This window comes from Hippopotamus amphibius, chromosome 1 (genome assembly GCF_030028045.1).
Source record: "Hippopotamus amphibius kiboko isolate mHipAmp2 chromosome 1, mHipAmp2.hap2, whole genome shotgun sequence".
NCBI lineage: Eukaryota > Metazoa > Chordata > Mammalia > Artiodactyla > Hippopotamidae > Hippopotamus > Hippopotamus amphibius.
Window position 1 is genome coordinate 164,862,647 of NC_080186.1, and position 71,109 is coordinate 164,933,755.

At 49.4% G+C, this 71,109-nt stretch overlaps 1 protein-coding gene across 1 annotated transcript; it reads right to left on the reverse strand.

Moving 5' to 3' along the window:
• Positions 1 to 8,656: 8,656 nt before the first annotated feature.
• On the reverse strand, positions 8,657 to 41,438 carry TGFBI (transforming growth factor beta induced). Its single transcript, XM_057734358.1, has 17 exons — positions 40,929 to 41,438; positions 35,901 to 35,999; positions 26,099 to 26,163; positions 24,735 to 24,895; positions 24,256 to 24,420; positions 23,866 to 24,012; positions 21,676 to 21,817; positions 18,922 to 19,134; positions 17,950 to 18,087; positions 17,207 to 17,352; positions 16,235 to 16,371; positions 15,283 to 15,413; positions 12,847 to 12,971; positions 11,446 to 11,548; positions 10,790 to 10,869; positions 9,785 to 9,809; positions 8,657 to 9,311 (listed from the first exon to the last, which is right to left on the reverse strand). Exons 1-17 carry the CDS (start codon positions 41,057 to 41,059, stop codon positions 9,271 to 9,273), a joined length of 2,049 nt encoding a protein of 682 aa, XP_057590341.1. The 5' UTR covers positions 41,060 to 41,438; the 3' UTR covers positions 8,657 to 9,270.
• Between the last annotated feature and the right edge of the window lie 29,671 nt (positions 41,439 to 71,109).

Here is a 71,109-nt window from a genome sequence, read left to right on the forward strand (position 1 = left end):
CCCTGGGGAAACAAAGCTTTGCCTTTGGAGCCCAAAGCAGAGAAGACTGAAAGAATCAGACGCCACTTCTCTGCCAGCCCTGAACTACTCTCCCAGCAGACGTGGCCATTTCTGTAGCAGTGGTCCTCAAACTCTCCCCTGCAACAAAATCACCTGGGAGGCTCGTTCAAATTGCTTGGCTCCATCCCCTGAGTTTCTAATCCAATAGGTCTGAGGTGGGGCCCCCAGATTTTCATTTCTGACCGGTTCACAGGTGTTGCTGCTGTTTCCAGGACTACACTTTTAGAAACTTTGGTCTATGGCAGTTCTACCAAATCTGCTGGGAGATTTGCCACTCAGGAGTGTAGCCCCTGTTCCAGTAGCATTTTTGTCACCTGGAAACTTGTTTGAAATGCAGAATCTGAGCTTCCATCTTAGAACAATTAAATCAGAGTCTTGATTTTAACAAGTTTGAGAAGCACTGACTGGGGGTGTGTGTTACATATGCTAATTCCTGGTCTTCTCCAGGCCCAGCTGAAACAGAATCTCCAGGGTAGGGCAAGGAAATCTGCATATGTAACAAGGTCCTTAGGAGGTTCTTAGGCAGGGCGGTGGTAGAGAACCATTGCTCTGCATATTAAAATCACCAGGGGAGGTCTTGAAACTACCGAGGCCCTATTCCTTAAAAGCAATTAAAATCAGAATCTGACAATGAGGTCTAGCCTTTGGGATTTTAAAAAGTCCCTCAGGATTCTAACAGGCATCAGGTTTGAGAAGCACCGCTTTTCGATCCCTGCTAGATATATGGGTACCCCTTGGCTACCCAAAGTTGTGGTTAGAAGAGTCAGAGTTGTGCCGGAATCCTAACAACCATTAACGATGCCTTCTTGAGTAAATTACACAATCTCTCCGAGCCTCAGTTTCCCATTTTGTAAACTAGAGCAAAGATAAGACATTAGAAGAGAATGTGTCCTAGCATTGAGGTTATTATGGTTGGCACAGAGGGTGGGATCGAAGGAGGTCCAGTGGCCTTTGTGATCCAATATCCCTCTTACCAGCTAGCTCTGCAGCCACCCTTGGCCGCTATAGGGTCAAAACTTGCAGACGGTTAAGAGAGTTAAAATGTGAAGGTGGGCACTTTTCCTTAGAAGCCCTCATGAACACGCACAGGCCCAGCTGCTGGGCATCATCATTTGACAGTGTAGTTCCGCTGTGTGTGTAGGTGCCCTTGGGGTGACAGCTAGCCTACCGGGGGAACGCTCAAGAACACGTGAGACGGGGGATGATCAACCCAAGGCAGCGCTATACCCCCAGCTCTCAGCAGGTCTCTCATGGGTCTGGGATAGTTTTAGAGGCAGGGGATCACCCTACTTCCAGAGGAAGGGACTTGACCTGCCCAGTGGGGTCTCACAGAGCCTGGTCCTGAAGCCCAGCCCCAGAGACCCCATCTTGGTCCAGGACACAGGCCTTTCATGGAGCGAGGGCAATTCAGAGGCCCTCACAGATGCTGAGGAAAGAAAATGAAACTAAACTCACAGGCTTATCCCCAACTATGACTTTTCTAATGTTGAAAATACAGTTAGAAAGTTGATACATGGGTTTTTCTTTTTAATTGTTCACCAGCTTAAATGCCTATGTTAGTTTCTATTGCTGTGTAACAAGTTACTGCAAATTTAGTGGCTTAAGACGACACCAACTATTTTGCAGTTCTGTAAGAATTCTGGGTGGACTTTCCTGGGTTCTCTTCTCAGGGTCCTTCAGGCTGAAATGACAGTGTCAGTGGGCTCTTACCTGGAAGCTCTGGAGAAGAATCGGGTTCCATGCTCATTTAGGTGGGGGCTGTAGAAGGTCTGAGGGCCGCATTTCCCTGCTGGCTGTCAGCGGGGCTGCACCCTGCTCCTAGGAGCCACCTGTGTGCCTTCTCACTCGGTCCCCTCCATCCTCAAAGCAGCACCTCTGCACGGAGTGCTCCTCACACTGCAAATCTCTGACTGTCTCTTCTGCCACCAGCTGGAGAAACTCTGCTTTTAAATAAGGGGCGTGTGATTACATTGGACCCACCTGGATAATCTCCCTTTCACCATCAAGGGAGTAATGAGGTCACGCAGACTCATAATTTGGCCTACCACAATGCCTGTTTGATTTTTAAACTTATTAGTAATTTATTTAGGCACAATAAAGGAGGATTACAATATGTGATGCATGCTCACATTTTCCTCAAAAACAAAATCTGAAAGAAACTGTACCAATAATTTGACAAGGACTGTCACTTTACTTTTTCTTTCTGCTTCTCTATATTTTCTAAACCTTTTGCAAAGAGAAAGTGTTAATTTTACAAAAGGGAAAAAGTTGTCATCAAAATCAAAGAAATCTGACTCTATTTGATGTTAAAAGATACTAAATTAACACCAATTTAAGTGGTGTGATACAGGCGCAAGCACAGATACATGGATCAAAGGAATAGAAAAATGTGGTCGGGACATAAGCTGCTATGAATAATCAAATGTATCTCCAAGAAGGCAAAACAAAATGATGGGGAAGGAAGGAACTGTTGGCTTCATAGGGATGAGATAAAATTTGAAAGTGAAATTCCCATCTTAGGGTAAATCAAATTCAAATTGGATTCAAAAGTTAACAAGCAAATGATAGAAATTAGGAAATAAAACTAAATGTACAACTATGATCTAAAGCTAAACATATAGTTAGAATAATGACAAAGGGCTTTTGTTTTTAATCATTCACTGGTGTAAATTCCATAATCTCCAAAAAAGTTTGATAAATACCTTCAAAGATCTCTTTTCTGTATAGGGCACTCCTCCTAGTTGAAGGACTCAAGTATGTAAACTATAAACCATAAGTAAAGGTGTTTCCACATTACTCAGGTACCCAGGGGTTCCCGCCAGTGTGGATTCTCCCATGTTGCCAATGGTTTGGGTTCTGAGTGAAGTTCTTCCCACACTCCTGCCACCTGTAGGGTTTCTCCCCAGTGCGTGTTTGCATGTTTGCACATTTGCCGACGTGGGCTGTGCTGTGAACTCTCTCCGAAGCCCTTTCCACATCACACCCAGTTACGACTTCTCTCTCCTCTTTTGCTGCCAGGCTGCCACTGCCCCATGGAGGGACAGCCACGATGCCCTGTTGCAGGCTCAGAAACTGGGTTGCGCTTTGATGACTTACCCATTCTGCATTTATTGACGACCTACTGTGTATTTAAGCTAAATGCTTTGGGTCAGAGGGCTTGCTTGCTATACCAAGACGTGCACAGCGGTGTGGAACTCAGTATTTAGAACGTGGATGACCACTCAAGGGGGGTGGCTTTCAAAACTGTGTTGTCGGTCCCTGTGCACTGCTCTGAGCAGAGGGTCCCCAGTTTTTGTCAGGAGTCCCTGGTTTATGGAAGATTAGGAATCCCTGCTCTAGGCTGGAAGTTACTAGGATCTGAGTTGGGCTGGGATTGGAGGCTGCCTCTTGGCACGTCAGAGACTGTTCTTTCTTCGTTCTCAGGCATGTTTGAAGGAGCTGCCGCTGCACAAATGAAGAACTGAGGTCGCAGAGTGCTTACACCCTGGGCCTGTGTTCACTCCCCCATCCCCCTCCGTGGTGGGACTGACCTCCCCCACTAGGGCACGTCCCTCATCCTCACATCTGGAAGCCCGACCGATGGCTGTCATCAGGGAAAGGGCCCTGTGTGCAGATGGCTTCCTTGAACTTGAATTACATATGAGCTGTTGCCAAGAAGCCATAGGGACTCACTGGCCCCCCTGACAGGAGAGAGAGTGGTTTTCCATCTGTTCACTCAAAAACTCATTTCCGCCCAAATGAGGATATTTAATCAGAAGTCTTTCTCCTCTCTCTCTGCTATTCCCAAATCTCAGACCTTCTTCCGTCTAACACAACTGGAGGAAGAGGATCCTAGAAATGCGGAACAACTCTCTAAGCACAAAACTTTCTCCCCAACGTTGTTATAGGGTCAGGTTACCTGCTCGAGATGAAATGACTGGTTGTGCGGTGTGCTTTTTTTTTTTTTTTGGCCACATCGCACAGCATGTGGGATCTTAGTTCCCCGACCAGGGATTGAACCCGTGCCCCTGCATTGGGGGCGTGGAGTCTTAACCACTGGATCACCAGGGATGTCCCTGTGGTGTGATTAAACAGCCATTTGTCTGTTCTCTGGACCCAGATGTTCTCCCTGACCTGGGGCCTGCTGACCCATGGGTGCGCTCTCTCAGTAGGGAGTCTTCTTAGCCAAAGTGGACTGAAGCTGCCTCAGGTTCGGTGATGCCCACAAGGCCACCGTCTGCTTTCCTGGAAGACACCTGAGGGGAGTGCTGGATGCAGGCTTTCTCCAACCCACATCCATGAGAGCCTCCCAGAAGGACACCCCGAGTGTCTAGGAAGCCTCCTCTTCCTTTTCAGAGAGTGACAGGGGCCAGAGCCCACCGTGTTGAACCATGGGACCATTTGTGTTCTGGAAACCAGGCTCTGGGGTGACACCTTTTGAATTCTCACTGTGTGCCAGGCCCTGTGCTAGGCGCTGGGACCCGGGGGTGGGACAGAGTCCCTCCCTCACAGCAGCTCACTCGCTAGCAGGGGCAGCCTAGAAGGAAGTAGGGCATTTCTCCAAATGAGTTATTAGGGATGCAGAGGGGATGGAGGGAGGGATTCCTGATCCAGACATAAAGGATGAGGTAGAACAAATAATTTCTAGTTTTTCATTTACTTACAGGCTCCTCAGTTCTTGAAAATGGCACCCATTCAAGCAATCAAACCAGAAAATGTATCCTTCTCACCCCTCTTTCCCTCTCACTCCAGACTCAAGTCCTCTTGCCGAGGTTAATGATGACATTGACGTGGCTAAATCCAGTGGGCACACCAGTGATTTCACATGGTTGACGCTCCCTCCTTCTTGAAAGGCTCTGCTCTGGAGGCTTCCAGGCCTCCTCACACAACTCAGGCCCTTCTGCTGGTTTCCAGCCCCTCCGCTGAGCCTCTAAATGCTGAAGCAACCCCAGGCTCTGTCTCAGGCACTGTCCTTTCTCTATATTCTCTCACTAGGTGATCTCACCCCATCAGTGTTTCTGAATAACACCTACAGTGTTTGATGACACCCAGACACCCCATCTCAGGCCTGACCTCTTCCCTGAGCTCTAAGCTTAAATACCTAAAAGGCTTCTTGACATCCCACTTGGGTGTTTAACAACCTCTCCAATGTAAAATATTCAAAGCAGAACCCTTACTTTTCTTCTACTGGCGGCTTCTCCCCCATTCACTTCTGGGAATAACCCAAATGAATTGAAACCAGGATTCCGATATTTGTACACCTACATTCACAGCAGCATTACTCACAATAGCCAGAAGGTAGAACAACCCGAGTGCCCACTGATGAATGCATGAATAAATAAAATGTGGTATATACACAATGGAATCTTATTCAGCCTTAAAAACGAAGGAAACTCTGACACCTGCTACTACGAGGGTGAACACTGAAGACATTATGCTGAGTAAAATAAGCTGGTCACAAAAGGAAAAGCGCTGTTATGATTCTATTCATACAACGTACCTAGAGTAGTCAAACTTCTAAAGACAAAAAGCCAAACAGTGGTTACCAGGAGCTGGGGGAGAGGGAGAATGAGGGATTAGTGTTAATGGCTATCGTTTCAGTTTTGAAAGATGAAAAGAATCCTGGAGATTGGTTGCACCGCAGTGTGAATGTATTTAATGCCATTGGACTGTCCATTTAAAAATGGTTAAAATGGTAAACTCCATGCTATGTATATTTTACCACAATAAAAAACAAAATCTGATCATGGCACACCTCTCCCCATCTCTCTCCCCCAACTAAAGCCCCCCGTGGCTCCTCATTGTCTGAAGGATAGTGTCGAAAGTCCTTACCGCAGCCCACAAGGCCAGGCAGGGTCTGACACCCAGATATCCATCTCAGCAGAGGAATTTTCTCTACTCTCTCCCCTCTGCACAAATCTCTCTGGCACGTGCCTTGGAGACTTTATGCACACTGTTCTTTCAGCCCAGATTCTTTTCCCCAGCCCCTCACTCTTCAGGTCTTAGGATCAACTCTATCGCCTCCCTCCCGGCTGGAGCTCTGTGATGGCAGGGACCATGCAAGCTGCCTGGGGTGCAGATGGCTCTGTGGAGCCCGCCCCCAACAGGCCAGAGCTGGAAGTTTCCTGTGGGGCAACCATCCCTCCGCTGCTGCCTTCCTACCCACCCAGAGTTGGGAGGTCCCAGAGTCCTCCCCCGACCCAGGAGTGGGTGTGGAGTGCAAGTTATCTGTGCCAGAGGCTCAGTCTTGGGCCTCTCAGGCCATTGGAGGGGTGTGTGTGTACAGGGGGATGTCCCAGGACCCCCCATCCCCCCCCCCCCCACTCCACGTACTCTCTGAACTGGCTTAACCTGGGATCTGGACAGAGGATCTCGTGGAGTGGAGGTGTTCTTTTCCTCGCCAGGCAGGGATGGCCAGGGAGGTGGCCCCATTTGACTTTTCAGGGCCAGGGCATTGGGCCCATCCCTCATTCCGTGGCCGCCTTTCCTGGCTTTAGGAAGATTTCTGAGCACAATATTCCGGGCAGCTCCTCTCAGACCATGGCATTGAATTACGGTTTCAAGCACAGAGGCATTTTCCTCTGCGTGAGAAATTCCTCTCCTCTCGCATCTTTGCCGACATCCGCTTGGCTGGGGTGTCCACAGCTGGTGTGACCCTGCTCCCAGCCCCCAGCAGCATGTGACAAGTTACGGTCTAGGTCTGCTGGGGCTTCTCAGGAGGCCACCCTGGCACCCGGGTCCTACTTGCCCAGGGCTGCTGGGGCTTCTCCTCAATGGACATTGGGGTGGGTGAGCATATGGGGTGGTTAAGAGTGTAGGGTCTGGTTTGTGTGCCAGCCTCTTCCTATTCTGTGACCTGGCAAACTACCTTACCTCTTTAAGCTTCTATTTCCATAGCAGTAAAACAGAGATGCTACGAGTACTTACCTATTTCACAGGACTGATGTAAAGAATAGAAAAGGTAATGCATTTAGGAGCATCGCCCAAGGCAGGGGCCCTCATCTGGCCCCACTGCTGAGCTGCCTCTGTGTGGGAAAGGCACACGCCAGCCTGGAAGGCCCTGGGGCCCCAGTGCTGAGGGTCTTTGTGGTCCTTTCTAGCCCAGAAGCCTGGGATCCCCAGAGTGACAGCAGGGAGCGAAGGGAACCAAAGAGAGCCCCTTTCCCTTCTCCCTCGCCTTCCTTTGCCTGGCTGGGGCTCAGCAGGCAGGGCTCAGAGAGGCCTGGGCAACCTCCTGGCTTGGGCTGCTCTCTGGCCTCCTGACACGAGACAAGGCAGTGCACACCTCCCTCCAGCAATCGCCCCTCCCTGGAAACATCCAGCAGCCGACCCCTTGTCCCTGGGCATCCATCTCAGATGGCAGCACCTAACGCTTAGCCTCAGCCTCCAGGAAAAGCAGAGGTGGGGATGTTTAGGACCCCAGAAGGGAACTCAATCTTCTTTGTCTGGGAGCGGGAGGCAGGGGCACTGCTATGCAGTGTTCTCTGTCACAAGGAGGACTCTCCAGCTTAATGGATGGAGCCCCCCTTATTGGGGAAGCTGGGGGACCAGATGGCTGGGGTCACAGGGACAGATGGAGGGGCTTTGGCATTTTTAAGGAATTGTGTGGTGAGTTTTGTTTTCAATGAGTGGATCTTTAAACGTTACACTAACCACCTCTTTGGGTTCGGGTGGCATCTTGTAAAGTGCAGGTGTGTGCACTTTTGGTGCTCGAAGAGCAGCACAGCGGCAGCACCCCCAGCATGAGCCGGGCATCACGGGCAGCCTGCGCCTGCGCGACACCCAGCGGCCGGGGAAAGGGGCAGGGTGTGGGGAAGTGGCCGGACCAGGTGCGTGCAGAAGGCTAAACCTCACCTCTCAGGATGTCTCCCGAGCTCCCCTGCAGCCTGACCTCCTCCCCTCCAGGTCCGCTCCTTCAACTCCTCTTACCTCCTCCCACTTCCGGGAGCTCCTGGGGATCCCTTCCTCCGGCCCCCACCTGCACAGATTCCTTCCTGTCTCAGAACCACAGTGCTGTCCCTCAGAGTCCACGTGGACGGGCAGGCGCAGTGCCATTAGCTGAGGAACGAGTCTCCTTCCCAGGAGAACAGGGCCCTGTCTGCTGACCAAGGCCCAACACTCATATCTGAGGAATGAATGGCTGAATGACTGTATCGGATGACGTGTAACGGCTGTCCTTCCCCAGACGGGAAGCCACACCAGGGAGGGGCTGTGTCTGCTCCTCCACTGCTCTATTCCCAGCAGCACCATCTTTGGGTTGTTGGGTCCCTTAAGTGAAATGAGTTCTAAGTCAGCCTTGGCAGAGTGAAGTGGGGGAGAGCAGAACTGTCCCAGTCTCCAGGAAAGACACTAAAAAAAGACTCTCAGCGGCACTGATCCAGAGAAGTTCCAGACAGCATGATAAGAATAAGGATACTTAATGCTGTGCCAAGTGTTTTATAAGAATCATGTCCTTTTGTCCTCACGATGGACCTATGAAGCTGATGCTATGGTCATCCCCACAGACCACCCCTCAGGGCTCCTCGCCTAGCTGCTCCTGGTGGAATTTTGGTGGAAGGAACCTCACAGCCCCAAGAGGCAGAAACCCAACCCTGTGAATACCCAGGCCAGCACACAGTTCCCATCCACAGAGGCATATGTTTCTTTGGTTTTATTATTACAAACACACCATGGCTCTGCCACACCTGGGAAATCCTGAGCTCTACGTGCTCTACCTACCCTCTTTTTTCTACCTGGACAGGATCACACAGAAGGGTCCAAGCCATATGTAGGTGCAAGAAATATTTGACAGAGCAGTTCAACTCATAGCTTATAAGGATGCCACTTCTCCAATTGTGAAAGAGCTTTATAAAACCCATGCCACAACCCAACCCCCATGATACTGGATTGCTTGATTCATGTTTTGTGAGCTTCAGAAACTTCGGCTCCCTTTTCCAGAGTATGTGGCATAGGCAGGAAATTCTACATTTGGGACAGGTCCTTGCTGGAAGTGAATGTCAGTGACAACCAGGTTTCTACATACAGTGGGCTAACAGTCATGTTTAGGGGGGAAAATTAAAAGTATATCTCTCTCCCTCCTCCCCCCACCCTCCCAAGGCTCAGATCTCATTATAGTGTGGTCCAGGTACATTGAAGTGTGATATTTGGTTTCAAAAACATTCAGTCTCTTTGGCAAACTGAGAGAAATTGGCGGGGAGATGCTGAAATGCATTCCTCCTGCGGTCCTTCACACTAATGCTTCATCCTCTCTAATAACCGCTGATAGACAGGGGCTGAAAGAGAGAGAGAGTTGAAAGGTGAAAACTGTGCAGACTTCCCACATCTGTCTAGGACACTGTCGGAATCACGAGCACGAGGGCCAAGCAGCCTTCTTCTGCCATCCTCTCCTGCACACAGCAAATGCCTTTTGGTTTGTGAAACTTCATATCTTACTCAACACTGTTCAAACTGGGATATTCTACATCTACCAGCTTGAGACCACATCCTCACCTTGGGCTCCTGCCAAGTTCCTGTGCAAAATTCCCAGGTTCCCAAAGTCAAAAACTCATATCAACCCTAAAAGGTGGATACTCTTATTATCTCCATCTTATGGAGAAGGAAACTAGGTGTTCTCTGTCTGACCCAAAGGCTATGTTTTATTGCAACAGGATGTTCTTATCTATAGACAGCAGATGGCAGGTTTGGGCCTACTTGGGGGTAAGACCCAAACAAGTCTACAAGGACTTCAAACCCAGACCAGACTTACCTAGTTTCACAGAGCTCTGGGTAGCCTGAAAGAAAACACAAGGTGTTAGGCTTTCTAGTGGATGTTATACCTACACCTGTTCATGTCAGTGGCTTTGCCCACTGCCACCCTTACTAAGAGAAAAATGATGAGGGTGAAGAAGAGGAAGGGGAATGTGGAAGTGCTGGGCCTCAGGGAGCCCCAAAGCCAGGCGTCCCCCCAAACTATCACCTGGAGCTTGGGAAGCTGGGATTGCACAGGGGGTGGCTACCAGGAATAGGAACTCTGGGCCAAGAACCTTCCGCAAGGGGCACTAAGGAGGACCCCTCTATCCAAAAGTAAAGTGAAGTATTCCAGCTCCAGACCTCTGGGTTAAGAACTACCTCCTGCAGCCTCTTCTGCTGAAATGCAAACTTCCTGTAACACGCCCTGTATTCCCAGGGGGCACTACCTGACCTGAAGCAGCAAGGGAGCCTGAGTGGGACCCCTGGGCCCTAGGCAAGCTGGGGAGCAGGAGGAGAAGCACGGAAAGTCAGAGAGGTTCTGAGAGGGAGGTGGGGCTGAGGCAAGGAAGGGCCCTGTATCCAGAATCCACACCACTGCCCAGCAGAGCCCCAGCGTTGGCCATGACGGGCCGTTTCATGGAAGACAGAAGAGTGACTTGGAGGCCCAGGCTCAGGGCAGGCCAGCCCATTGTAAGGAAAATTCAGGACAGGGTGCCCCTCTGGGTCAGATGGATTCCAGAGCTGTATCCGTTCTTACCAGCTGTGGCTTCCCCATGGACTGAGGCTCAGAGGCCTCAGTTTGAAGGCCTGGGCTGTCGCCCACAAAGGAAGCAGGGGCTGCCTGCGTTCTTTTCTCCAAACTCTACACAGGTCAGGGCTAAGGGCGTCCCAGTTGGAGTGGGGAGAAATTACAGGAGAGCCCTGGGAGGACAGCCAAGGAAGACAGGAGAGTTCCCTCCATGGGCCCAAGCACAGGACCCAAGGCTGTTCAGGCCAGGGGGCAATGTAGCAGGCGTCTTACCCTGGAGAACGCAGAGGCCTGTTTGAAGATTTCAAGTGCAGAGTCTGCAAGTTCATCCCCTCGTTCCTGAGGTCTGTTGGCTGCAGATAAAAGAAAAGGCAGCTTGGATGAGAGAGAAATGATTAGCATGTCATTCATAATCACCAGGACTGAGGGGCACTGTTGGGCTTTCTGGCTCACATTCTCAGATGAAGTTTTCCTTTATAACTTTCCATAACTCATGGTGGAATCTGGCCCGTGGGGAGGGAGCTCAAATAAGATGAATGCACAAGCGAGGAGAGAGGCTGGGCTCCAGTGCAGCCTTGCTGGAGGTAAAGAGAGCTCACCTGGGGCAGGATGCTGCAGGAGGGGGGCTTTGACCCACGTTCACAACATCCACGTGTAACAAACAACTGGGCCCTGTTCTAGTGGGGCTGGGAGAGCCAGGCAGTTCAGAGAAATCTGTCCTCAAGTCACTGGGTGTAGCACATTTGAACCAAGAGTTCCTAAGTCACTTTTCAACCAGCCCCAGAAGAGCTGTCCACAGATGCTCAATCTGCACATCCCATACCATTCTCATCTTTGCTTACAGCAGGGTTTCTAACAAGCACCAACGGCTGTGTGTTGAGAAGGGCCAGCGGCAGGCACAGTAAGGATGTGGTCCTTTAGGGCCTTACCTGGAGGATGCAGGACACTGGAGATGGCGTGGACCACACCATTGGTGGCCATGATGTCAACTTCAGTGACAGGTTCCTTATTGACATTCACCACATTGTTTTTCTGGGAGAAAAACAGACAACAACTGTTGAACACCAAGCATATTTATCTTATCCATTCTTAAGCCTAGCAAATGTTCACTGAGCACTTCTGGATGCCAGGTCCTGTGCTAAGTGCTAGAGGTACTCTGGCGACTGGAACAGACCCTGTCAGCTGCAGACCTGCAGTCTGGTAGATTCAGTTTAATCGTGTGGACTCAACATGTTGCAATTCACAAAATGCTCTCCTCTGTGATTCACTTAGTCCTCACAGCAGTGCGTGGTGAGGAGGTAGATATCATGGCCCCACTTGACAGAAGGGGAAACTCAAGAGAGGCCAAGTGCCTCCTTTAAGCTGGAAACAGAAGCCAGGTGTCCAGCTCTGAGTGAAGGACTCTTTCCATGTTTCCTCCATGTCTGGCTTCAGATTTTCTCACAGGGTAAATCGGTCTCAGGCTTTCCTGAACAACCCATGAATCAGACCCAAGGGGGAAGGGGAACTGAAGCCTGAGACCCACAGGACCCTGACACCCCAGACTAGGAGCTGGGAGATTCTCAGGTGACCTGCAGAAGTCAAACAAGTCATGCCAGCCCTGCCTCCCTGCCTGTCTTGCCATGTTCCCGGGAGAAGCTGATGAGCACACAGATGGCTGGAGGCCAGGAGAGAGGCGCGGCGAGCAGAAGCTGGCAGCCATACACGGCAAGGGTGGTCCCTCCACGGTGGGGTCAGTGGCCTTTGCTGGTGCAGCCAGGGAGCCAACTGCTTTGCAGAGCTGAGCTGCCTATCTGTTCTCTCTCTGAGAGGTAGGGACCCTCTGAGGCAGTTCCGAAGTAGAATGTATATTATCAACATGCAGAGACGAGGGAAGGTCAACGGACCAAGCGTCAGAAGAAAGAGCCTCTTGGGCTGGTCTGGTTCATGGTACAGCTCAGTGAGCCCCTGGACTTGGGGGGGATGGAGTGGAAAGGGGATTGGGAATTGATCTTTCAAGACGTGAGTAACTCTCTATCATTTCCTTTAGGGAAGGAAGATTTAATAGCTTCTCCCAGATGCCAATCAGATGCTTTATTCCCCTGCAAACCTGGAAGTCCTTATTCATGTCTAGCCACAATCTCCCTTGATCTCCCTGAAGACTCTTTCTCCTTTCCCCTTTCCTCTCCCCTCCTCTCCTCTCCTCTCCTCTCCTCTCCTCTAAAACTGCACTCAAAGTTTCAAGATGCATCTGAAACGTGGTGTGTGTCTACTACCCTCCTAGGGACGTGATGTGCCCTGAATCCCAGGGGCAGGGCACGGCCAGCCCTTCAACTGTTAAACATACTCACCGAGCTGACTTCCAGCTTGTCGCCTTGGAGAGACTTCAGCCGCACCAGGGCCCCGATGCCTCCGCTAACCAGGATTTCATCACCAACGTGGTATTTCAGAATGTTGGCAAGCTCCTTGGCATTGCCTGCAGATTTGTGGGAAAAGAAAGCAGAGTTAATCCTAAGGCTGGTAACTAGTGTGCTCAAGGAGGGCCCAAAGGATAAGATGCAAGCTGTCACCTCTGAGACAGAGAACCCCCTGCCCAGGTAATAAGCACTTATTGAGCACCTATTGTGTGCCCAGCCCTCTGACCCACCATGTGTATAATGGTCAGGGGAACAAGGCATGTGACCGTGGCCATGAATCTCCCCGTGCATTCGACGGGCTGCTAGGTTAAGTACATGCTTCTGTGATGCTGAGAAGGAGTTAATCCATACTCCTCTGTGAGTATGACTCATGTTTCCATGACTAAATATTTGCTTGGAGAGCCAGGGGCCTTTCCAGCCCGCCATCTGAGACATTTCCTCATCAGCGTGGCTCCCGACAGTTATAACACAGTAGTGAAATATTTACACATGCTGCCCTCAAATGCATATTCTGAGATGGCTGTTTCCTGAAGGGAGAACTTAAAAGAGTAGACAGCTGCAGTCTGGAGGAGCTACGGAGCCGATGAGGTCAGGGCCGTTGGGGGTATCCCTCTACAGCGTCCCTCCTCGTCACGTCTCAGCATTCCTTCCAGCCCACGTCAGCTTCTCCACCAACTGGGGAAAGCAACCAATTGCTCATAAAGGTGCACAGGCACTTCCCAAATTAAGTGTGGGCGGCAATCCTTAAAGCTGCCAGCTGCCCTCTCTTCTCCACTGAGGCCCCTCCTGATACTCAAGTTACCAGCCAAATGGCTGGATGACCCTAGGGCTGTGGACGGCTATTTCCAGCATCTTGAAACTGAGAACAGAGGAAGCTCTGACGTATTTGGGGGAGCTCCCTTGATTATGGACGAATCCACACAAGTGCCATGGGAAGGACTCATCAGGTACCAAGTGATTTCCAAACATCCACAACCTGGAGCTGACAAGAGTTTCCCTTCCACAAAAATACGGCCTGGAGGTGCTGAGCCAAGCCAGCCCCCAGGTTGGGAGGGGTCTCCTTTCTTTGAGATCTCTAACATCTGGCTCCATCTTTAACACCTGGACGGGCTCCACCCGCAGGCGTGCTGGGGTCTAATCCTGCCTGCAGGCTGGAGGTAGGGCGTGCTTGGGGAGCTTTGCTCAAGCCCTCCCTCAGCTCCTGCACAAGCCGAGCAGGCTCAGACCACTGGGGGAGTATTCCGTTCCTGCTGAGCAGAGACAGAATGTAAAGTTTATGTTCAGAATGAACTTCTCCCCTCTACTTAGGAACATACGTCAGCACCATAGACACAGGCATTCATTTAGCAATAAAGAAAATTAAACAGGACACAAATTCAGTTCACAGCTGCCCAAGCTTTCTGTTCTGTACTCCAGAGCAGGAAGGGAGGTGTAGACGATTTAGCGCCCAAGGGTTAGCCAAGGTTCTTTCTCCTCTTCCTCCTCAGGCTCACCTTTCTGTGATGGGTGGAAGTGGTAAGTTCACAGGCACGCAGGCCCATCCCCCCTCCCATCACCACAGCCATTATCCCATTATCAGCGGGGGAGGTGTGCCCAGCATTGCTGGCAATGCTCATTTAATCCTCATAACACTCCGGGCAAGGTACTCTTACCAGCCCCATTTTACTGGGAAAACCGAGGGCCAGAGAGGTTAAGCAACCTGCTAGAGGTCACTCAGCTGGTAAATGCCAGAGCGAGGATTTGACCTGCTTTCAGGTCATCTGGGAGCCCAAGCTCTTAACCGCTAGATTGTCTCTCAAACATCCCCAACTCAATTGCTCAGGACCGTGACTAGCTTCTCAGTAAAGCTCTCATCCCAAGGGACATGTGATGCAGGTAAATGGCTTCACAAGCAGGCTCTCACAGGTCCTCATGGGAAGATGTGCGCTGGTGACCGGGCTGGTTGTCACCTACCCTCAATTCCTTTCTACTCTACTCTGCCTTGCTGGCTGCCTGGGGAGGCTGACCGCCATGAAGCTTCATGCAGGTTCCTCGCCAGGAGGTCACAGCGCCCTGTGGCTCCCCTGCCATGCTTCTGACAGCAATGGCCTGTGGCTTGAGCCGCTGTCCTGTGCCCCTCCTCCTAGGGTCTCCCTGGTCCTGGCCCCCCACATCATCCAGTTCCCCTGGTGCCCCAGGCCCAGGGTGGTAAACACTAGGTATCATCACCCTTTGCTGGTTCCTTAACCCTGCCCACACCTCTGCAAATAGTCTTGTCATTAAATTCCTTTCAGTCAAACCCTTCATAACGTGCCAACGGTTTCCTCCTGGAACCCTGACTGATACAATGACTTTAGAAAACTTGAAAAATGTACTCAGGGTGGTCTTTACCCAAGAGTTTGTTGAGCTCTCCCGGTGGCAAGGCTTGGAAGGCTTCATTGGTAGGAGCGAAGACTGTGTAGACCCCTTCCCGGTTGAGGGTCTCGGTCAGCCCTGCAGACTGGATGGCGGCTACCAGCATGCTGCGGACACACACACGGAAAAGGTCACCTGCCTGTGGGGGCAGGGGGTTGTCATTTGCCCAAATACCGCACCACTGTGGGTAGGTGGAGCCCAGAGCGCTGGCATTCATACCCTTGCTGGTTTTCATACTGACAGGGAATGACTCTGGTCTGCATCTTCTCTCCATACATGCTAAGCTCAGTTAAAAGCCAGAAGACAGAGGCCAGAGTGAGAAGGAGGAAGGGGTAGGTCAGTGGCATGGCTGACCCAGAGACTGACTGAGCCACAGGGCCCCGGGGGTATGAATCCAGGGGGTGGGAGGTGGGGGCAGAGGACGGGTGGTCTCCCAGGCTCTTGTGCAGGTGGCTGAACTCAGTGACAGGAAACGCTCAGTGTCACAGCACCCCGTGGTGAGCGAGCAGGTCAGAAATGGAGAGAGCAGGGCAAGAAAACAAAGTGACAACGGGAGCCTGAGCAGGAGTGGCAAGGAATCTTCTGGGGCAATAAGCAGACATTGCACAGAACGAGACTCACCACACACGCAAAGCCAGGTGCTCTCAGCTTCCCTGGGACTAGCGGGTGTTCCAGTGCAGCCCCCTCCCCGCTCCCATGGATGTGAGGATTACACTCCCAGAAGGGACCCTTCTTCTCAACCTAAGCTTTCAAGGTGACCCTCGCCCTTTCCGAATCCCTGGCCTGGGAGGTCACACGGGCGCATGGCCAGTGTTCACCAGACCCCAAGGAAGTGGGGAGCTTGACAGACAGCTGAGATCCAGTGTCCAGCCCCAGCACGACAGCTTGGCGGAAGGCACCCCCCCAGCCCTGGGATGGGGCTGGTTACCTGAAGCGATTATCTCCCTTCAGGATGTCCATAACGGTCCCCATTGGGGGGGTCAGCACCCGGTCCATGGTGAACAGGGTCCCGTACCTCCCCCTCTTGTCATGGGCGGCGATGCAGCTATTCTCGATGCACAGGCTCTGTAGAAAAGAGGGGCAGAGAAAGGCCAGGTTACCCCCCACCCAAAGCAGGGGCCTCCCGATTTGTTCAGGGCATGTGCTGACGGCTTCATCCACAGAGATAGATGAACACATGCAGGGGTGCATCTTAAGACTAGGATAAAAGGATGTGTTTTCTCCAGGAAAGAAAAAAAATAAAAATGGTGTTCCTTAAGGAAAGAATAACCATAGCAGCCCCAATAAATTTACAGAGAGGGCTCATGATGAGATTATCATGTGACATGAGAGGACCATCGACAGTGCTCAAATAAAGAGACTGAGTCTCTTCATTTATTTATTTAACAAATGACAACCGTCTCAAGCCAAACAGTGCTGGCTGGTCCTGAGCAAGGGCTGTGTTGTGCTGTACTTCCTGTTTGATATTCCAGGGTAACTGTTGGGTTTGAAGAGAGAGAAGGAACAGGGGAAGAGAGAAGAGAAGCTTTTGGACAGAAGAGGGTTGTGTGTCAGTTCAGGAGGCTTCTCTTCACAGAAGCTAAGAAGGATCCAAAACCTCCAACCTTCCTCCCTTCGTTCATCACTCTGGGTTCAGGATGGATGGCTGCTTACCCAGCCAGGCCAGCAGGTGTGCAGTGTATTCCCAAAGGCCTCTAAAAAGGAGATTTGACTCTATTGGCAAGACCCCCGTTTCGATCCTTTGATATCAGATATTCTTTCTAAAATTCCTTCCTTCTTTATTAGAGACCAGTTCTCAGGCAAGCTCCTGCTTATTGGGCACTTTTTTTTTTTAAACTCTAATACAGCTTCCATTTCTTGGAGCTGAGACAAACAGCATGATATAGGACCCAGAACTTACATTACGATAAACGAAAACTCTCAGTTTTTTGCCCCCCAGAGTTTCCAGGGTCTGTCCATGGTACAGATACTTGGAGGCCAGCTGATCCTTAATCATGTGGTTCAGAAGCAAATTCTTCATCCGGGCATCAATTGGAGGGGTTCCATCTGCAAGAGAAGGCGTGGTCAGGTCCAGGGGCAGGCTCAGGAAATGAAGAGAATCAGAGACAATGCAGCGGAAAGCCCGTCCCTCCTTCCATTTAGAAATGGAGATTGAGAAAGTAAGCAAGGCTGCCAATATTCCTTAACATCTGGCAACTTCCGCAAATTAAAAAAAAAAAAAAAGTCTAGATAATCAAGGTGTTTGGAATTTTGCCCTAAGAGGGAGGGGCAGGCACGGACACAATCTGGCCCTTCTCTGCCTCCCCCATGGCCGTGGCTCAGCTGTATCCTCACTCTGACCTCCTGACTGGCACACTGGCAAATGACCCTGCAAAGAAAAAGACAAGGGAGCGCTCTGCTCTCCCGACAGATGCACATAGTTGGATTCTGAGGACCAGATCCCCACATGCCCCCTCTGCTCTGCCAAACGAAACAGCAGAGCCTCTTCACTTTCTGGGGAAGTCACATCTGCTTTCGGTTGAGCTGGGTGGAAGCACAAAGGGTCCGTGGGGAGCTGTAAATTGGGGAGGGTGCTGTGGAGGTGGCAGTGGTGCGCCAGCTGCCCCTAGAGACAAACGCACAGGGATGCCTGCCCCACGGTACCTTTGAAGACGGAATTCATGGGGGCCAGGAGAGTCAACCGCTCATTTCCGGAGAGATGAGTGCCGAGGCCAGCTTGCCTGAAAAGGTCAACGGCTGTGGAAACATCGGAGTCTGCAGCCAACTCAAATAGCGTCTTGGCTACAAGGAAGGAGAGAGCGGGTCCAAGAGTTAAAAGTGCTGTTTTCGTTTATCATTTGCCCACCCCAGAGCATGACATGTGTCAGCAGGAATGCCATCTCTTGAATCCACAACCCCTCTAAACGTTCCTGGGGCATTTGTGGGTTCGTGTCATAGGGGGAACGGTCACCCAGAAAACTTCACTGGTTGGGGAAGTGAGGTGAGGCTCAGTTGGGCAGAGGGCCTCCGTCCCAGCCCTTGGTCAGGGTCCTGTCCAATGCTGGGGAGGAAAAAGCGTTGTCTGTGTCACAGCTTCCTGACAATGCCAGTGACAACCCCCATAGAAAGCTGTCCTCTGGGTTGGTTTTTTCCTGTGACATTCCCTCACTCCTTAGCAGTAGAACTCCCTGGAAATCCAGGATGGGGCAAGGATGCTGAATGGAACCCAAGCCAAAGTTCATTTGGTCATCTCTCCCTAAGCCAGTGACCTCGGGATGCTTGGGCATGATTGAGAAAACAAATGCTCTGAGGTCAGCAAATGGCTCTCTGTGCCCAACCAGAGCAGGTAGATCTTCTGAAAGACTTCTGTGATTGAGCTGCTCCATCCCCAGATACCTTCAATGGCTCTTCCCTGCCCACAAGGTAACGCCTGGACTCCCAAGCCTACAGCTCTAGACTCTTTCCAATCTGGCCACAACCTGCCAGGTGCCTACACAGTCTCTCCTGGGAGGCTGTGAGCTGGGTGCGGGCAGGGAAGCAGCTCCCAAGATCCCTGAATTCCCCTGGCCACACCACCATCGGTAGCATAGGGGACAGCGGACCTGGCAGGCTCAGAGCCCCCGAGGCCCGACTCGCCTGAGTCCGGGATGAGCAGCTCGTCGATGAAGTGGATCACCCCATTGGTGGCCAGGACGTCTTTGTTGGAGATGATGGGCTTCCCATTGATGGTGAGCATGTCCCCACTGCATCCCACCTCCAGCGTGGTGCCCTCCAGAGTCTCCAAGGACAGCCCTGCCACGATGGCTTCGGCACACATGGCCGACTTCAGGATGTGGTTGTTCAGCAGATCTGGGGGCCAAACAGGATACAGGTCAAATCAGTGCCGGCCAGGCTGACCTCAGGCGCCAGCTTGCTGCCTGCCTACGGCTGGGAGGATTCCATCCTCTCCGAGGCTAACCATCAGACGAGCCTGGGACACTGCATGGCCTGGATCTTCCTCCTCCTCTCCTCCTCCTGGTCTCTAAAACTAGCCGGGCTCTGTGGTCAGACTGCCTGAGTTTGAATCCCAGCAGCTGTGGGACCCTGGGCCTCAAGTTCCTCATCAGTCAAGGGGAGAAAAGCACAGCATTCATCCCCTAGGGCTGGTGTATGGATGACACAAAACTCTGAACGTAAGCACCCAGCAACAGTGCCTGACGACAGAGAAAATGCCCAACAAATGCTAGTGATTAGCTCCTTAGTACCTGAACTTCAGGGTGAATTCTCTTATTTGTATCTGAACTTCCCAGATAGGGGAAAAACGCAAATGAGTTTACCCTGCGGTTTGTTTGTTTCTTTTTTAATCTACTGACCTCTACGAAAATGTAAAGTGTGGTAGGGAAAGATGAAAACTGTAGCAAATGAAAGTTCTGAGTCATTTGTACATTTGATTTGTTTTTGTTCATTGTACCCCAAGGGTCTACTTAGTTGCCAGGCTCTGTTAGAGGTTGGAGATGGTGATCAGTAAGACATGGTCTCTGCCGTCCCATCCACCCCACCCGCAAGTCATAAATAGAATCATTTAATGACTTGCACAAGTGCTGCTTTAGGGCCAGGGCAGGGGCTGGAGGCACTGAGGCAGCTGCACGGAGCAGTGGAGGGGGACGTGCCCCAGCCCCAGCCCCAGCCAGGCAGAGCCAGTTCCCAGGGTCACTGGGGCCCTCTGTCTTGTGTTCTCACCCAAGAGGCGCGTTTCAATGTATCCTGAGTGTGAGAACCAAAACTGCAGTGTCACGGACAGGAGGAAGCTCTGAGGCCCAGCAGAAGCGTCGAGGGCCTTGAAGGCCAGTGCTGACCCGCTTCAGCCAGTGGGGAAGGCAAAAGACAACAAGACTGCTGTGGGAATGAGGCCTCAGGGATTTAGTTTCTCAGGGAAGGAAACTGAAGGCTGGGGCAGGGGGGGAGGGGGCGTGACCTGCCCGGGCACTTGGAGGGTGACCCAGGCCAGGGCTGGAAGCCAGTCTGCGAACAGGCACACCAGCCCAGGGCCATTTCTCGCCTGTCTGCCAACCCGCTCGTAACCAGCAGACTGTCAGGTGGACCGTGGCCGCGCGCCTTCTGGCCTGTAGCTGCAGCCCACACAGAGGGCCCTTACTCTCAGCAAACTGCTTACTGAGTGGGAAAAGGCAGATATGCAAGAGGGATAAACTCGGGGTGTTTTTTTCCCTTTATAATAAGGTGTCCTGATAGCTACAAAGATGAAAATGTGCTCTGTACAAAACATGTTTCAGTGGGAAAACAGCTCTAAACAAAAAGCTAAAATGCTGCGCTGCACCCAAGTCTCGGCTCCTCGGAAGCCTTCAGGACTGTCAGGCTGTGGGTGTCCACCCCTGCCCTCTTCCCTGTGACTTGGGAGTATCTCTGTCCTTGCACGCAGCACATCAGGTCCCAACGACCCGTTTCTAAGTCCGTCACACCAACTAGACTTAAACTTCCTTGACTGTACCACGTTCCCTTTTGAGGCCTGGGTTCCTGGCAGCAGAATATCTGGACATGACAGATCCCCACCTGTGCTTTCAGAAATGTGCCCTTTCCCATCCCTGCATAGCTGCAAGAACATTGCACATGTATGGGGTGTCGGAAGTGCATTAGGCATTTTATATGGTAGATTTCAAAGGTGGGTTTAAGTAGATTCAAAACAAATGAAGTCATCCCTGGATTATACTTGGGAGGAGTAAGCGTGGTTGGAGGGTTGCAGTTGCAGGGGACTCAGGGACCCACAGGCAGCATCTCAGTAGTCCTGGAGTTGGGGGCCGAGGGTGACAGAGCCTGGCCTCCCCTCCTAATCTCCCTCACATGGTTGGTCCTTCCCTCTCCTCTAGCAATAATCTATGGTCCTCCTAACATACCAGCTCACTGAGAAGGTGAGGAAGGACTCGGCAATGAAGAGTCAAGAGTTGACTGTTACGGGTTTTTAATTGTAATTTTGGATTATCCCTGAGGCCCCTGGCCAGGCACAGGACAAGGGCAAGGGTCAGCACGATGGTTCCATTTCAAGGATGCCAGGCACCTGCCACCCGCTCCACACACCTCCAAGCGGTTGCCCACTCTGGCAGCCTCGCTCTGGCTTTGATCATTTGGGCCTTTAGCTTCTCCTGACTCTGGACAGAGCTTGCTTTGGACCCCCCAGCTCTGCCTCCCTCCTTAGCCCAGCTGCATCCCTAGACAAAGGTCGCTGGATTCCTTACTCACCACTCTGACCAGGGTCCTGCTCTGGCCTCTGCAGAGACAGGGTCAGCTGGGAGCAATGGGACAGGACGGCAGGCGATGTGTCCGTCTCGGACAGGAGCAGGCCTTGGGCTTAGTCTGGCCACTCCAGTGCGGCGGCAGCAGAAGACCAGGGGTGCTCACCTCTCAGGGCCTCTGGGTCCCCCAGAATCCGGTTCAAGGTCTCAGCGGGGATTTTCTCGAAGGCCTCGTTGGTTGGGGCCAAGAGTGTGTACTGGCCGTCACCTTCGAGCAGGGTGTTGAGCCCCGATGCAGCCACCGCAGCCTGTGGGGAGGGGAGAAGATGGAGCATGCCCTGGGGGCTCTGGGACTCTCTGCAGACTGGAGGCACACACGGTCTCGCCAGCGCTCCTCTGGAGGGCTCCAGGCTTTTGTAGAAGCCCCAGACGAAAAGACAAGCCGGACCAAGGCTCACTTCTTCCCATGGTCTCCAGGAGCCTTGCCGGCCTGAGCTCCACCCACTCTGACTACCTCTTTAGCGGATGCCCTGCCTACCTCCTTTCCATCCCCGGGGCTTGGCCCTGCTCTTCCCTCTGCCCTGCCCTTCCCCCTTTCTTTGCTTCTCTGACTCCTATTCCTTCTTTGGGCCTTGACTAAAATGTCACTTCTCTAGGTAGTCAGCTTGGCGTTGCCCCCACGCTTGCCACTGCCCCCAGACGAAAATGAGTCTATTAGACACACTTGCACAGCTTGCTGTCCTTCTCACATTGCAATGCAGTCATTACCAGTAACAGTCGTGCGTGTGAGCTCCGTGAGCGTAAGGGTGACAGAACCCCTTCTCTACAGAGCAGCCAGAATGACCTTCTAAAAGCACCTGCTGCTCCCAGGATGAGACACAGTCCTCGCAGGCCTGCAAGGCCCTGCAGGATGTGGCCCCGCTGGCCTGGCCACCTGGTGCTCCCTACTCCGCCGCGCAGGCCTCCTTCTGGCTCGTCCTGCTTCTGAGGCTTCCTCTCAAGCTCCCTTCTGCCAGCGTAGCTCTTGCCCTGGTGTCTTATATACCTGGCCATTCCTATTGTTCTGGACTCAGCTGAAAGGTCACCTCTTCCAGACAGACCTTTCCGGGCCAGCCACCACGTCCCGCCTGCCTTCACAGCGCTTCGCGTGATCTGTGGTTGCCCTGTCGGTTTCTTGCCTGTGTTCCCCAGAAGAAAACGGGTGCCGTGAGGGCAGAACTTTGTCTTGTTCGCCTCTCCTCCTCTGGCACATAGAGCACACCAGGGAAGCAGCAGGTGCGTAACGGGTATGAGGTAGGGGAAAGAGAAACAGGCCTCAGGGACAGCCGAAGGGGAGGAAAAAGGAAGGAACGTTTGCCAAACCTTAACAGTAAGAGAAGCGTACTCAGTGGGGATCAGCTGGTGTTAATCAAAAGATGTGCCACCAGCGTTGTGGGAACGCCGTCCGCCTGCAGACCCCTGACCTTTGAGTGACCCAGCAGGAAAGCAGGGGAAGAGCTTCGAGAGCAGGGTCCCCAGGGCCCTCCAGAGCCACTTCCTGAGGCCACTGGAGTGCCAGCCCAGCCCGCGGGTGTTTGTCTCTCTGTGTTGGAGATCTCCAGGGGAGGAACCACCCCACTCCCACTCGGTATCCTTTGTGGTCAGGAAGTTTTCCTTGAATCAGGGCAAAAACCCTGACGGGGCAGCCTGTGCGAGCTTCCTCTGAGCAGCCGTTGCCAAGAGGAAGCCCACTTGCCACCCCAGTTGTAAGATAAATGTCTATTGGGCGGGGGGGGGGGGGGTAGGAATCGCGTTCTGGGGCCCCAGAGCAGGCAGAAGCCAGGCCAGAAGTCAAATCCCAGACTCCTGTGTCTATACCTGTGGCCTCTCTGCGGGTCTGGGCTCCAAGGAAACAGGGGTGTGGCTGGAGCCGTGGGTCCCGTGGTGGGGACGTGTGGTCCAGAAGACCACGCAGCCCGAAAGGCCCTTTCTCTAGTTCCACAGGTGAGAACCAGCACCTGCGAGGAAAGGCCCTCCCCGCTCTGGAGCCTGCCGTGCACGCCCAGGCAGCGTAGTCCCGCTGCAGCCACAGCCTCTGCACTTTCCGGGGAGTCAAGGAAAGAAAACTTCACACAGGAGAAGCCCGGGGGGGGGGGACATTCCCGGCAGAGAATTACGACGTCTCCTTGAGGTCAAGCCGACCGTCTGATCAGTGGATTCGCCGTGTTCCTGGGCATTTGGAGGAACTTGCTCCCTGTCACCTAAGTGCCCATGAACACGGAGACACCCTCCACCCCTCCCGCAGACGAAGGCCCTCCTAGGAGCTGGCGCGTCCCCAGGCCGCGCCTCCCCCCCCCCCCCCGGGGCTGTCCCTCACCCGAAGGGTCTCAAAGGTGTCCTCGATCTCGATGATCTGCTGGATGTTGTTGGTGACGGTGGAGATGACCTTGTCGATGAGGTGCACCACACCATTGGTCGCGTGGTGGTCGGCTTTCAGCAGCCGAGCACAGTTGACGGTCACGATCTGCCCGGAGAAGGAGCCAGCGTGAGCGGTTAACACGTCGGAGGCACAGCCTCGACGTCCCCGGAGGGGAAGGCGCAGGACAGAACATGGGCTCCTCGAGCCGTGGGGCAGCAGGTGCAGGAGGCAGAGGACCGTCCACAGCTGACCTCGCCTGCGGGACGCCACCCCAGAAACCAGCCCCACAGGTGGACCAGGCGTGGGCGCGGGGGGCACCGGGCGGAGCTGTGGGAGCGGATTCCTTACCCCGTTGGGATAGTGGTGGATTTGGATGTTGGAATTCTGGTACATGGAGGTGAGGGCCATGCCGTGTTTCAGCTCGTCCGTCAGGACCCGTCTGTCCACCATGTGGTAGCGGAGGGCGTTGAGCAGCTCGATGTTGACGTTGCTCACCAGGGAGTCCAGCACTTCCTAGGAGGAGGGTCAGGATGGCAGTGAGCGGGCTGCAGGCTCCACGCTCAGCAGACGGGTCCCCGCCTCCCTGGGAAGGGCGTCCCGGGGACCCCCATTCTGCCAGGGACCCCCGCTCTGTGAGCACCGAGGTCGGCCTGGCCACTTAACGGACGGGGCGTGGGAAGCCACCTGGGGAAGCATATTACAGCTCAAGCGCCACGGCTGCCTCGGAAGGCTTAAGGAAGATGTTTCCCGAGACAGCGGGAAATCACCACAGAGTCTCAGGAAGAGTCCCCGGTATGAGTTCCCCGGGAAGAAAGAGGTCATCTCACAGCCGGCAAGGAGGCCCAGGCCTCGTTGCTGGGGGCGAAGATGGTGAAGCTGCCGGGCCCTTCCATCTCGGGCCTCAGCTTCTCCGTGCGGTCCGTGTACAGCTGCGTGGTGGTCGAGCCGACGACTCCCAGGGTCTCGTACAGGTTGGCGAGTGGCAGGGCTGCAGGGACAGAGGACAGAGCGGGGGTGGCCTGCGGGACCCCACCCCAACCGGACCGCACCCACCCTTGTCTGAGAAGGACGGCACACCCGCTGGAGAAGCCCAGAGACAGCCTGCTGTCGGGGAGCCCAAGAGGCCGGTCACGTGCTTCTTAGAGCAACCCCACAGGCCAAATGTCTCCCTGCTTGAACGCAACTGATTGGTCACTCTCAATCATTTTTAACTACAGCAGAGCAAAGCTTTTGTTCAGAGACGTTTAGATAATACTGGTAGGAACATACGCCGGAAATAGATACCCTAATTACAGGCTAGGCTTACAGATTTATCTAGTTGTTTTTGAAACTGGTTCCCTAAATGGCCTCCATGAGAATGAAACAGATCTTGGAGGTACTTGGGGTATTTATAAGTAATAAAATGTTATTTCCTGAAAGTAGCCTGAAGCTCAGGAGGACCTTTCCCTCACACAGGGAGCTTCATGTTTCTTTAAAAGGGCCTGAAACTAAGACCCAGAGGCTGGTCCCCGCCTTCCAGGTCATCTCCTTCCCCATCGCACGTTTCCGGCCGGTCCTGCCACTTAAGTCAGGAAGGTCAAGACCCCAGCCCGTGCCAACCACACCCCCGTCATGACCCTGGCACCAAATTACCTCCCTCCTTTTAAGTCTCAGTCTCATATTCTTAGTTAAAAAAAAAAAAAAAAATCCTCCTCTGTGGTCGCCAGATGGTATTTGGGACTAAAGGAAAGGATCTAGTAAATTCACAGGTACCACGCTGCCTGTGGGCCCGAGTGGCCATTCATGGTACCCTTGGCTGACTTTGGGGAAGCCGGCCTGGCCTGCTGCTCCCGTCCCTATGAGTTCCGGCGGGCCAGGTTCCGACAGAGTGAGATGGGGTGGCCCGGTGTCCCCAGCCCAGCCAGAGACCAGGCCTGCCCCATCCGCTCTCCAGCAGGGCTGATCAGAAATGCTGCATGTGTTTAGAATCACTTCCAGCCAGGGACAGCAAGGCCAGGAGCCTGTGCCTGGTGTGGAGGGCACAGGCAGGTCAGGATTGGAGTCTGTATCCTAAGCGTGTTAAACAGTCCACTTGCACAGGAAGGAGCAGTGCAGAAAACACGGTTTCCAGCTTCCATCCTCTGGCTCTGTCGTGCGTCCTCCTCTCTCCCTCCTTCCCCTCCATCCACACCAACAGGCAAGGCTTATTCACCTGCTGGACAGCCCTTCTCTCCTGGGACCTTCTCATATCCAGGACAGCACTCGTAGCTGATGACTCTGTAACGACACACACGTGTATTAGGCAGGGCTTCCCTCCCGCTCCCATGTCATCAGTCCTCACTCCAGGAAAGGACATGACGGGGCATACAGACTGCTCTCGGAGGAGACCACATGCTCAGTCATCTTTGTGCCTTTCAGTGGCAAGGAGCTTGTCACGCCTCCTCAGCTTTGTACAAGGTGCCCAGCGGCTGCCGTCACCTACAGCAATGTGACCGGGATACAGTCAGAGGACAGCCGCAGCATATTCACAGTGGCATTAGGAAACACCCTCACCAAAAATTTATCTCCAACATAATTCATGGGGAACCCAGTGGGTAGCGTTGCCGAGAGGTAGCAGGGAGGAGTAGGAGCCCTGGACCTTTCTGGCTCTGCGTCTGCCACTAACTAACCCAGACCTCACCAGCCAGTCCTGTCTCCTCTCTGGGCCTCAGTTTCCTCATCTGTAAGATGTGTGCATGTATTGTGCAACGGTCATTGGTTTATTTATTTATTTTTATAAATTTATTTATTTTATTTATTTATTGACTATGTTGGGTCTTCGTTGCTGCACACGGGCTTTCCCTAGTTGCTGCAAGCGATGGCCACTCTTCATTGTGGTGCTCAGGCTCCTCATTGTAGCAGCTTCTCTTGTTGTGGAGCACGGGCCCTAGGCACGTGGGCTTCAGTAGTTGCGGCACGTGGGCTCAGTAGTTGTGGCGCATGGGCCCAGCTGCTCCGTGGCATGTGGAATCTTCCCAGGGCAGGGCTTGAACCCGTGTCCCCTGCATTGGCAGGCGGATTCTTTACCACTGCGCTGCCTAGGAAGTCCGGTCATTGGTTTAAATAGCCCATGGTCTTCTAGTTCTCTGCCTTAACCAAGAAGGGCAGTGTATTTTATATATGATCAGTTCCTCTCAATCTTCACAATCATACTTTAAAACAAAAATGGAGCTCTTTTAATCAAGACACTTGTTTTTCTGTTTCTTTAAATTAATAACAAATTTTTCACCAATGAAAATACCTATATGGTTTCAAAATCTACAAAGGATTCTATAATAAAGTGTTCCCCATCCACTCTCATCCTCAACCATCTCAGTGTCCTTCCAGGAGGCAACTGATATTACCAGTCTGCGAGATTCTTTGTATTTGGGTGAACAAGACTGGCAGTTTATAGTTTTAAACTTTGAAGTTGTTTGGCAGAAAAACTTAAAACCTTCTCTTCTCCCAAGTCAGACCAGTCCACTGTGTGACACTCACCACCTTCTGGAGGTCTGAAACACAAAGCTGCAGCTAACCAGACATCTTGGGGAAACCCTTGATAATTTCCAAGAACATCACAAGGAAGTGTTCTAAGAGAGACTTGCTTCATAGCAAATCCTCCCGTCCCATCGATGGCCACCCCGCACCAGTGGCATGAGCACAGCCCCTCCTGGGCAGCCCTCGAACCAGAAGCCGGCAGCCATGTCCTGCCTCTTTCTTTCTTCCACACGGATGTGCCCTTTCAGGACGGGAGAGAACTCAGCCTTGAACTGCAGCGGGTTTACCACCGAGCCACTCCCCACAGCCTCTCACAAGATATTTAACGACATCACCAGAAGAGAAGCAGGCAGATTGGGCAGAAGCCTGGGCTTTGGAAGTTGGGGGTGGGGGGAAGGCGTGTTGTTTTCAATGAGCCCAGGACATTCTGCTCTTACTACTTCCATTGCAGTCGTCTCAGGGAAGCCCTCGTGAGTCCTGTGAAGATGAAGTCTGGTTCATCTGTTATCCAGGAGGTGTTTCAGAGACAGACCAGTTAGGATGCTCAGGCTGCCAGGGAGCTATGGGTGTCACTGTGCCGGAAATGAGCTCCCAGGAAATTCCTGAGTGATCCCATGCACATTCTTCCCTGCTCTGCTCTCTACATCCTGACTTCTTCTTCCCCCTTTTCTCCCAGCCCTCCTCCCATCCTTTTCTAATCTTTCAGCCCTATTTAAAAGGGTTAAACAGGCTAGTGGTCTCAGGACTGATCTTGACTGACCCACAGTTTTCTCTCTGGAAACTAGTCATCTTCTGCAACACAAGTGAGATCTGACTGATACACAACTGTTCAAAGGCAACATGATGTAACTAAATAGTATTAGAATCAGGAGACCAGGCTTGTCATCCATCAGTAACGAGCAGGGTGGCCTTGAAAGTCCGTTTCTCTGAGTCTCAGTTTCCTGATCTTTTGTAAAATAAGGTGGAGTTAAACTAGATGATCTCCAAGGTTCCTTCCAATCTCACACTCACAATCCAGCCAGTGGGATTATTTCTAGGGGGCAGAGACGCACTCTTTCAAAGAAAGAGAGTGTCTGCCAGCTTCTTGTGGCTAAAAAACCTAGAGAGAGCCACAAGCCTTGAGCCCATAGGACTGGGGACACGAATGCACGGAATCTCAGGCTTTCTCTGATAAACACCAGGGCTGTGTGGCTGCGGTTGAGGAACTGGGATTTGGTCAAGTTCCCCGAAGCTTAGTTTCTTTGTAAAAGTGCCTGGGTGACATTCTCTGGAATTGAAGCAGCACCGTCGGAGGAGGGGTCTTCTCCTCAAAGCCTGCCTCATCTCTGGGGTCCCCCGTGCTCAAGGTGCTGACACTCCATGGCTTGGAGCCCCCAGCCACGCTGGCCAGAGCCTCTTCTTCCAGGGTGTCTGTGTCACTTCCATCCTAAAAAGCCATGAGAGAGCTCAACAGATCAGGGGGCCTCACCAGGATTTCATCAAGGACAATAGAAACCAGCTCCCCTAGCGTGAACTTACTGGTTCCTGTGGCCACATGTGCATGAGGGGGAGGAGAGGCAGGGAGAACAACAGGAGAAACGGAGGCTGCCGGGCAGCGGAGCAGGGATAGATGTAAGCGGGGAGGTCTCTGCGTGGAGAAGGAAACACAGGATGGACTCAGGAAGCTGCAAGGGCTCTGGGGGCGGAGGGGTTTCTTAGGATCACGGCTGGGGAGGGGCAGGTCTGGGACTCTCCTTGCATTTCATCAAGTCCAGACCCCTTGCCACGGCTGTCGACGGCACACACATTTGGAAGAAAGTGGACTGATTCGGAAAGTCTGACATCAAGAGGACGCAGGTGGTCTCTCCGATGTGATCAGAGCTAACCCCTGTCAGCACTCACTGCCCCTTCTCTCCAGATGGGCTTTCTGTACCCATATGCCACAGAGGCTGGATGTGGGGGACACACCACCCCCTGCAGGGGCTCAGCCCCCTAAGCCAAAGGCTTTTTCCTGGTTAGCCAAGTATGGCTCCCTGCCAGAAAGCTTTCTCCTAATCCTCTCGCCCTGCCGGCCTCTCCCTCCTCTGCCCTTGTGCTACCCACGGGCTGGCATCCCCAACACTCTCTAGGGGCGTGGGGTATGCCATGCCTCTCACCCTCAGCCTGGCAGCCTAATGGGTTGAAATGCTTCCACAACTGGCCATTCCCCTGCTCAACTGCCCCAGCAATACCAGGTCTTTTTAGAAGCAGCCTGCCTCACCCTGGAGAAGCAGAGGGCAACTGGATATTGCAGACCAAGAAGACAGCCCTTTGAGACAATCCTGACCAAACCACTCAGGACTCGCACGCCCTTTTCTTGGCCCTGGGAAGAACACGCGTGCTGTGGGGAGATGGGGCTGGGGCAGTCACAGAGTCATGGTTCTGATGGAGAGGTTCATCTCTCCCGGATGAATGCAGGAAAGCATGGAGACCACAGGGAGCCCCCATCCGTGTCTCTCTGGTTCCCTGGCTCCCCTGCACAGAGAAGACCAATCTGCTGGTCTCTGAATCGAATCTAATCAGCAAGAGCTGCTCTGATTAAAGGCTCCTGGCTTCTCCTTGGCCTGACACAGTCCAAACAAGCAAAAAACCTCAGAAAAAGCATATCATCTAGGGTAAGGAGACACTAATTTTCTTGTTCCAGCTTCCCAGATCAGAAGAGCAATTTGAGGAAGAAAGTCAGAGAAGGTGCCTGATTTAGAAGGCCATTTGAAAGAGGCAGGAGTGGGGGGCAAAACGTACTGTCAATCCAAGGCCTAAGAATTGAAATAGAGTTTGAAAGCTCTCCTCCATTCCCCTCCAAAATTTTACTCCCCACTGGCTAAAGAGAGAAGCATTGGTTTCTCTCTCCCCAAAATAATTTTTCAAGGAGTTAATGTAAGTTAAAACTATCACTCTCTCCCAAGCACGCGTCATGATGCTGGCGGCTGTGGCAGCTGTAAACACCTTGGGATTAACTAGATTCTGAAGTAGTGCAGTAAGGAATGGAGCCTCAGAGCCAGTTTCCTGTGACCGAAAGTAAACCATCCAGAGTGTCATGATTTCCAAGGGAATCGCCCAGCAAACACAGACCGACTCTAGACATACGCCTGCCTGGATGCTCTGCACTCAGCCGAGCTCTCTTAAGCCTCCCAGGAGAAAATCAAAATCTTGAGCCCCCTGGTAAAAAAGGGCTTGTTTTAACCTGCTGTCTACCACCAAAGACTCCACCACTACCCTCTTCACCAGAGTCCAGCTTGGTGAGTGATGAGACAGCGCCTCTGGAAAATACACTTACATTTTTTTGGTGACGGTCTGTTTGTACATGGTTTGTGAGGGTATGTGGGGGACTCCTGGATACTGGCTGTGTCTCCTCAGTGCCCGTGCTCCCCATCTGACGAGGGAGGGAGCCCCCTTGCAACAGGGGTTCAGAATGACCACCAGGCTGGGGGTAAGCAACCAGGAAAAAGGTTGGTGGCTCTGGGCCAAAGGGCCTCTGCTGACCCCGAGGAGGCCTTCTCCCTGGAACCCAAGGTCACAGGTTTTAGGGCTGAAGACAGAGATCTGGGGCAGCTGACCCAGGCGCTCTAGGGCTACTCACTTGGGCTCTCCCCGTGTCACCAACACCAGCTGCTGGGCTTGGTTCTCCCTGGGGGCAGCATGTAGAGCAGCTGGACCTCCCCCACTCACCAGCGGATGACTTTGAGCAGGTTGCTTAGGCTTTCTGAGCCTCAGTCTTCCCATCGGTCAATGGGCTAATGATCACACTGATCTTAAAGGGTGATTGTGAGAACTGAACAAGCTAACCTATGAAAAACACTTACCAGATACTTGATATTTACTAAGCGCTCAGTTATTGAGCTTCTTCTTGAAAAGCTCCAGGCACAAACTTTCAATTGAAGTTAGGTTAATAACTTCATTGAAAGCCATGCCCTGCGTGAGACCATTGATCAAATCACATGCAATAAATAAATTCCCCATAACACAGCTCTATACGTTAATAGACAGGGCCCACTGTGGTTGGAACGAATTATCACAAGTTTAGTGACTTAAAACCACACAAACTGATTATCTTACAATCCTGGATATCAGAGTCAGAAGCTGGCCTCACGAGGCTAAAATTAAAGGCTATATTCCTTCCAGAGGCTCTAGGGGAGAATCCATTCCTTGTCTTCTCCAGATTCTAGAGGCTGCCTGCATTTCTTGGCCTGTGGTCACATCACTCTGACTTCAGTTTTCACTGTCATATCTCCATTTCTGACTCTGAGCCTCCTGCTTTCCTCTTATAAGCACCCTTATGATTCTATTAGACGTATCAGATAATTCAGGATAATCTGCCACCCCCAACCCCACCCAAGAGCCTTAACTTAATCATATCCACAAAGTTTCTTTTCCTTAGTAAGGTAACATAGTCACAGATTCAAGGGTGAGGATGTAGACAGCTTCAGGGGGTCATTATTCTGCCTACCATAGGGTCTTAACCCAAATAGTACATGGGTTCATGTAACTACTCAACAGAACAAGATTCCCTGTTAGCTAAGCTGCCTCCTAGGAGTTTATAGAATGTGACAGAACCTTCAGAAAGCCCTGCACAACAGTGGTGTTTGGTGAACCCCTGGTGTTTTGTGTATGTCAAATCTCAGCTATTTCAGAGCAGGTTACCCATGGGGTCTCAGAGGGCTGCACAGGGAATATGAAACAGGGAAGGAGGTGCTGGCGTGGGTCTGGGGACAGCTTGGCATCCCTAGATGGCTTCTTACCATCCTCTTCTTTTTCCTCTTGGGACCAAGTTTGTGGGATACAGGAGAAGGAGGTAAAGCAAAGCTCTTCCTCGGCTTCACTGTAGACGTCCCTGGGTGCCCTGCCCAAATGAGATCTACTGGAAATAGTTCTGCCAACTGATGGAAAAGCTTGACCTTACACCAGCTGGCTTCTGTAGAAGTGAAACGCCTAAGCTTGAAGGCAGTGCTGGAGAAGTACTAATATTTCAGCCCTTGGGCAAAGCAGTGCTTGCCGAGAGAGAAAGAGGAGCGTCCTGCCAGCTCATCTTGGCTCCAGACAATGGCTATTGCCCTTGTGAATTGTGTTGCTTGTGAACCAACGTCAAGCCTTTTGGAAAGGACAGCTGCTACCCCTACCTGCTAGCTCCTGCGCTGGCCCCTCCCTGTGCCACGTTGAGGATGCCCGAGCTCCTGCTGTGGTTACTACATCCCCATGATGTCAGCTCTGACTTGGCTGTTAAATGTGCCTCTCTCTTGCCGGGGCTCCTACAAAGGAGGCCTGTCAGAGGCAGCCAGGCTTCCTGAGTGCAATGTCCCGCACCATTGTTTCAGCTGCTGTACGTAAAAATGTTACGGTTACCGATCAGACCAAGGCCTGAAATCACCCTCTTTGCTTGGTTAGCTGTTGTATTACACTGGTGCTCTTTAGGATCTGAAATAAAATTAATTTCTAAGTAATAAAATTCACTCAAGTCACTAAACAGGGGCCCACTGGTAACTACTTCCTGTAATAAAATCCACGCGTCAGGCTTCACCATGACTCTTTTTGGAAATGCAGAAAAGCTATCGCCTTAAGACGATGGATATGGTGGCCTGATGGGAGAGCTGAGCACTGAATGTGACTCTTCCCCTCCCCCACTCTGCGGAGGTGCAGCCGGGGCCTCACAGCACCAGACGCTTGGCTCCTGCCTCCTGGGTCTCTGTGGGACCTCATACAGCAGAGTCTCACCCCTTGGTCCTGTACTTAATGCCTCTTATCTGCTTTCAAGTTCAAATTCTCCTGTGGGTCTTGGGCCCCTCGGTGACCTGTGCTATCCCCTTCCCTGTGACACTTTACTCCCTTTCATCCCAACGCACGCCTCTGCTCCAGCCTCCTCCCTGGAGTCACGCTGGGACAATTCCCACCGCCCAGGCTGACCCCACCCTGAGACAGCCCTCTTTGCTCCAACCACTGCCATGCTCCCCATTTCCCAGTCTGGTCCTCACCCAAATAAATGCACCAAGGGACCCATTTTCACCAGGATGACATCCGCTCCAGCCAGCACATCCTTCTGCTCTCCCTGCCTGAGCAGTTATGGCACTGAATTCCTGGTGCCCAGATGGCAGCCCCTTCATGGGTTTTAATCCTGGGCACAAGAGAACTGTAAGGCTGCTCCTTCTCAGCTCTCTCGGGGACGACGGAGACGAGTCCAACCACTTCCCCTTTCCCTCCCTGCGCTCTCTGGACTTCTGCCCAGTCAGCTTCACCTTCCTGATGCTGCACGCGATGTTCCAGGAAGGGACCTTCTTACCCTGGATCATGAAGTTTTTTATCAACTCATGATTTTCTATCCCCATTTCCTCTTTTTGAAGCTGCCCAAAGCAACAGCACATTATAGAGTTGTAAGTGCAGGTCGTCCACTCTGGCTTTGTAAGACCAGCTCAACGGCTGGGACTGGGCCCTGGTCTCTGCTGTGCCCCACTCTACACCTCGATTTCCCCACCCACACCTACTCGTCTATTCCTTCCCCCAGTGCCTGGGCTGCCCCGTGCTCACTGGTGCTGCACCATCACATCTTGGTGACCCATCATCAAGAGCATCTGGCCAACATACAGCTGTGCTGCCTGCACCCATCCTGGCACATCAGTGGAGAAGGGTGCACGTTCCAGGAACCAACAGGCCAAGCAACTCATCACCCACAGCAGCGTCGGCCTGCGAACTGCTGGGGAATATCCCCAAGCTACTGTTAACTAGTCAGGCAAATGCGTCAACACAGGGCCACCCGGAAATACCATGGCCAATGCTACCCCGCTGCCAGCTGGACATCATAAGTGGGTCCCATTTCAGGGAAACCAGAATGAACAAAAATGTGGCATCTTGAAAGCCTGGGCTCTGAGATGCTTGATACCAGGGCTTTGGCCATCTTCCAAGAAGCAATTGTGTGGGGCCTGGCTTTGTGTTTAATTAATTGTTGATTTTCGTAAATAATATACACACATGGGAAAAGTCAAAGAGTATTGAAGGTATTCTTTTTTTTTTAACTTAGGTACCAGGGAAGGACACGTGGTATATTATTTGCATAATCTCTTTTTGTCCACAGCAGCAAGAATTCTGGCTAGGGGTTTGTTTGCTCCCTAAACCTGGGAGGTGGGTCCTTTTAGCTCACTCAACCCTTGGCTTTGGGGCTGGGCCTGGTCACGTGCAGAATCAACCAGCAGGGTCCTACCCCTCCCAGGCTCCCATGGAGCGGCTGGCGTCTCCCCACCTCTGCCCTGATCTACAATTGCCCTGATCCACGCTAGGGTTGATAATTGTGTTGGGACACAGTCAGGGTCACAAGCTGGGGTATTTATTTCCAGGTACATCTTAAGGAAAGAGCATTTTCCCTTCCTTCAGTTAGAGGAGATGTCCACTCAAACGCAAGTCACAAGCAATACATTTAAAAATCCCAAACATGGGAAAGGGTTGAAGAGGGCGGCTTAGCATCTCTTAATCCTCTTAATATACAAACAAGAGGAAGGTCAGGACCTCACAAGTGGCTCAGGGAGTTCTGCACAGCACATCTTCCTGTCTGTAGAAGAGAGCCAGCTTTCAGGTCTTTTGATGGTTGGTGCCAAAATAGGTGAGGTTTCGCTGGAATTCCGTGAGAACACGCAGGCCACAGGGCAGTCGGGATGAATGCCGCCTCCCTCCAGAGGCACCCGCAAGCCCTACTGTAAGCACAGGACACCACACCCCCGGTGTCCCACTTCTGTCTGTGTGCCCGAGATTTGCATATAACAGCAGGTAGCATTTACTGAGCATTTACTATGCGTCAGGCACCTAATGTAGCCTCTTCTGTGCATCATTTCATTCAATCCTCCTACCAATCCCAAAGGTAGTCCTATTGTTATTCCTACTTTATGGGTGACGCAATTGAGGGTTCCAAAGGTGAAGCCAGCTGCCCAGGTAAGTGGCAAAGCCAGCCTTTGAATCAGGGAGTCTGGGTCTGTGTTCTTAATAGGTTATGCTGTCTCATTTTGTGCATATTTCTAGGCATTCTAAGTCTTTGGGGGGTACTTACCTTGGATTACAGAGCAGGAACCATGTATAAGTTCACTAGTGGGCTTTCTTTCCCAGAGTCAGAGGCTGGTGGCTTCTCCACTGAATTTGTGTTTCTATCATTTAGTGAGGATTAAGAAGCACGCACACGCACTCTCTCACACACACACACACACGCGCACACACACACACACACGCACGCACGCACGTACGCATGCACCCACACCATGATTCATGTTTCTTGCAATCCCAAGTCAGCCCTGAAAAATGTATCCAAGTCTTGTCAGGAGCCTTAAAAATGCAGAACAAAATTGGCCAGCTTACTAAAAATGCCACTCCCAAGCACACAGTTCCCTGACATGTTTGCACACGCATCTTCACGGCTCCATAGGCAGCCCGACCTTCCAGAAGGCTGGCCCACGCACACTGAGGGCAGCTTCCTCGGTGGCTGGTGGTCTTGGGTGGTTACAGATACTTACGTTGATTTCCCACAAATCTTCCTCTGGTACCACTGCTTGCAGTTGGTGAAGTACTTCTTGTTGGTGCCAATGAGCTTCTGCACGGCGCACACGTTGGGGCTGAAAACAAAAGCAAGATGGTCAGTGTGTCCACCCACCTCCACATCCTTCCCGCCACGTGGGCCCTCCTGGGCCACCAGAATGTTCCAGATATGGAGAAGATACAGTCATTTCAGTCTTGGTACCACGGGCTGGCTTGGGGGTACATTTTGATCTTTGTGACCTATATTTCCATCATCCCCCCAATTTAAAAGTTGTCAAAGTATATCTCATACAGTGACATAATTTCATTTAAGCATTCTTCTTTGACACAGACATTTGGGAAGTGTAGATAAAAACATCTTAAAAATTTTAGACTACTTGTTATAGATGGAGAACACCAGCTAACTAAAAGTGGTGTGCTTGCTGAGAGCAGCAGCTTTGAGAGAGGCCCCTCGGCCTTTCTCTGCAGCCCTACTCCACACTGAGCCCAAACGTCCACGGGCTTTAACATGGCCCCCCAGTGGGCATCGCTGGTCCTGTGGTCATGAGGTCTGGGCCCCAGCACCTCTCAGGGAGCTCCACACACCGACATCATCTGTGTCCCTAGGCAGCTGCCTGGTTCCCAAACATGGCCTGTCTGGAGTGTCTACCCTGCAAACCAATGGGCATGGCCAGCTGCTGTCAGGACATTGGAAGGAGATACTCACTCACTGAACTCAATCGTTTATTACTTAGCGTGCATCGCACTCCTCCCAGTAAGCCCGCTTCCAGTGCCCCAGGTGACACTCTTCACCTGGCCAGTGATACAGCCCTCGTTTGATGCTGGGTACCAAATGGAACCCAAAACTGATCAGGGCATGTTTGTGCTCTCTTCACCTACCCTGAGGGCAGGTGTTCTGCCTTGTTCTTTCTTTTATGTTCTAGATGGGGCTGAGCACCAGGGCGGGTGCAGAGAAGCTTGGAAAGACCCGCTCCCAGGACTACCCAGCTCAGAAGCATCCTCAGGAACCTAGTGCGAACACCCAGGTGCTGCTGAGAAGTCTGCTTTCCCAGAGCCATGGAGTTTTGTTTTTGTGTATTTTACCCAGGGCACCACGTTCTGACCCAAACCATGCTCAGGCCATGTGGTGGCAGGACCTTCATTGGGCACCCCTGGGGAAGGAGGCAGCTGTGGCTGTGTAACAAGTGGGAGGGGGTCTTCCTGAGCCAGAGGCAGGCAGTTCATCGGGCTGAATTGCAAGCCAGAGGAGAACAAAGCAAAGAGACTGAGGGCTTTCACAAAACCTCTACGTCCAGAGAACTTCAGGTATCAATTCCAAATATCAACCCCTCTGACACTTTACAAATATAATCAATCGCCATCATTTGAGATGCATGGTATTTTTCAAGAAGACACTGATACTGCAGTGAGGGCAGCACCTGCCATTCCCACCACATGGCTAAAGGAACTTGGTCAATTCTCAGATACTCAGAGTCACGTTATTGGGTGGGAGGGCACACTGACCCTTTACTTCTCTGCCCTGTCTCTTCTACCACCTGGATGTCACCTCTTGTCCAATTTGTGGTTCAGCAGGTAAAGGAGAGAGGGCCAAGGAGGCACAGTAAATATTAGTGAGTTACTGTAAGAACCTGAGGGTGAGATAAGCTGAGGCTGGGGAGGAAACCACAGGCCAGCAGGGAGAACAGCCCTTATCCCCTTACTCCTGGCTGGGTAGGACCAAATGCCCACAGCCTCCAGAGGATTTTTACAGAAGCCACCCTGTTTCTCAGTTTGCTGCCTGGTATTCACAGGTTACAGCAGTCCCCAAATAACCCTGAGAGAGTCCCCGCTGGCTACACTCCAGCTGTAGGTGCTGTTTATTGCTGTACAATTTCAGAAGTTCTCCTATCTGACCAAGCAGGAAACAATTACTGTCGATGAATTCCCTGCAACTTTCCGTAGGCGTTTGGCAAAATCTTCAGTCTCTTGTGGATGGGGCTCCAACATTCCTCTGCAGAGTGAGTTTCCACTGCTGTTGCCCTTTGAGACAGGAGCAGAGGCTGGGGGTCTCTGTGACCCAGTCCCTCACACATCAGGGTGGGAGGGGTGGGCTGTGTACATACGAAGTTTATGCTGAAGTTTAATTGAAATGAGCACCCCATTTCTGGGCCTTCTGCCTCAAGCACAACAGCTCTGCGATTCAACTTGGATTTGAAAATCAAGTGCTTTACAAAATTCAGTCCAGTTTTAGTTGTTGATATTTGGAAGTGTAACTGCATTTTTACTTCTCTTTCAGTACTGTTTTTTTCCTTCCCTATAGCAACACAGATAACAGCCAGCAGGCAAGAGACCACGTCGTAGTCACTACTCTCCCAACAGCCTTCTGTGTTTGGACCAAGTCACTCTACTGCACTAAGCCACAGTTTCTCCATCTGTAAAATGGGAACATACACTACAGAGTTCAGTGTGTTGTGGTGAAGATGAAAGCAAAAGTGGTGACAGTGATAAAGTGTGAGCAGGGTCCACTTATTAGTTCTTCCTTCACGTCTTGTGAAGCACATACACTACATTAACTTAAAAAAAGAGCTTACCTTTCCCTTCCTACCAGTTCTCACTTTGAAAGAGGGCTGGAGTTTGAACAAGGTTAGCCCTTCTGCACAGGGTGCCACTCCCAAGGGCAAAGCCAGGCAGTCCTGTGAGGTTTTCATGCACAGTTAGATCAGAGTAAATGCAACTGTGTCTGCAACCATTTTGTCACAATTCACCTGCCTGTGTCCAGACTTTATTGGGGGAGGGTGCACACCTGGGACTGCTTAGACCATCCTGCTCATCACAGATCACTACAGGCCTTTCCAAATGCACTGTAAGAAGCCAATCAAGAGGATTTGCCTGTAGTGGTGGGGGGAGGGCAGGAAGGGAGGAAGTTGATCTAATATCTGAAATTTATAATAAAGAGCATTTGCATTAAAAAAAAAAAAAAACCCAACAACTATTTTCCAGCTTGGCTGTGGCTTTTCTGGGCTTTGAAAGCAAGGAAGTTTGCCATAGAGGTGGTTCCTGCTGGAAACCTGTCAAAACCACTGGGGAAGCTTCGCTGTGGTGTGTACAGAGCCACCACTCTGGGTGGCAGTGCTGCAAGGCATGCTATTGGGGCCTTCTCCTGACTTAGTGCCTAAGAAGACACAGAGGGAACAGAAAGCTCCCAGGATGACTGCAGCACCCAAACAGGACATGCTCCACTGGTAAGAAAGGCAGCAGGACAGTGGTGAGCTGGGCAGACGATGAAAATGCCAGTTGCTCACATTCTGACTCTACGCCTCGTCTCCCCTCATCTTTCTTTCTTTCTTTCTTTTTTTTTTTAATTTTATTGGAGTATCATTGATTTACAATGTTGTGTTAGTTTCAGGTGTACAGCAAAGTGAATCAGTTATAAATATACACATGTCCACCTTTTCTTTAGGTCCTTTTCTCATATGGAACTGCGCCTTACAGTAGGTCGTTACTAGTCAGCTATTTTATACACAGTAGTGTGTATATGTCAATCCCAATGTCCCAGTTTATCCCTCTCCCTCTTCCCCCCCCCGGTAACTGTAAGTTTGTTTTCTACATCCGTCAGTCTATTTCTGTTTTGTAGAATCTGAGAAAAGGGTACAAATAAACTTACCCCTCTTCTTTCTGCCCTGCCTAAATCAGAGGTGAGATTTTCCACTCCCCGAAAGACCCTGGGACATCCCCCGTGCTCTCTTCTCTCCTGCCGGGTGCTGAGGCTGCTGCATGGCCTGGACGACTTTCACTCTGCAGAGGGACCAGACTCACTCCCATCCATCACCTCCCCACAGCCCTGGGCACCTGAAAGGCCAAGTAAGACCACAAGGCCACACAGCCAGAGGGAACAAGGATGAGTACTCCCAAGGAGGGGGTACTTCTAAGGGCGGGGAGCCAAGGCTTTGTAAAACCCTATGAAGTCAACTCTGATGGCTTCCAACAGTGAGTTTTGATCTGAGCACAGATCTGCCCAGTCACATGGTGGTCTGGGCACCACCTGGGAGCAAAATGCCAGACCCAATGGCATTTGGGCTGTGACATGACTCTATCCACATATAGTTCTAGCTAGCTGTGGAAAAGGAGTTAGTGCACCCAGGTAGGCTGGAAGCTGCAGCAAAGCCTGGCTTTGTGTGAAGTGGGATGGCCTAGTTTAGGATGTAGAAACACTGCCCATCTCTGCCTGGATCTGGGCCAGGGTCTTTACCAGGTCAGACCTTCTGCTGGGTTTGCCCCCTAAAACCAACACATCTTCAGTGTCTCAAGAGAATACTGCAATGATAATGTCCCAAATTTACAAACCCAGCCAGTGTTTTAAGAGAGATTCCAATCCCAGCTCCAGTACACACTGCAAGACCGTGGGGAAGTGGTGTGTCCTCACCAGACTCAGCTTCCCCATCTGTACAATGTGTGTGAGGCCCAGCACACTCTCCTGCTCTTCATCTGGCAGGGGAGCAGATGCCACACTGCCCTAGCTGTGCCTGGAGAGCACTGTCTGGTGCCAGGTGATGTGTGTAGGGCCTGGCCAGGTGAACAGGAGCCTGGGGGCCTTGGATGCTGCCAGCTTGTGTGGCCCCAGTGTCACGTCTGAAGGTGCTGGACAAGGACCTGGCTGGACTGGAATACATGCCCTGCAGGGTGGGCTCCCTCGCTGCCCAGGCCATCGTCCCACCGTGATTCCGCACAGAGAGCTGCCAGCGCCTATCCTCTGGGAGAACTGGGAGAAGCTCAAAGCCGGGATCCCTCTAATGCTCTTGGCCTGAGTGGGGGTCGCTGGTCAGCTCTCTCACCCACTTCCCCTACACAGTGCCTCCTGCTGACCTTCCTCCGCCGTCCCCACTTCCCTCCCTCCCTCCCTCCACCTCCTGCAGGGCTGGTCCCTCCGAGCGTCCCACGCAGGCTGCTTTAGGTCCGGGCTTTGTCCCCGGCGCCCCCAGCCCTCTCCGACGGCCCCGACGCCCAGTCCTCCCCGGGCACCCTCTTACCCGTGTTGCCGGCCCCGGAGGCGGCTGTGCTGCAGCACCAGCTGGTAGGGTGACTTGGCAGGGCCCGCCGGCGTGGCGGCGGGCAGGGCCAGCGCCAGGGCGAGGGGCAGCAGCCGCCCGAGGAGCGCCATGGAGCAAGAGGCCGCGCGGACCGGGCTGGGGAAGTGCGAGCGCCGCTGCCGCCGGCAGGTTAAGAAGGCTGAGCGCAGGGAGTCGCCCGAAGGGAGGGGCAGGGAGCGCGCGGAGGGCGGGCTGCGGGCTCCCGGCGCCCCCGCCTCCTGGCCTGCCCCGCCCACTGCCCCGGGGCGCCACCGTCTTCACCACCGGCCCCTCTCCCTCGGGCTCCGGCGTCCACCAACGGTGGGCTACAGGGCCTCAGTACTTCCGTCCCTCCTCGAGGTCTGCAGAGTCCTGAGCCCAAAGATGCCTCACCGGTCTCAGGCCATGCTGATTCCCACACTATTCTCCCCAGCACACTTGCCTCTGCCTTCCAGCGCACCCCTCTCCTCCGCTAGCTTGCTAACTCTAAGATGCATAAGGAGTAAATCTTATGATTGACAGAAGCCAAAAAAGGGGGTGCGTGTGCAGATTTTGTTAGACTCCAAGCTACTCTGGGAAACCGTGGAGAAGGGTGGGGTCCGTCACCTTGGTACACACTCAACGTCTCTTTTAATAAACATCTGTTCAGCATTCTATGCGAGAAGATGCTGCAAAGAGATAACAAAGACTAGATTTTTGCCCTGGAGGAGCTCAGAGCAAGTAAACAAATAGTCACCTGGGAGGGAGGTAAGTGTTCACCAAAGCAGCTATTAATCACCCACCAATTACCCTGCACTGCTAGGCCAGGGAGACAAAGACGGGTGAGTGAAAGAGATCCAGGCTCTTTCTGAAAAAGTTCAGTCGAGACCCGTGGGCCAGTCAACAAAGTGCTATGGAGAGGGCCAACTGGGGCCTTGGGAGCCTGGAGGAGGCACTGGGCCCTGACAGGAGGTGACACCTGCTCTAGGCTTGGAAGGGTGAGAAGGAGTTAGCCAGGCAAAATGAGGGCATTCTGGGCCCTCAAGGTGTCCAATTGGCTGAAGCAAATAGAAGAGAAAGCATGTCACAGGACCCAGATCCATGCTAAGAGTCCTGCAGGTGATGGAGAAGCAGCCCAGTGTCAGGAGCAGGTTAGGAGAGGATAACATAAAATAAGGCAAGACTGGACCCAGGAAGGCTGGGTGACCGGGAGGGGACCAAGAGCTTACTCAATGGTAGCGGAGGTGGGTGTGAAGAAGGGTGGCACACCGAGAGGTGTCTTGGAGGTAACAGACTCTGCAGAACTTGGAGGCTGTACCCAGAGAGTGGGGGAGGCGGAGGAGTCAGGGATAACTAAGGTGCTATTGGCAGGAGCATCTTGGTGCATGGCGGTACCATTGTTAGAATGAGGGATAAAAAGGGAGGCACAGATTTGCCAGGAGAGGGAAATTGGTTTTGGACACACTGAGTTTAAGTGCTTGTGATTCATCCAGGTGTCTTGTAGGCAGTTGTATATAAAGATCTGGGGCTCCATTGAGGATTCTGAGATGGAGATTCAGACACAGGAGTCCTCCTTAGCTGTAGGCAGCTGAAGCCATGGGAGTGGGTAGATTCTCTGGGTGGGTGTGTGGAGCAAGAGATGGGTGATGACGGATCATGGAGAGGATGCGTGGCTGAGAGCAGCCAGCAAGGAGGTGAAGGCGTGCTGACAGAGAGCAGGGGATTTGGGGAGCCCAAGAAGGAGGGGGCTATGAGCAGTGAGTACCACTGCACACAGATCTGAAGTGTGTCCACTGTGTGGGAAACAGAAAGGCTCTGGGGATTTGGCTACGGGAGCAGGAGGTCCAAAGCCCCAGTGGTCTGATGGAGTGATGGCACAGTGGAGAGTGTGGACGACTCTTCCAAGAAGATTGTCTGAGAAAGGAAAGGGAGAGTCAGGGTGGACGCCAGGGGACACAGTCTACAGCAGCTTGGACGTACTAGGACGTTGATGGAAAGGAGGGAGGGAGGAAGACGTCAACGCTAAGGGCGAGGGGGGGCAGATAATCAGAGTGAGGGGAGGGAAAGCAAGGAGAGGCTGGAGCAGAGCTTTGGGGTTGGAGGAGGGAGGGGCAGAGGATAGAGAGAGGAAAAGCTATTGAAGGCCTGACTTGGGGGGATGGTGGGGGGAGAGGAGAGGACAGGTCAGGTTTCAGGGAGATTTCAGTGATAGCATGGACTAGACGGGGAAACCCCCATGGGCATGGAGGGGCAGGGGGCGGAGACCTGGGACAACCTTAAGGTCTCAAGCTGGGATGATCAGACCCAGGACAGGCATGCCAGTGAAGGTGCACATTGGGTTGCCTGTGGGGAGCGCGGCGTGACTCCAGGTGTTTTCATATCATTCCTGACAAGACACCCACATTTCCGGGTGGAGATGTGCAGGAGGGAGCTGCCTTTGAAGGTCTGGCGTTCAGAGGAGGTGTGAGCACTGGGGATGCAGACTGGAGTCACCACACTAGCAGGTGGTGGTTAAAGCCCTGGACTTGCGCAGGCTCCCTCAGGCGAGTGCGTTGGAGAAGAGGAGGAGGAAGAGCAGGGGAAGGGGAGGAGGAGATGGCAGGCCTGGGGAGACCCATCTGGAGAGACTGAGGGAAAATAGAGCAGGAACCCTGACAGAATGGAGGCCCAGGGAGACCTGCAGGCCACAGGAGGGGAGGATTTCAGAGAGCCACCTTCACTGCCAGCTGGCACAGAGGGTCCAAGCTGGACCCTACCACGGTGCGGTTCCTAGACTATGGTTGGTGCTCAGGAAACCAAAAAGCACAAGACTATGGAATGTGTTCTGGAACATTTTAACCTTAGCTTCTATCTTCCTCATTGAAGACTAGGGGATGTTCTGGGGTGGTTTTGACCTTGGGGAGAGCCAGGATCTTCCCTGATTCCCTTTCTCTTTCCTCCCCTCCTATCTCCCCTGGAGGGAGGGCTGGACCGTCCCTCCCCTGGCTACCTGTGGGGGGCTGCTCCCCAGGCTGGGACTTCTGCCACTTTGGGGAAGATGTTCCCTTTGCCTGTCTCTGTTCAGATGGGGCTCATTCTGCTGACTGGTGAGGACTGTCAAACACATACTTCAGTCTGGAACGAGTGGACTTTCCTGAAAACAACTTTCTGAGGGAGGAGGACACCTCTGCAGTGGCTTCAAGTTCAGCATTCAGGCGCCTAGGATTTAGCTCCACTTTATCTGTGAGTCCTTTTCTTCACTGTGAGGTTTCCTTTTTCCTCTGGAGCCTCAAGAAGCAAAGCCAGGGGCTAGGAAGAACTGTTTTGATGATTTCCACATCAAAAATCCTATCTGATGACTTTGTTCTCAGACAGTGATCGTGCAAAGAAAGAGGTGTGTTTGGCAATGACTACTCAGTGAGTCAAGGTGGACGACTGCTAAGATCACAAACTGGGAGCCCGGGCTGAGGTCTAAGAACACAGCAGCCTCCACGGATTGTCTAGTCTGAGCTGCTATAAAACAACTCCTTTATACAGTCGAGGTGGTCCTGACCAGAACAGTAGGGTAAGGAATGAAAAGAAGTTTCTGGGAAGGATACATGCTGAGAGGTTAGGAAGCAGCCTTTGGCAACTTTGCTTGATGGTTTAGGTTTAAAGCTTGGGTCCCACAGCCAGGATTCATTGTGTAGATTGCCAGCCTTGCCTGAGTGATGGCATTGGTAAAACAGCTGCTGAATGCACGCTCTGGAGGCAGGGGACCTAGGTTCAAATCCCAGTCCTATTACTTACAAGCTGTGTGGTCTTGGGCGAGCTGTTCAACCCCTCTGAGCCTCAACTGCTACTTTTCTCATAGAGTTGATAACAAAATCTACCTCACAGGACTCTAGAGTAGATTACATGATATAATTCAAGTAAAGTGGCCAACAGATACGAGTCACTTACATCTCCCAGTAATTGCACTATATAATAGAGATCCCTGAAAAGATATGATAGTTTGGCAACTATAGAAGTGTAATCATCTGAAAGTAATCATTTAATTGATTGAAAGCAAAACATTTCTCTGTTTCAACATGACTGCTTGGCATAGGACATTGGGAAGTGAGTGCTCAAGGAGATTCAAGCTCAGGCTTGATGTCTCCCCTGGGGATGGAGCACTGGCTGCACCACAGTTTTAGGGAAGATGCCCCTTGTGTGTAAGAGCCTGGAAGCTGTGCCTTCCCAGGGCCAGCTCTCCCTCTAGCAAGATTTATAGGCTTTGCGGTAAGTCAGGTAATCTGTTGTAAAACTTCCCTCATCTGTAAAACTAACATTCAATGACTTGAGTTTTTCCATGAGCTCAGGAAAGAGATTACAGTAATACTTCATTTACTGTTTAGATGTAAAAGAAATTCCACCTCTTGTGTCCCACCACTGGCCCCTCCAAAACCAGAAAATGCAAAGCCCTGTGAATGTAAACAGGTTTTTCCAGCAGAAAACACTGCTGCTTTGGTGGGTGTTTTTCCACAGGAAAAGATGCTGCTGGGGAAAGGAACAGGGGTCCTCCATCCCAGGTGTCCTGCTGCCAACTAGGGCTAGCCCTGCTCATTTTCACTTGGGAAAGATTTCCCTTTTCTTTCCATGCTGGACCAACTAAAGAGAAAGAGAGGCTTGTTTGGAACAATAATTACTAGACTTTTCAGACACTTTATAAAAATGACTTTCCATTTTGTGGCTCATACCAGATCACCAAAAACAGATTAGTTTTCGAAAATAACCCTATTGTGCTTGACAACAGGGCTTCCACATCGAGATGAGTGAGTAGTTTCAACAAGTTCTCCACGAAGGAAACGCAGAAACTGGTTCTGGGTCTGTGGGTGGGAGAGCTGGCATTTGCAGCCTGACCAACTTTGTGCCTCTCTTTTGCCAGCCTTCCTGAAGTTCTGGGTGATGCTGGGCATCAGTGAAGATAGATGACATGGTCAAAATAATTTCCAGCGGGCACTCAGCCTTTCCAACCTGCCACAGCACAGCAAATTAGAGAGCTCTTACAATTCAGTTCCCTGCTACTTGCCAGGGAGAAAGGAGGGTGGGTTTTGGCGTGAGACACCCAATTTTTAAGAGTGCTTGAATCAAATTTGGGGGAAATTTTCCATTCCTTGTACAACACACAGCACTTAGGATGGTAATTTACACACTGCAATTATTCCATCCACCTAAACAAATGCAAGAAACACGCCCGCTTACTAAAATTAAGGGGTGATTGTAGTGCCATTTAGGGGATTCAGATTTGGTTTTTCAAGGATTTTCCATAGCCTTGCCACTCAAAATGTGATTTGCAAACAGCAGCATCAGCAAGCAACCTAGAACTTATCAGTAATGCAGAATCTTAGATGCTACCCCCTGTGCCCCCCACTGAATCAGACTCTGCATTTCAAATGAGATATCCAGGTCCTCTGTGTGCACCTCAAAGTTTGAGAAGCACAGACTTACAGGTTTCTATTAAATAGCTAAAGCTCAGATTAGTTTAAAATAGGATTCCATTTATGTAAAACCTTTCAAGAAATACAGCCATTGAGAACATATATATACACACACCTGAAAATGTGTGCCAATAACCACATTGGAAATCTTTGCTCTCTTGGAAGTCCAGCTCACTCTGTGAATGACAATCAAGATGCCTGGGTGACTGGCAAGTGGCTTTTTCTCTAGGTTCAGCTGTTGGGTATTTGGTGGCTTCCACACACTGAATTGGGGAAGGAATTTGTGTTCAGTCCAGATCACCTTCAATTCATCTCCCCTTTCAAAGTCCGCAAAGGGGGCGGGCATGGTCTATAGGTTTGTAACAGCAAGAACTTAAAGTTTTAGGCTCTGCAATTGATGGAGAGAGAACAGCTGTCACAGCCCTAAAATGGCATTAGGTCCCCAGTGTTTACTTTCCTAAATGACTTGCTATTTTCACAACTTCTCTAAACACTGGCTTTCTTAATCAGGGCTTGCCAAATGTTACTTGTTGGCTAGAACCCAACTTTATTTTCCAGGGAAATTTGATTTTTTGCATTGATTTGGCTCAGATAAAATATCTTAAGAGAGAAGAATCCAGAGGCACTTTTGGGGTTGCTTCAATCGCCTGACCTCACATACTTTCATGGCATGATGCCCACTGTAGGGAACTTACCAGATGACTGTTGGCTTGAGAAGCAAAGCTTACCCATGCCTTTCCTCTGCTCCCCTCAGATGTTCCTGCATGGAGGGCAAAGGCCTCAGAGAAACAACACCTTCCCAAGTCCAACCATCCTCATATGTCCTCTGTCCAGCTCCTCTCCATTTCTTTATTCTTGCCAGTGGCACTGCCCAAGGTTGGAAAGCTTGCTTCCAGTTTTGCCACTCCCGCTCCCTGCCCCTTAGCCCCCCACAAGCAATCAGTCACCAAGACACTACAAGGGTTCCTTCCAAACCACTCCTAGATGTTTCTTTCCCCCCATCGACCACTTAAATACCCTGGATCCCCAAGGCCTCACCCCTCACCACCAGCAGCCAGTCCCTGTGACATCAGCCCCACCCCTCCTTAGACCCCCAGCCACCCATCTATCCCGACATTCCCCATCTTATCTTCCCTAAACACCACTTCCACCAAAACACTGCTTTCCTAGGACACTCCTAATGGCTTCTATTGTTTATGAGAGAAAATCCAGACTTCTCTGCCTATTTTCTTTTTTTTTCTTCAAATGAACATCTGCCCCCCCACCTTTAAAAAGAAATACATGCACATTGAACAAAGCTTGGAACACACTGAAAAGGCTACATTAGAGCATAAAAATTATCTACCCTACGCCAAATTTGGTTCCTACAACACAATACTTCCAAAGTGTTGCCCTCCCTCTGTGGCGCCTGGCTTCTAAGTCCTTGTAGAATTCCTCTGTCACCCATCTTGCCTGCTCTCCCATGTGTCCCAGGGTCAGCTCCAGCTCCTGCAGCATGTGTGCTTCCTCCACCGTCCCCACACACAACTCACACAGCCCCACTTCCGCTTCCTCAGTGCAGAGCCATGGGCTCCTCTTTGCCTCCACTTACCCATATAATACTCTCCCTTCAAGACCAGCTTTGTTACTGAGAAGCTATATGTCCTCAGGCAAATTCCTGAACCTTTCTGGGCTACTGTTCTTTCAGCTGATCTCCTTCTATGACCTTCCCACTACACAGAGACTCTCTTTTGTCACGTCAAACACCTCTAGCCTTTAGCCCTTGGGTCTGCCATCACAGTTGGTCCATGTATTTACATCTGTGCTTCTTTTATAACCTCATGGTAACTCAGCAAGGAACCCAGTTAACATTTACAGATTCATTAATTGACTGTGTTTTTAAGTTCTAGCCTCAATCCCTGCTGGTGCAATTCACACCGCTTCCAGTGGATTCTAGACAGACTGGCACTGCTTTAGGAGGCTGCTCCACCCCACACCTGGGGCTAGGCTGACTTGTGTGGCCCTCCGGGTCAGGCAGAGGCTCTGACGGGCCTTAAGGAACATTGGTCCTGGCTCGCCTCCCCACCTTCCCCATCCGGGTGTTCAGTTCCCTAGCAGGAAGGCATCAGCATCTCTGGGACTGGTGCTCCCCAATTCACGGAAGCTTCCCCCACGTTGGTTGAAAAGAAAACCTCCACTTCCTCAGCTGCAGAGCTGCGCCAGCATCAGAAAGCAGAAAGGGGAAGCTGCTGGCTCTGTAGCAGCCGTCCTGAGAGCCATGCTAAACGTGCCTAAGAAGTTGCTCTTAACCTGACACCACCCTGCCTCCACCAAAAAACCCTGAGCATTTGAATCCATGGTATAGAAAGCAGTCTGTGCAGGGTGGGGAGCTTGTGAGATGAGAGCCACACAATTTAGCCTGCAGGTTTTAACAGTGTGGAACAAACTCATTCTCCTCTACCCTGGAATGAAAGGACAAAATTAAACCCCATTCACGTGCCCCACCATATCCACCCCAACTTCTCTGCACCCTCCACTCCCTGTCACCCAGCAGGCAGGCTCTGGGCCCCGCCCACAGGACAGGCCCAAGGGCAAACCTGTCCGCATCAGCTAGGGCCACACCCCTTCCCCAGCCTCGTCCAGCATTTTCCTCCTCATTCTTTCACTCAGAGGGCTCCAGACATTTCGCAGGACATGAATGGGGTAAATGTTGTGATGAGAGGAGGCACATAAAGGGGCTTGGATGGCTGCTTCTAAGCACAGCAAAAGCTGGGAGGTTCCCCCAGGTGAGGCTGTGTCTAGGAAAGGCTGTGAGCTTGAGAATAACGCAGGGAAGCCGTCAGTGAGGAGAGCGGATGTGTGCCTGCATGGGCACACGCAGAGTCCCAGCCTGTAGCCCGCCAACGGCAGGTGCTACTCTAAGCACTTTCCATGCATTCAGTCATTCTATCCTTAAAACAATCCTGTAGGTAGGGTATTGTTATTTTTCCTGTTTTACAGATGAGGAAGGCCAGACCAGGAGAGGTGAAACAACTTGCCAGATTAGTGTGGAAGCCAGCAAGCGGCAGAGTCAGCGTTTGAATGAAAACAGCCCAGTTCCCAGCACCTGCCCTACCTGTATCATTGCACCACACCCTTCTCCAGGTAGTGTAGCTGTACATTTTTGGAAAGCCCTGGAACCTTCTCTCCCTTGTACAGATATTCATTGAGCAAACCCCTGCAAGTCCCCAGGAGCCAGCCTGCAGCGTGAGGCAGCCTTGGTGAGGAAAGCAGCCGGCACTACCCCCGCTCACCCTAGGTCCTCAGGGCAACTGGGGAACTGAGTGGCTGGAACCGCTATTTATCTTTCACCAGGAAATCAGTTTTCCTTGGAACGGATCAGCTAGAGTTATTCAGCAATCCTTAACAACCTTGCCATGGCCACTCCCAGCCTGCAAAAAGAGTGCTCTGTATCTACTGCTCCGTGAATCCGTGGGGCCAGTGCTTCCCAGGCACAGGGGAGGGAGGGCACACTGAGCCCAGGGCTACTGATGCTCCTGCAGCCCTGATTTTCGGCTCCTTCAAGTCATCCAGTTGCAGGATCCCCCTACAACGAAATGACTAGAACTTAAGTTAAACAAATAAAAATGCTCCTCAGCTAGCCTGGGCAAGAGGGGGATCGTTTCCTTGAATGTGTGGGAAACAGCCCGTCTTTTCCCTTGGGTTTGGGTAGATCCCTGAGGGAGTCTGCAGCACTGACCCTGGGCTCCCTGAGGCCTGGGGCCTCCTGAAGGGAACCTCCCCCCAGCCACACCCCATTCAGCTCTCTTCTGGGCTCCAGGGGCTAATTTATAGTCTCAGCTCACGTGGGATTCTTAAACATACTGCCGCAGGAGCTGGCAGGGTCCCACCATTCCTCTTTAACTATCTAGACCCTTCTTATAGCCTTATGTGCTTCCCAGTGACCTCTGTCTGAGCCTTTGGTTGGCAAGAAGGGTCACTTTCTTTCCTAATATATTTCACATTGGTGATGGACTAGTATACACTAAGGGGTCATTGTTTCTCTTAAAGCACCATGAAAGTATGTAAAACAAGAAGTGAAAGGTAATTTACTTTTGGTAATTGGCACAACCCCACATGTGACAACACTTTGGCAAGGCACATTTTTAAAAAACTTTCCTTTTATTCCTTTTAAAATTACTGATCAAATATAAAGTAACTGTGCCCAAGGGTTCTTCAAACAAATGGCATGGATGCTTTAATTAACAATTAATACAACAAAATCCCAGGACAATGAAAGAATTAAAATGACCCCCGGGGTCCATAGAAAAGATTTGCCTATGTTAATTAGCACATTTCTGAAGGTACAGTTGAACCAGAGTTTGAGTTAGTCCTACTGGTCTACATCATTTAGAAAAATACTACTGACAATGAACGGACAACCAAATTGCTCCAGAGAGTGGTTCTGGATGGATTCTAATACAAACACTGCCTAAACTCATGCTGTAAGCCCGGCATGGATGAGTCAGTCACTCTCTAAACACATGGGACTGAGTCTGGTTGGGAAGCCAGGCACACATATGATGAAATAAGTGCCGAATACAGGCCTCGGCTCCATATGAAAGGAACTCCAAAGGGAAGTAGCCAACCACACGGTGGGGGGGATGGGGGAGAAGGGGGGATGGGGGGGGTAGCGGAGGGTGGGAGGGGCAGCAGGGGGTCGGGACTCTTCCCAGAAGAGGTGATTCATCATCTGGTTGAAACAGAGGCCAAGTCAGCAAGGTAGACTGCAACTCATCAAACCAGAAACCGGAGACAGAGTTAGTACCAGAGGCATACTTGCCGGTCTGGGTATCTGGTTCTCGTTAGGGCTTTACAGTTCCCGGGACAGAAGAGCCTGAAAGAATTGCTTTTCTGTGCGTCCACTCTTAATGGCCAAGGAAAATGCCATCTTGATTATTCTATTTAAGATCATCCTGGGGTTTTTCCCTCCATTGTTTAGAAATCTACTAAATATCCTGAGGCTTAATTTTTGGTCCCTCTCAAAAACAGACCCAGGTCTTCTATGTGAGCCCTTTCCACTTTCTAAAACCGACAAGCACTAGAGCAGGACCCTAGGCCTCTTGGGCTCTATTCCATCTGCAGGGCACCGCCAACAACAAATAGCGTGTTGTGCTGGTGACATGCCAATACGCTCAGGCTCCTTCCAGGCCTCCTCCTTGCTTACATTCTAAAGGAGGCAGGGTGGGGCAGCGGGTGGGGCAAGAAGTGTGTATCTCTGTGTGTGTCTGTGTGGTGTGCAAACAGCAGACTGTGTGTGTCCAAATCTAGGAAGTGCAAATCCTACGGAGCCCCTGAGACAGACGTGGCTGCATTGTGCCGAGTCGGGGAGGGGCATGGGGCTCCAGGCAGAGCTTCTAAAGGCTTGGCTTGGTGATTAAAGTCCAGTACAATATGCAACTTCAAAAACATGTTTATTTAGATACGAAGGTCATCCGAGACCCCATAAAAAGACCTTGGCCTGTTTTCATAGAGTATTGTGACAGTCATGGCCTCTTTTTAACTTTGGTTCCTATAATTTACACTGGGGACCCGAGTTGATGATTCCAAACCAGTAAATTAATAAATAGAGCAGCAGAAAGGAAGATTGCAGGGTCATGAGGCCCGGGCTTTCATGCCTCTTCTTTCTTCATAACTGTTTCCAGATGTGGGGGTTGGCATAGTGTCAGCTCGGTGACAAGAACTAATGAAAGTCCTTCCTCCCCAGCTAACAGCAGGCGGCTACTGGTCCCGGCAAAATGGCCTCTTTGTGTTTTCATTTCAGGGACTTGCTCAGCTAGAAGCACGGCCCTTGCTGAGTGTTTACTGGGCACAGGCCATGGAGTTGATTCCAGTCAAACACAAGAACCTCAGTGCAAGGCGTCGCCTGAAAGAACTGCATCCTTATAACAGTAGCCCTAAATGATGGAGAAAGATGGGGGCTGGATTTGGGGCAAATATCCCATCACTAGGGAAATGGTACACGTGTAGTCATTAGCCCAGGACCCTGTCCTTACCATTGATGAAGTTCCCGAGAGCAGAGGTAAGAAGGCAGTCTTGCTCCTGACTTCAGGGCACTTACAATCTGAGGTAGGACACACACCCATGAAACAAAGCCAGGAGTGACTAGGGCCAGATGAGAGTGTCAGAGACGACATCCTATAGAGCATGTGCATGGAAGGACTCAAGAAGGACAGCTGGGCCTACTTTCAGGAGCAAATAGAGGTGCTCTTAGGAAATGGCAGGTTCTGGCACAGTCCAAGTTGCCAGTCTCCACACATGGGGAACTTCACCCTGGACCTCAGACCATGGTGGAGGTATCAGTCACGATCCAAGAGGCCCAAGGCCGTGAGGCCAGGCCAAGGGAGCCCAGGCTTCTCATGTTCTGCTTCTGTCCTCCTCCACCTTTTGGGAAAGCCTCTTTCTTCTGTTGATTTTTACATGCCAACCTGCTCATCCAACCATGGGGAAAATTGACTCTGAAGATTTAAAACTGGAAGCATATGAATTGTTTTGACATACATGTGGCCTTCTCCCACAGACAGATAGGGAGAAAGCTGGCCTGCGTGGTCATTGACCACCTTGGAGCCAACTGTAAGAATGAATTTCACTGCTTTCTAGACCACAAGCAGCACTTACTTGCGGATTTCCAGGAAAATTCCCTGACTACGAATGTGCCAAAAGATCATAGAAAATCCCTGCTTTCGTGCCTCAAAAGATATATCTGATCTCGGTTGGTTTTGATTTGTCAGTGACCAGAGCTTGTTCCCCTGAGTCATCTGCAGGAGTAAATTGTTTGGACTTGAACAGAAAGCCCCAAAGGGTGTGAGGGAGAAGGGGAGAGCATGTGGCTGGCCAGGGCCACTGTGGGGTAGCAGGAAAGGCTGAGTCTGTCTGCTGGTGATAGGATCTGACCGGCCAGGGACAGAGCCAGAGTGTAAATGGACAGTCCTGCTCTCCCACCCCTGCTGCTGTCTCTCTGCCCTTCCCTGGTCTCGGACATGAAAGGCAGGCTGACACAGCCCACATTTCATCCATCCCCTGACCCCTGGCCTCAGGCCCAGGGCTACTGGGGGTGCACACCCCTTGAAGATGAAATGCCCCTACATAATCCTGATTTTGGAATAATGCATGAAAAGATATTTCAGAGCATGGCTTCCCAGGGATTCGTGTCTTAGGGGCCAGCAGATGGGGTTCTGTTAGCCCTTTCCCTATCTAGACTGGGTCCCCTGCACTGCTGCCCAGACCCAGGGAGGTATGAGAAGAGTTCCAGCGAAGCTCTAGGAGGCCTCCTTTTCTAGTAAGTTCGACACCCAGGGAGCATTTATTAAAGTGTCAATAGCGCAAATATGGGGACAAACACAAAAGATGTAAAAGATCCTTTGTGTTTTCCAGACCATACCATCACCTGGGAGGGCCAGCAGAAAGGAAGAAAAACACTGAGAAACCTTCATCTGCACAGCCAAATTTACTAAGTCTTTCCTGTTCTCAGAGCCCAGCATGCTCTTTCTTACCTCCGGGCCCATGAACCCACTGGTCAGAGATAAGCCTGCTGTTCGGCTTCCACTTCCCTATTTGATTTTAGTTTAGACAACACTTCTTCCACGAAGTCTTCCCTTCCTTCATGCCCTTTCTCTGGGTTTCCACTGGCCTCTATTTTCTATACTTTTTAATTAAGAAAAAATTTTTTTTCTATTGTGGCATCTGTCAGTGTTGTAATTGTCTAGTGACATCTAGACCAGGGGTTTGGCGAGGATGGGGAAAATGCCTGCCTCATTCACTACCCTATTCCCAGCCTGCATTCATTGATGCATTCACTTATTTATGGTGTACTTAGAGTGAACTAAACACACGGTCAAAGAAGAGAAAAGTCGTCCATCATGAGGCTTCATTTACTCGGGGAAGGCCCGTTAGAGGAGGTGCACTGGGAGGACTTCCTCAAGGAAGTTTGAGAAGGGAAGACAAGAGCGGCACGGAACCTCATCGCGTCACACTCCCACCCTGCATGAGATGTCTGGTCTTCCATGGGAATAAAATCTGGGACCCTTTAATAAGGGGAAAGGGCACCCACATTCAAGGAGCTCTGACCACATGCCAACACGGTTTTCCAGATGCCAACCATGTTAATCACATTCGCCATTCACGCGGAGCTGGCTGCAGGCCAGGCCACTTCTGGGGCGCCTTCATTTGATCTTTCAACAACCCTGCTGAGCAGCACTGGTTGGCGCTGTTTTTACAGAGGAGGCACTGAACCTCAGAAAGGGTTGGATTCGGCCAAGACCACATAGTCACTGAGCCAAGTTTTAAAGCTGATATTTAAAGTTTTTATAATCATACGTTTAAGTAACTGCCAAAAGATGCAGAATACTGTATTTTGAGTATATGCAGGACAGTGGGAGAGGGGAAACGGCACGGTGAATCAGTATGGAGGGGGAGAGCGTTCCCGGGGAAGCTGAGAAAGTTGATTCTGCTAAAAACTCTGCGTGCCCACACACCCCCTGTAGGGCTTCCTGGAGCCCCAGGAGTACGTGTGGCTCAGCTTAAAGTCCCCATTTGCTCTTGAAGGTCAGCGGCCACTAGTGAACGAGGCTGCCCTCCCTCAGCAGGGGCCCAGCATCCCAGCAAACCAGATGAAAGAGGCCAAAGGTTTTCTCACTTTTTCCTCGCGGAAGGGTTAAGCTGCAGGCAGGCGCTCTGCTGGTGTGACACGGCCAAGTCCTGCAGAGCCTTGCCACTCAAAGATGCAGATTCACCCCGACCCCACTGAGTCAGACTCTGCCACAGACCAGAGGTTCCTAAGTTTGGCAGCACCTTAGACTCACTGCTCAGCAGGAGCTTTTCACAAATCCCGCTGCCTGGGGCCACACCTCAGAGCAGTTAGACCAGAGCTCCGGTCCTGTGGTCCAAGCAGTCTCTCTAAGCTCCCCGGCGGATCCTGCGTGCAGCCAGTGCTGAGGGCCACTCTCTCCGACGCATCATCAGGCCTTCGGCACCCCCATCACAGCTGCACCCTGCCCTCCCCTCCCAGGGGCTACTGTGGTGGCCGCCAGCCCTTCCCCTAAGCCAGACCCTCCCAACCCGGACCTGGATGCTCTTCCTAGCCTTTGCCCCAAAGGTTCCCCCACTTTGCAACCAAACTGGAGGACTTGCTCTTCCCCAAGCACACCTCAAAGTTTCCCACACGCTCACCGCTCCTTAGGTCTATCTCCTGTAGTATTTCTCGTCCAAATCCTGCCCATCTTTCGAGGCACATCTGAAATATGCCTCCTCCACCTGATCCCCTCTGCCTGGTGGTGACCTCCCCATCATGTTTTATCCGACTTTCTCACGGCCCTTCCTGTTTTCTACTTCGGATTCACACCAGGCGTCTTCTTTCCCCTTTCTAAGCCGCCCCCTTAGGCTGAAGGCTTCAAGGGCAGACTGGGGTCCTACGCATCCGGATGCTTCAAGGGCAGACTGGGGTCCTACGCATCCTTGTTTATCCTGCCTCTTGGCTCGGCACACAAGAGCTACTTTTACCCAACTGCGCCCCCTGCTCTGCTCTTTCCCCAGGCAGAGGGCAGGCCCGGGACAACTCCAGAGCCTGGAAAAGTCAGGCAGGGCCTGAGAGCCCCTGTAGCTCTGGAGACCATCTCCACCACCACTGGGGATTATCTGGCTTGCCAATTTGTTCCATTAAATTAAAGCTCTTTTAAAATTACTACTCTAAGGGGAGTGGGCAAAACCCACATTCGGCAAGTTGCGTTGGTCTCTGCAACATGAAAGTTGCCTAGAAATAAAAAGTTTTCTATCATTAATTCAGAACTTCAGATGTGGGCCCCCTCCCTTCTAAATAATAGCCTTACTCTTTGGCGGGACAAGGTAGGTTCACTACCACAGCCAGCAGAAACCTGACCACCAAATTTCAAAGGAAGCATCCTCCATCTCTCCCTCCAGCTCACTCTGGCAACCTGGGCCTGGCCTTGGTTCAAGCCCCTAATAAATGCTCTTTTAATGCAGAAACTTGCATTAGCATTTGGGCTTGGACTGCTCTTCTGTTTTCCCTTCATGCTATGGGAATCATTTAGTAATTTTCTCTCATAAAATTCAGGCAGGGAACCAGATATTCAATGTCTAGAAACAGGATACAGGGAGAACTCCACCTCACATCACTGCCAACCTATGCTTCTGAGCAGGGCTGACCGTGCACCTTCCTCCCCAGGGATCTGGGATCCCGGCTGTTGCTCTTTAAGTATTGGTGGCCTTCTTCCCTTCCCCTCATGCCCTTACCAGGCACCTATTCTTTTTTTTTTGAGCTGTAATTGACATATGACAATGTATAAGTTTTAGGTGTACAAAATAATGATTAGATATATATGGTGACACGATCACCCCAATAAGTATAGTTAACATCCATCACCACATATAGTTACAATTTTTTTTCTTGTGATAAGAACTTTTCAGACCTACCCTCTTAGCAATTTTCAAATATGCAATACAGTATTAACTACAGATGTCACCCTGTACATTAGATCCCCAGGACTTATTTCTTTTATAACTGGAAGTTTGTAACTTTTGACTCCTTTCACCTCCACCTCCACCTCCACCCCCTTGTTTGGCAACCACAAATCTATTCTGTTTCTAAGAGTTGGGTTTTTGTTGTTGTTGTTGTTGTTTAAGATTCCACGTATAAGCACGATCATACAGTATTTGTCTTTCTCTGTCTGACTTATTTCACTTAGCATAACGCCCTTGAGGTCCACACGTGTTTTCACAAATGGCAGGATTTCCTTCTTTTTTATGGTTGTGTAATAATCCACTGTATTATATAAATGTACATATCACATTTTCTTCACCCATTTATCCATCAGTGGACACTTAGGTTGCTTCCATGTCTGGCTTACTGTAAATCATGCTGCAGTGAACATGGGGGTGCACATAACTTTTTGAGGTGGTGCTTTGGTCCCCACGCTTCCTATGGCTCTGCCAGCCCACTTTTTAAGCAGGGTTCTGATACATAACAGTCTGGGTCACATTCAAAGTTCACTTTTTCTCTGAGATCCACATTTGTACTGACAAGGTTGCAGCTATACAGTAGGATTTACTAAAGAGCCAGCAATATTTTGCATTCTTATCTTCTTAGCACCAAACCAGTGGTCTCCAGAGATTTTATTTTATTTTATTTTATTATTTTTTAAGCTCTTTATTGAAATATAACTGCTTTATACTCTTGTACCAGCTTTTGAGGTACACCAAAGTGAATCAGCTATATTTATACATATATCCCCATATCCCTTCCCTCCCCCGACTCCCTCCCACCCTCCCTGTCCTAGCCCTCTAAAGCATCACCCATCATCAAGTTGATCTCCCTTTGTTATATGGCAACTTCCCACTAGCTTTCTATTTTACATTTGGTAGTGTATTTGTGTCTATGCTACTCTCTCACTTCATCCCAGCTTCCCCTTCGCCCCCCACCCACCACCACAGCCCCATGTCCTCAAGTCCATTCTCTACATCTGCATCTCCACTCTTGCCCTGTCACTGGGTTCATCAGTACCATTTCTTCAGATTCCATATATATGAGTTAGCATACGGTATTTGTTTTTCTCTTTCTGACTTACTTCACTCTGTATGACAGTCTCTAGGTCTAATCCACCTCATTACATATAGTTCGATTTCATTCCTTTTTATGGCTGAGTAATATTCCATTGTATATATGTGCCACATCTTCTTTATCCATTCATCTGTTGATGGGCATTTAGGTTGCTTCCATGTCCTGGCTACTGTAAATAGTGCTGCAATGAACATTATGGTACATGTTCCTTTTTGGATTATGGTTTTCTCTGGGTATATGCCCAGGAGTGGGATTACTGGGTCATATGGTAGTTCCACTTTTAGTTTTTTAAGGAACCTCCAAACTGTTTTCCATAGTGGTTGTACCAATTTACATTCCCACCAACAGTGCAGGAGAGTTCCCTTTTCTTCAAATCCTCTCCAACATTTATTGTTTCTAGATTTTTCGATGATGGCCATTCTGACCAGTGTGAGGTGATACCTCATTGTGGCTTTGACTTGCATTTCTCTGATGATTAGTGATGTTGAGCATCTTTTCATGTGTTTGTTAGCCATCTGCATGCCTTCTGCGGAGAAATGTCTATTTAGGTCTTCTGCCCATTTGTGGATTGGGTTATTTGCTTTTTTGGTATGAAGCTGCATGAGCTGCTTGTATATTTTGGAGATTAGTCCTTTGTCAGTTGCTTCATTGACAAGTATTTTCTCCCATTCTAAGAGTTGTCTTCTTGTCTTATTTATGGTTTCTTTCACTGTGCAAAAACTTTTAAGTTTCATGAGGTCCCATTTGTTTATTCTTGATTTTATTTCCATGATTCTAGGAGGTGGGTCAAAAAGGATCTTGCTTTGATGTATGTCATAGAGTGTTCTGCCTAGGTTTTCCTCCAGGGGTTTTATAGTGTCTGGCCTTACATTTAGGTCTTTAATCCATTTGGAGTTTATTTTTGTGTATGGTGTTAGGAAGTGTTCTAATTTCATTCTTTTACATGTAGCTGTTCAATTTTCCCAGCACCACTTGTTGAGGAGGCTGTCTTTTTTCCATTGTATATTCATGCCTCCTTTGTCAAAGATAAGGTGCCCATATGTGTGTGGGTTTACCTCTAGGTTCTCTATTCTGTTCCATTGATCTACCTTTCTATTTTTGTGCCAGTACCATACTGTCTTGATCACTATGGCCTTGTAGTATAGTTTGAAGTCAGGAAGCCTAATTCCACCAACTCTGTCTTTCCTTCTCAAGATTGCTTTGGCTATTCAGGGTCTTTTGCGTTTCTATACAAATTGCAAGATTTCTTGTGCTAGTTCTGTGAAAAATGCCATTGGTAATTTGATAGGGATTTCATTGAATCTGCAAATTGCTTTGGGTAAGATAGTCATTTTCACAATATTGATTCTTCCAATCCAAGAACATGGTATGTCCCTCCGTCTGTTTGTATCGCCTTTGATTTCTTTCATCAGTGTCTTATAGTTTTCTGCATACAGGTCTTTTGCCTCCTTAGGCAGGTTTAATCCTAGGTATTTTATTCTTTTTGTTGCAATGGTAAATGGGAGAGTTTCCTTAATTTTTCTTTCTGCTCTTTCCTTGTTAGTGTATAGGAATGCAAGAGATTTCCATGCATTAATTTTATATCCTGCTACTTTACTAAATTAATCGATTAGAGCTAGCAGTTTTCTGGTAGCATCTTTAGGGTTTTCTATGTATAATATTATGTCATCTGCAAAGAGTGACAATTTTAGTTCTTCTTTTCCAATTTGGATTCCTTTTATTTCATTTTCTTCTCTGATTGCTGTGGCTAACACTTCCAAAACTATGTTGAATAATACTGGTGAGAGTGGGCACCCTTGCCTTGTTCCTGTTCTTAGAGGGAGTGTTTTCAGTTTTTCACCATTTAAAATGATGTTGGCTGGCTGTTGGTTTCTCATATATGGCTTTAATTATGTTGAGGTAATTTCCTTCTATGCCCATTTTCTGGAGAGTTTTTAATCATAAATGGATGTTGAATTTTGTCAAAAGCTTTTTCTGTGTCTATTGAGATGATCATATGGTTTTTATCCTTCAATTTGTTAATATGGTGTATCACATTGATTGATTTGCATATATTGAAGAATCCTTGCATCCCAGGGATAAACCCAACTTGATCACCGTGTATGATCTTTTTAATGTGCTGTTGGATTCTGTTAGCTAGTATTTTGTTGAGGATTTTTGCGTCTATATTCATCAGTCCAGAGATATTTTAGAAAGTATTGCTTCCTCAGTGCATATTACTTAAGAGGAAGAATTTTGACAGAGATTGAAATGAGTCAGTCTCTCCCTGTGTCTCACCTAGACATGTGGTATTGAGGCAGCACCCCCCCAGGGCCCCAGGTTAGAGCAGGGCAAACTAATATTACACATTTAAAAGAGTCTCTTGAGTGTTAGGCTTGGAACGGGTTGCAGAAGCTGCTGGGAGGTGTCCTGAGGAGATCTTTAGGAACATACAGCAGCCTATTACCCTTGACTGAGGACAGGCACAGAGAGCAGAGGGGTGGGGAAAGGGACCTTTGCAGGCTGCCTCTACCCTGGGACTTTGTGACATGTGCTGCTGGCCTCATCCAGAGCCAGGTGAGGCTGCTGTCCTTATCCAACTTTTGCTTAAGTGCCTGTATCTCAACAAAGGTTTCCAGCACGCTGCATAACTTCACTCTACACAGATTCCTCAGCCCAAAGGGTGGAAACAATTGAGCTTTTTTTCTGGGCCAAACACCAAGAAACTTTTGTTTGCCTGTGCATTCAGCTCTTCATGGGTAACACAATCACCAAAGATCTAAATTCTGAACTGCCCCTTGTTTCCAAAAAATTTTAAAGAAATGCCACCTCAAGGTTCACTAGGCACTCAGAGATTTATATTTTGAGTCCCAAGTTTCTGATGAGAACTGCAATTTTGCTATTTATCAGGAAAAGCATGAATTAGACACTTATAGTAAGAAGAGGAAATGGCTTACCAAATATCAGCGTTAGTTCTCGAGATTCCGTTTAATTACACAATACTCCACTTCCTCTTCTTCAACTAATGTGAACAAGCAATTGTCTGACACAAATACACAAAACCACGGCAAATGCTGATAAATCCTAAAATTATATACGTGCGCTCTTTATGGGCAAAGAAAAGCATACGGCATTATAGGAAGAAGAAACTAAATAAGAGAGATTCCTCACCCTCCCCGAGTTCCTTGGAGATTCTAGAAAACCATTTTCCAAGTTCACTTCTGATTTTCAAAACCACAGGCTGATATCAATAGTTAGCTTTTAAATCTTTGGCTACAACCACTCAGAGTAAATTGCTCCTTTATTAACCTAGAGAGAATCATTATCAAGTAAAAGATCCTCTGTTGTTTCTCAGCTATGATTTGTCTCAAATGCATCTATCCAGTCCACATTCAACTTTTCACATGTGTGAACACTTAGACATTGGAATAAGTTTCCTGTTAGCTGTCACTGTGCACTGCTTTTCAATTAAAAAAAAAGGTTTTAAAAGATTATCAAATAAAAAATACTTCAAAGCTTAAAACAAATCCTCTTATTGTAGTCCCAACTACTTTATACCTCTTATCAGAAGGTAGGATTAAACAATCCTTCTGGCTGTTTTCCCAAACACCCAGACATATTTTATGCGAAGTGTGAGTCATGGCGGTACTGCTTTCATGGTTCAGGACAGTCTCCTTGGAGTGAAGAATAAACCGCAGTCTTAAGTTATTGGTGATGATGGACTGGGAACCAGACATTTATCCAAGTGAAGAGAAACGAAATAGGAAAATGTTGCCTGCCAATTTTAAATCAAAAGAGCTGATTGTCTTAGATGAGTTGTGTCAGCTAAGAAGTATGGGATGGTGGCAGAGCCCGGAAAGAACAGATGTTGGAGAAGAGCTCTCCTATGAATGAAAGAACTAAAAATCTAGAGCAAAATGTGGACTGGTAAGAGTTTTAGGGGGAAAAAAATGTAGTGTCTTTCCTCCATCTAGTGTTGTTTTCTGTGTGGTAAAGTTTCATGACAGCAATTTCAATAAATAGTGAAGTCAGTTATTTCCTCAAATGTCTATTTTGATCCTAACGCTATTTAACCTCTGTGTGATGAGACAAAGATGGCTAATGTATTTGTATCTCTTAGAGCCTTTGCCCTTTGACACACCTATCTGAGGAGAGCTTCATTTCTGCCAGACCACTTATTGGAACTTTCGTGTTTTTGAATCGAAATATCAGAGCAAGGAAAAAAGAACCACAGAGGCAGGAGGAATAGGAGAAAACTAGGAAGTCTTCAATGATCTGACTCAGCATTGTCCAAAAGAAATATAATATGAGCTATATTTATAAATATGTAATGAACATATACAAACATGTAATTAAAATTTTTCTAGTAGCCATATCAAAAAAGCAAAAAGAAAAAGGCAAAATTAACTTCAAATATATAATTTATAAAACATTTTTAAAATACTATCATTTCAACATGTATTCAATATAAATCAGATATTTTACATATCTTTTTTTTTATAACAAGTCTTCAAAATCCTGTGTGCATATTACACTTAAAGCACATCTCAATTCATAGCAGTTTCATTTCAAGTGATTACTCTCCACACATGGTTAGCAGATACCGTACTGGATAGTACAAATCAAGATGATACACTACTGGGAGTGGGGAGTAGAAATGAAGAAGAAAACCCTGTGGGCTGTGAGTTTAGGAGTTTACTGCCAGGAAAATGTAGAGAACAGCTGTGGAGCATACGCTGAGACCCCTTTCAAATTCTTCAGAGTAAAAATAAAATATTTGAGTTATTTTGAAATTAATTTGGGTAGATGGACTGTGTTTCTTCAGACTGGACCACCTGGTCCTGGCTTTACAAGGGTTAAATCTCCAATCATGGATGGAGGAGAGGTAAATGAAAATGTAGAGTAGAAAGATGCTGGTGGTCTTGGGCAGAGGCAAGCTGTATTACTACCTTGATCTGCACAAGCAATGCCTGTCCCGTGTCTGGCAAGGGTCACAACCAACCCAGGAGGGCATGAAGCTGGCACATCAATCAGATGCAAGAGAGGATATCAACTGTCATGGCCCAGTGGTGCTATAGAGCAATGGTCTCGAAACTCTTGGAGGAGACAGGCATGGCCAAGTGGCATAGACCCTGACACGTGGTGTAGTTTGGAGTGGTCATCCTGGGTGCAGAAGCAGGAAACAGGATGAAGGATGCCTGCCACCAACCTGCTGCCCACGGGTACTGTAGACTAAAGATGCACCACAATCAGAACCCAAACAGGAGAGACTGACTCTCAGGCCTTCAAATGCAGCTGGAGCCCACAATCAGGATAGCCCAGAGCTCTGAACTCATTCTATGTCAGACAGGAGTAGAAGTCATTTTGAATCAGTGTGTTAGCACCATTCTGGTGGTCCAATACTGTGAGGTTCTACAAAAGAAATACCATGCTGCCCTGTAAGAGTGATCTAGTCCCCAAACCATTTCCTGGAACTGGGGCCCATCCACAGGGCCCCAGGATAACGCCATGAATGGGAGTCTTGAAGTTCTTCAGAGCGTTTGTTCTACCCGACAGAGGTGAAAGAGCCAAAGAGCCCCCTAAAACAGAAGAAACGAAGACCAGAGCTCATACAGGGGGACGCAAGGGCTCCAGCAGCCCCAGGCATGAGAGGGAACTTAATAAATATCAGGGCAGTTACTCTGAAGCATGGGACTCAGGACTGAGACCCCAATTTGTGGGACCACGGGCATTTGGGAGGAAACTCTTCTGGAACATGAGAGAATAAAGCCAACACGAAGAGAGAAACAGAGTGGAGGAAACTGAGTGACAGAGAGAGTCTTGCTGACGCCGAGCCCTGGAGGCCAGTCCAGCCCCTGCAGTCCGTTTTGGCAGCCAACACACTCTCTTTCTGACTTTAGCACGTTTGCAAGGTGTCTCTGTCACTTTCAACTCAAAGAGCCCTGGACAATGCAGAGTGTTCAATGCTTTCAAGACTATAAAGTTGTGGTTTCCATTCTCACGAGAGCCATTTCTTTCTTCCCAGTCCCAGGGCCGGGGACATCCCTCTCCTCCACAGGTCAGAACATGCACCAGAGGGGCTGAACAAGCAACGTCGTAGCAGAAATACAGTAAGAGTCACCTTCCTCTCCAGAAAACAGCATAAAAGTACGAAGGATCATCCCCAGAGAAGGATGAGACCCTGGTTTTATGACGAGGTCTTCTCAAAATGCCTCCATGAACAGGTGTGTTCCACCATTCTCCACCCAAAGCAATGTACTTTTGTGCATTTAGAGTGGTGCATTTAGAGTAATCTGTGTGATCTGGCCCCAATCTGCCTGCTGCTTCGATCTCATGCCATCCACTCCCCACTCCCACTCTGTGCTCTTCAGCCATTCTGGACTTTTTCCTGTTTCTTTAACAAGCCACATTCAGTTCTGCCTCAGGGCCTTTGCACTAGCTGTCTCCTCCTCTGAATGCTCTTTCCTCTCTCTCACTTCTTTTTTGTCCTCACATCTTACTTGAAAGGAGACAGGTCTTCCTTGACCCCGATTATTCTCTATCATCCTATTTTCATTCCTTTAACAACTGCTGCCATTTGTTTTGTTGGTTATTTATTATCTGTTTCCCCATTACATTTAAACCCTTTGTGGGTGAGAATCTTCTTTGTCTTATTCACTATTCTATCCCTAGTATCTAAAAGAATATCTGGGGCTTCCCTGGTGGCGCAGTGGTTAAGAATCTGCCTGCCAGTGTGGGTGACACAGGTTCGATCCCTGGGCCAGGAAGATCCCACATGCCATGGAGCAACTAAGCCTGTGCGCCACAACTACTGAGCCTGTGTGCTGCAGCTACTGAAGCCTGGGCTCCTAGATCCCCTGCTCCACAGCGAGAGAAGACACTGCACTGAAAAGCCTGAGCACTGCAACGAAGAGCAGCCCCGGCTCTCCACAACTAGAAACAGCTGGCGCAGCAGCAAAGAAGACCCAATGCAGCCAATAAATAAACAAATTTATTTTAAAAAATTAAGAAATAAAAGAATATCAGGCACATAGTAGATGCTCAATAAATATTTACTAATCACATAAACTAAATGCATACAGGTGGTTCTGGTTGACAGATACAGCTTGTTCTCTGGGGAATGTCATCCTTCCAGCTGCTTAGCTAAGTCTAGAACTGACATTTATCTGGCTTAACAAGTCACCACTGAGCATGGCCTCTGCAAAGGCTCCTTCAGAGGTGATAACTGGATGTGGTTCTTAACCTCCAGCAGTGCAGACTGATGGGAGAGACAGACACAGACAAATACAAGACAATGTGGAAAATGCTGTGCCCCAGCTGGGGAAACAATGAGGAGAGCACAATCTTTCTGCTGCACAAGACATTCAGTCAGTGCAGTTGGGGAAAGCCACAGAGGACGATCCTTTGGGATGTGTACATTTCCCCCCTTGCAACATCTCACAGATGTGAACTATAAAAGCAATTCTCGCCATCATCTCTCTCCCTAAAGTATGAAGAGATATATATGGTACAGGTATCCCTAGTTTGTCCTAAAAGAAGGGAGAGCTGGAACACCACGTACTTGAAAGAGCTTGTGATTATCTATTCTGTTCGCACGTTAAGCACCAATTAGATTATTTATGCCTCTCAAGTGGATTTTGCGTTAACCTGAATATCTGGTTTTGGCAGTGTTTTATAATCTGTTAGATTCACTAACTGTCCCTTCTATCCTGGCTTGGGGTAAGGAGATGTCACAGGAGGTAATGGGGCCTTTGTGCCTATGGAGTGCTCAGGAGGACAGAGCCCAGGAGTCCCTGAAGTCCTAGGTCCCCATCCCCTTGCCCCAAGGGGGTTCACACCCAAGACCAGCCTCATCAGACAGCAGGGTGCCACCATGCTCCTCACCATGGGCCCTGACTCACCTCTACCTGTCAGATACTCATAGGGAATTTGGAATTCCAAATACAAGACAAAAATCCACCTGGAGCACAGGAGGCTCCAGGCCAGGTCCTGAGGTCTTTGCATACCCTAATGTCCCAGAAATTACTCATTTTTGCCTTAGACCCCCTTGTCTAAACTTGGTCTAACAAAATGATCATGGCTCATTGTCAAACTGAAGCATCGTCCAACTCCTTATGGTTAAGTTATGAATTGGGCATGAAAGGACTTTTCACTTAAAAAAAAAAAGCTCGAAACCCAATTTCTGCTACATTGAACACACACACACAAACAAGCTGAATGAGTCAAACAGACATGACCTTTGCAAACTGCAAGCTCATATAATTTATGCACCACTTTTTCCAAAAAAAATCTAGCAACAAAGAGGTGAGTTGGAGAGGCTGGAGCTGGGCACCCTTGGTGGCACACGGGGCACTTTCTGGTCCTGAGGCTGGACACTGGGAGGCATCTGTAGTTTTTGTTTCTTTCACCCCTAGAGGAGGTGGGTCAGCCCAAGGTCAACAGGTCTCTCCTTTCTACAGTATTCCCACTGAATCGTAGCAGTCGAAAAAGATGATGCATGTTGGAGCTGAAGGCATACTGGAAACTCTCTAGACCAATCCCCTCATTTGTAAACATGGCAAGAGAGTTCCAGAAGGGAGCCCTGCCTTGTCTGAGGTCACACAGCAAGTCCACGCTGGAGTCAGGAATGAGAAGCCAGAGTTCCTGACTCCCAGCCCATGGGATTCCCAGTGCACCCGTCATAATACACTGGTGCTGTGAGTTACTGTCCGTATCTGTCCTAGCTCCCTAACGAGACTCTAATCCCCACTGGTTACCTACAGTGCTTTATTCTTTGGATTCCTGATAGTCCCTTAATGGGAAGTTTCTTTAGAACTTAAGTTTTAAAACAATGCTTGGTTAATAGCCCCCTGCTAAGCTGCTCCCAACTTCTTATGAAAATAACTAAAACAACATTGAAAAAAGTAAAAATTTCATTCTGTGAATTGGAAGCAACATTCAACCAAATGCCAGGCAAGAGGTTGGATTAAGACAATGCCATTTTAGGACCACCCATTCCTTGGGTTAGGGAGCCAGCCCCTAAAACCAGGAACATGAGGGCTAGCAATCCAAAACACCGGGATGCTGTCCAGAGTGCTCTCTGCCTCCAAGGGCAACCTCCTCACATCCTAGGAAGAGTAGATGCAGAGGAACTGGGTGCCAGCCCCAGCCTACGGATAGCAGAGCCCAGAGGCAGGCGTGCCGGGGAACAGTTCTTTCTACATACTTTATTTCTTTAATGTGTCAGAGAGCTAGCTCTACAGTGATACAGGAGAAGGAGGATTTCAGCTAACAGATGTTCAATAAATGAAAACCTGCCAGTCACCAGGAACAAGGCCAGAAAATCGCACCACAATCTATGACTCAACTACTGAGCAGGGCTTTTAACAGAAATCCCTGATGACAGAGGCAGCAACAAGCATGAGCCCCCACCGCCTCTCTACTGGAAATTAATGGATCTAGAAAGATCTTCCCACTGTTGGATGATGAGTATAAGGGGAAAAAACAACAACTAGAAAATCATCACGGAACATCTGAAAAAAAGCACCCAGGTTTGCCATTAAAAAGTTTTAAACCCAATACAGAAAACAAACAAACCCTGCATTAGAAACATAAGGAGCTGAGCCAATACCACAGAAAAGTGCATCAGTAGCGTGAGGCAAGTGTGAGACTCAGAGAACGCAGAGGAGGAGGGCAAAGTGATGACAGTGACAGGAAGGAAAGGACAGGTTTTCTTTCACTCTCCTCATTGTCTATCCTGCCACAGCCAAGAGTCACAGAACTTCCTAATTTCAGGAAGAAACTCACACAGTTGGAAAAAAAAGAATAATGAAAGATATAACTAAAGAAAACTTTATTTAGTATGCACATTGAAAGGGCTCACAGTATTGTAAGTAAAGATAACTTTAAAAGGGGCTGTGCAGGAAGACCTAACAAACAGGCTTAAAGCTGCTATCCTTAGACCTCTAGCTGCTGGCTGGGGTCTGGAAACTTGGCTGGTAAATAGCTCCCCACACTGATATCAGACTTGACCTAAATGGTAAGCAAGAGTGGCTCACTGTGCCTGAACTGTTTTTACAGACATTGTGGTTTAGGCTGAACACCTGCTTTCCCTCTGGGAGTCCGGAATTTTGGTGCATGCTAGGTAGAGTGCCTGTATAATGAGACCCCAATAAAAAACTTGAGAACTGAGTCTCTAATAGGATTCTCTGGGCAGATACAGCACACATGTTGTTCCATTTTCCTTGCTGGGGAAAAGTGAGCTCTGTGTGACCCCTGATGGTAGAGAGAGAGCATAAAAAAGACTGTGCCCGTGTTCCTCCAAACTCTGCTTGTGCCTTTTCCCTTATAAGCCAGTTGTATCCTCCTAATAAATTGCTGTAATAAGTCTTAGCCTTGAGTACATGTCACATGCACTTTTGTGGGTTATTTTGGTGGATTTCCAAATATAGCAATGGCTTTGGGGACCCCTGATACAAGGGCTTCACTTGAAACACATGCTAGCAAAATATTTGAATTTTAAGAATAAGTTCCTTGTACATTGTAAGCATCAAGGAAGAAAAACAACTTCTTACAAAGAATATAAAAATTGGTTGGCTTCAGACTTTACCGTCTATATGTGGCAGCCTTCAGAGAGTTTTGAATGCTGGGACCCAGTAATTTCATAGCTTGCAGAATAAAGGTGATAGACAGACATTCTTAGACATGTAAGCACTCAAAACAGATTTACACCAGTGACTGAGATCATAAACTTTAAGGATGTGAGAATACGGAATTATGGATATGCACTTCTTTTCTGGAGACACCTAATGCAAAATCCGGTCAGATTGCTTTATTGGAGAATTCTGCAACTTCAGGCTTAGCTTCAATATATCCCTCAGCTGTTTTTCTGCTTCTACCATGTTACTGAGACCAAGATATGAATTTTTTGTGCCATATCTGTCACCCCATAACTTAGGAGGAAACTTCTGTCATAGTTGATAGTCACTTAAACTACTAGGCACTGTACTTCTTTTTATATATAGTTCTATTCTTAATGATTGCTAAACATACAGGAGAGACTCATTTTGTAAGAGTCACTGTATTGAGGGTTGTTGTGTTAAGTAGGATTCTGACACACCTGAGCCCTATGCGAAATAATGAGGGGATCAATGAGTGACGGCTGGCCTGGGATAAAAACGGAGCATGGCAGTACATATGTCACTCATTAGTTATCCCTAATCACATACACAGGATATTGTGGTTTAAAATAAACAAAAAAATCTTAATTTTGTCCACAAAAGAATAGCTGCATAGTTCAATAAAAAAGACCATTCACATTTCAAGAAGCTTGAGTAATAGTTTTCTGAATTTAAAAAATTCACGAGAAAAAAAATTACTCCAATTGACTGACTTGGGTCATTGTGCTTGTGTGTGTTTTAATGTACTGGGAAAGTTAATAAACCACTCAAATGCAATTATTATCGGTCATCAAGCTCTTCTTTCAATAGTTTTTCATTTGGACCTTTGTTCCTTCGTTAACTATGCTTTAAAACGCAACTATGTAGTAGTATGTTGGCTATAAAAAAAGTAATGCATATTACAAAGTCATTGATGAAATCTACCAGAGGGTTAATCAAGGTTACCTCTGGAAGGTGGACTTTTGAGTGATTTTTAATTTTTAAAATTATTTATCCTGGCTATCCTCTGTTCGTGCCCCTGCTCACCATCAGGTCCATTCTCTACCTTCCTCCATCTGGCTCAGTGACCCTGGATCTATACTGTCTATAGGTCACATTGCCCAGGCTCTCTTGCCTTCTGGCTTCTGGTTGGGTTTGGCCAATGGGGGTGATTAGAAGAGATCAGAAGCAGGAAGGGAAGATGCCAGGGAAATGTAACGTTGGAATGACACTGGCACTCTGCGACCTTTCCCAGCAGTACAGTGGGTCACTCATGTACACATTTTGCTGCTCCTTCCTGCTTTTTGGATATCCTGCCTCATGTATATGAGTAAATTACAGCATCTTTGAAGGTTTCACAGTTAGAAACTACCTAAAACTTGCTTGTCTAAGATTTCTATTCCTTCCCACTAGGAAGAAACTGAGATGGTACCAAGAGGTCCGGACTGAGGACTAGAGGCTGAGGTCAGGATGGCACTGCTTGAGTCTGAATTCTGTGGCAGACTAGAGATTATATCTTGAATTTGAACACATAGACACTGGGTGCAGTTCTATGCAAAAAATATTTAAAGTCATAAAGTGTTAGCTTTATAATAATTACAGGGAAAATTAAGCAACACTTTCTAATGTTTAAAGAAGACATTTATGAATTCCACTAATTAGATGAGAAATGGCGAGATCCGCCTGACAAGCTTGAAAAGTCAGACCAAAAAATGAACACAAATTTCTTTCTCTTATCCTTGTGCTATAAAATAAAATAACAACTATGTTAGTCTGCATCTTGGCTTCACGGTCCATGCATGGATTTCTCAGTTTTGTTTTCCTAGGCTGTCAGCTGATATGCTTTCTTCATTTCATTCTTTTCCATCACTGTTATCCATTTTGACATCTCAGTAGTTTAGTTCACGTTCTGACAAGTTTAATTTTAAACAACAGGCTAAAAATCATATTCAATACTAATGTTTATATAATATTGTTGGAGACAGAAGGAAGTCTGAAAAAAATAAATTGTAAAGGAAGAAAGTACAAAGAAAAGGATTGATGGACCAGCTGCATAACAATTTTAAACCTCTCTGACAAAAATACAAAAACATCATAAGATAAAGAGGCAAATGACAAACCAAGATACATATCTGCAAAGGTATCAAAGGATCAATATTCTTAACATAATAAGCTTTTGCAAGTCGATTTTAAACAAAAACTTGGTAAAGAGCATGAGCTGTAAATTTCCAGAAGAATAAATTAAAATCAACAATGAAGGAATGAGAAAGTGCAGTTTGATTACTAGAAAAATGAGAAATTTTAAACACCCTTGCCTATTTGATAGATGAAAGATGATAATACCCAGTGCTGCAATTATAACTTTTCTTAAATGCTACTTGCCATATCCTTCAAAACTCTTTCTAGTATGCATGCCCATTCACAGAAATCCCACTACCACCAAATCATGGGAGATGGGCTTAAAGATGTCTGCACTGAGTGCTCATCTCAGGATTATAATGGCCGAATGTGGAACAATC

What these genes read in the sequence shown, in the direction of transcription:
- TGFBI (XM_057734358.1), bottom strand. Translation starts at nt 41,059, where the DNA reads ATGGCGCTCCTCGGGCGGCTGCTGCCCCTCGCCCTGGCGCTGGCCCTG. An exon ending in GGACCCAGAGGCCCTGAGAG is followed by an intron (nt 19,135 to 21,675) that starts GTGAGCACCCCT and finishes TTTGGCCCCCAG; the next exon opens with ATCTGCTGAACAACCACATC. An exon ending in AGAGCTCAACAAACTCTTGG is followed by an intron (nt 12,972 to 15,282) that starts GTAAAGACCACC and finishes ACAAATCTGCAG; the next exon opens with GCAATGCCAAGGAGCTTGCC.